Below are 72,089 nucleotides of genomic sequence, written 5' to 3'. Positions count from 1 at the left end.
CTAAAGTGACCACACTTAAAACATTTACTCTATATTTTTACCTGGCAATTTGCAGTACTTGGCAATATGACCTGAGCCAGCACAGGCATAACTTGTAATACATGCCATTCTTGATTTAAGGCACCTAACAGAACACACTTCTTTCTTTCTGGATCTTTAAAACTGTTCCATTACTATGGATTCACTTTTAAATATTTTACTTTTCCATTTTCTTATAAGTTTAGACAGCACATACCTGTCATTACATTTATTGAGTGGATCAAAATTGTAAATATTTGATCCCACATGTATTCCAGTACTCTCCCCCTTTTTGTCCTGCACAGGGCACAATTGATAGGGAATCTGGCCTTGGACTCAGATACAAAGAGAAGGCCAGCACCATGTTTGAAAAATCATTGGTGTTATTTTGCAAACTTGTTAAATGTTGGGACCTAGTATAAAGTTCTACTCTCAACTAGAGATGAGCGACTTTGCCTTTTTTCGGGTCGAGTCGGGTTTCATGAAACCCGACTTTCTTAAAAGTCGGGTTCAAACGAAATCGGCCGACTGTATGGAAAAGTCGGGGTCCGTCTGAAACACGAAACTCAATGCAAGTCAATGGGGAAGCAAAGTCGGCAGGCGTGGAGGACAGTAAACACACCTACAGTGCCCATTTCACTGCCAACGACATCAGTTCTTATTACTTAAGCTTGTCAACCCTAATTTACTTTATAATACCAGTTACGCATTGAAAACTGGGGGTTATTTGGCTAAAGTTGTGGGGGGGATAGGGCTGGCATCAGGTTTTCATGTGCCCTGGCCCAAAGAGTGTCAGTGCGCCCTTTTAACACATACCACAATTCATAATGCTCCGATACAGCACAGAAATATAGGTATAGTACAATGAAAAATACTTCACTGCTTACATGACATGACTGATATCTATTTTAAATTCTACAATAGCTCAAAAAATGGACAGTATATTACTCCATACAGTATTATGGCCACCACCTAGTGCACCATGCAGAATAATAAGCCCCATATATTTCTCCATACAGAATAATTGGTCCCATATAATGTTCAATACAGTATATGATGAGCTCCACATAATGCTACAGTATATGATGTTCTCCATGGATGATGCTCCAGTGTGTTCTGGGCCCAAATAATGCTCCATATATAATGGGCGCCAATTCTAATGCTCCAGTGTATAATGGGCCCCATAGATGCTGCTCTAGTGTCTGATCTGCCCCATTTAGAATGCTTCAGTATATGATGGGCCTCATGGATGATGCTCCAGTGTATGATGGGCCCAAATAATGCTCCATATATAATGAGCTCCATTTCTAATGCTCCAGTGTATAATGGGCCCCGTAAATGCTGCCCCAGTGTCTGATGTCACCCATTTGGAAAGCACAAGTATATGATGGGCCAAATGGATGATGCTCCAGTGTATGATGGGCCCCATATATCATTCTCCAGTTTATATTGCTCCCCAAAAAATGCTCCCAGCATATAAAAAAATTAAATACCTCTCCTCCTTTGTTAGGGATGGCGGAACGCACCAAATATAAATAATAGGAGGTGCGCTCGCCGCCCGGGGTCCCGGTAGGTGTAAAGACCGCTGCTGCATAATGGCAGATTTGCCAGAGGGCGGAGTACAGCGCTTGGGTTAGGGTCACCCTAGGTGCTAGGAGCAGCTCTGTTTAAGGCACAGAGACGCCCTAGAATAATTTAGAAATAAACGCTGGGTCTGTTCACATCACAGGGCCAGCCAGCGTGTAGCGTCGCAGCCGCGAACGCCAAGAGGTGCTGCTGAATGCAGCGCAACATAAACAGAAGTCGCTTAATAACAGTGCTGGAGGAGCCAGACACTGTCGGACGCTAGTGCTAGGTGCAGAGAGCACAGTGGCATATAGCCTGCCACTACCTGGCGCTGACTAGAACCAACGCTCTGTCACCATTCGTATTATCAGAGGGAAGGGGTTTCTTAATAAGTCAGTCACCAGAACATGCATCCATCACCATTCACACTCAGCATAATATGCTACACTAGTGCATGGCCGTGCCGCCATGCAGGCTTTTTATAGCCATACGCTTCCAGGACCTTCCAGTACCCTGAAAGGAACCAATCAGATACGATGCAGGACCTCAGCACGTGACCCCTGCTCTCCAGTTAGAGGTCAAGTTGCGGGCATGCTCAGTAGCACGGCACAACGACTTAGCCTCTGGAGTGGTTCCCTGCTGAGCAGGTTGCGTTACCATTGCTGCACCAGAGGTGGCAGCAACATCCAGGCCCACAGAACAAGTCTGAGCAGTATGCCTGGCTCACCGTGATTGCTGAGCAGAGCCCTGAGCGGTCGGAGCAGAATGGGAGACTGCAGAATGTCTGGCTCTGGATTCCTGCTGTGCAGAGCCAGAAATTCGACACTTAACATTACCCCCCTCCTAGGGCCGCCTCACTGCTCTCAAATGCCGCAATCAGGAGCGGTGCGTGGATGTTTTCCACCGGCTCCCAGGTTGCAGCCTTGTGCCCATGACCCTTCCAATCCACTTAATAACATTTTTTGCCACGGACAAACCTGCGCCCTACGATGGCATTAACCTCCAACTCGTCAGACGATAAGTCTGACGACCCGGCCGATGACTCAGAAACCCGGGCCATGTGAACTGGTTTGAGGAGGGACACATGAAACACATCCGAAATGGCTAAATGTGGAGGAAGAGCCAGGCAATAGACCACCAAGCTAATTCACTCGAGGACCTTGAAAGGTCCAATATAACGCGGCGCGAACTTGGGGGACTCGACCCGCAGTTTGATATTTCGGGTGGAGAGCCACACCATGTCGCCAGGGGAGAAGCTTGGAGCAGGTCGCCGATGTGTGTCAGTGGACGCCCTCATCCTTTCCTTAGAAGCACGGATAGCATCCTGAGTGCGATCCCAAATTTCCCGGGCCTCCACTGCCCAGTCTGCCACCCTTGAGTCAGTGGAGGACACTGACATCGGGACAGGGACGCGTGGCTGTTGGCCGTTGTTTAGGAGAAATTGCGTCTGATCAATGGAATCCGCCACCGCATTGTTTAGGGCAAATTCGGCCCATGGTAGCAAGGATGCCCAGTCATCCTGCCTGGCAGAAACAAAATGCCATAGGTAGGTGACCAAGGTCTGATTGACTCTCTCGACCAATCCGTTCGTCTCGTGATCGTAAGCGGAGGACAGATTTAGCTTGTTGCTGAGTAAGCTGCAGAGCTCCCTCCAAAACCGAGACGCGAACTGGTGTCCTCGATCACTAACGAATTTGTCCGGCATGCCATGTAGGCGGAATACATGCTTGATGAGCAAAGTGGCAAGACCACGAGCGGACGACAACCGTGCGAGTGGCACCAAATGCACCATTTTGGAAAAATGGTCGGTGACCACCCAGATGACCGTACTGCCACCAGACTTGGGCAGGCCAACCACGAAATCCATGCCAACCATCTCCCAAAGTCTATCCGCCACTGGCAGGGGATACAGCAGCCCTGCAGGCCTCTGTCTAGAGGGTCTGTTCCGAGCACACGAGATGCATGCTTGCACGTATTCCTTAACATCTCGAGCCATATGTGGCCACTAGAGTTGAGCGACTTTTGGTTTTTTAGGGTCGCGTTTCGTTTCGTGAAACCCGACTTTTCCAAAAGTCGGGTCAAGCAAGATCGTCCGATTATAGGGAAAAGTCGGGGTCGTCCCGAAACACGAAACCAAATGTAAGTCAATGGGGAATAAAAGTCGGCAGTGAGAGGAGGACAGGAAACAGACCTACAGTGCCCATTTGAATGCCAAAAGCATCAATTCTTCTTTCTTAAGCTTGTCAACCTTAATTAACTTCATAATACAAGTTATGCACTGAAAAATGAGGGTTATTTGGCTAAAGTTGTGGGGGGGGGAGGGCTGGCTGCAGGTTTGCATGTGCCCTGGGCGAAAGAGCGCCCCTTTAACACATACCACAACTCATCATGCTCCGATACGGCAGAGAAATAGCGGTATAGTACAATGAAAAATACCTCACTTTTTACATCTCATGACGAGGCCCATCTATTTCTCCATACAGAATCATTGGTCCCATATAATGTTTGAAACAGTATATGATGAGCTCCACATAATGCTACAGTATATGTTGGTCCCCATGGATGAAGCTCCACTGTCTTATGGGCCCAAATAATGCTCCAAACATAATGGGCCCCATTTCTAATGCTCTAGTGTATAATGGGCCCTGTAAATGCTGCTCCAGTGTCTGATGTCCACCTTTGGAATGTTCCAGTGTATGGTGGGCCCCATCTATCATTCTCCAGAGTATAGTGCTCCCCAAAAATTGCTGTCCCAACATTGAAAACAATCAAATAAGTCTCCTCGCTAGGGAATCCCTGTACTTGTCTGGACAGGTGCTGTAGCTTGCTTAACAGCTCGCCAGCCGTTCTCACGCCCAGTATGGATTACACGTGATTGCACAAAGGTTAGAAAGGGTACCGTATCCCTGGATAACATGTATGGATAGCGTACACATTCAAAATATATGTCTATACAGCATGAGGCAGGCTCAGACGGTGTTAGGCCCAGTATGGATTGCACGTGATTGCACAAAGGTTAGAAAGGGTACCGTAACCCTGGATAACATGTATGGATAGCGTACACATTCAAAATATATGTCTATACAGCATGAGGCAGGCTCAGACGGTGTTAGGCCCAGTATGGATTGCACGTAATTGCACAAAGGTTAGAAAGGGTACCGTATCCCCGGATAACATGTATGGACAGCGTACACATTCAAAATATATGTCTCAGGAGGCAGGCTCAGACGGTGTTAGGCCCAGTATGGATTGCACGTGATTGCACAAAGGTTAGAAAGGGTACCGTATCCCTGGATAACATGTATGGATAGCGTAAACATTCAAAATATATGTCTCAGGAGGCAGGCTCAGACGGTGTTAGGCCCAGTAAGGATTGCACGTGATTGCACAAAGGTTAGAAAGGGTACCGTATCCCTGGATAACATGTATGGATAGCGTACACATTCAAAATATATGTCTCTACAGCATGAGGCAGGCTCAGACGGTGTTAGGCCCAGTATGGATTGCACGTGATTGCACAAAGGTTAGAAAGGGTACCGTATCCCTGGATAGCATGTATGGATAGCGTACACATTCAAAATATATGTCTATACAGCATGAGGCAGGCTCAGACGGTGTTAGGCCCAGTATGGATTGCACGTGATTGCACGAAGGTTAGAAAGGGTACCGTATCCCTGGATAGCATGTATGGATAGCGTACACATTCAAAATATATGTCTATACAGCATGAGGCAGGCTCAGACGGTGTTAGGCCCAGTATGGATTGCACGTGATTGCACAAAGGTTAGAAAGGGTACCGTATCCCTGGATAACATGTATGGATAGCGTACACATTCAAAATATATGTCTATACAGCATGAGGCAGGCTCAGACGGTGTTAGGCCCAGTATGGATTGCAGGTGATTGCACAAAGGTTAGAAAGGGTACCGTATCCCCGGATAACATGTATGGATAGCGTACACATTCAAAATATATGTCTCAGGAGGCAGGCTCAGACAGTGTTAGGCCCAGTATGGATTGCACATGATTGCACAAAGGGTAGAAAGGGTACCGTATCCCTGGATAACATGTATGGATAGCGTACACATTCAAAATATATGTCTATACAGCAGGAGGCAGGCTCAGACGGTGTCAGGCACAGTATGGATTTGACAGCCCAGATTACACAGCGGAGGAGCAGGGAGAGGTAAAGATTGCAAATGCTGGGGCCCTGCCCAAGCAAGGGGGGCCCACTCGTGGGCGTCGGTACTGGCACTGGGCCCCTCATAGTACAGCGGTGTGTCTGACGGCGGGTGTGCACCACCACCGTCAGAGACACTTGATTGCACTATGAGGGACCCTGTGCCAGTGCCCGCGCCCAAGAGTCGGCCTACCCACCTGTCCAGGGCAACGGCACTCGCACGTTGTCGTGAGGTAGGTTGTGACCCCGGCCATGGGGGGGGAGGCAGCACAGTTAGGGAGTTTTAGAAAGTGGCATATCTTGATGTTGGACATTCAGCTGATGCAAAAGGTGAAATAGGTGAAGTACCAGGAAGAGGTGGACCAAAGCAAGCCATTTTTCTGTCACCCTATGTGTCATCAGGGGAAGGTGGGACAAAATCCTTGGAAACCCATGCGTGGTTCATTTTAATGAAGGTTAGATCATCCACATTTTGGGTTGACAGACGGGTCCTTTTTTCTGTCAGGGTTGATCCAGCTGCACTGAAGACTCTTTCCGATAGCACACTTGCAGCTGGGCAAGCGAGCTCCTGTAAGGCATATTGGGCCAATTCAGGCCAGGTGTCCAGTTTAGCGGCCCAATAGTCAAAGGGGAATGACCTGTGTGGGAGAACATCGATATGGGAGGAAAAGTAGTTTGTAACCATAGTTGACAACTGCTGTCTCCTGTCACTTTCCATCGATGCAGTATTACCAGTTGTGTGAGCGGTATTTGAAAAATCAGTCCACAACATTGTCATGAAACCCCTGTCTCCAACGCCACTTCTGCAGTGTGCACCACGAACACCTCTGCCAAGCTGCCCCCGGCCCGTACGGCTCGTGTGAGAACCATCACCGCTGCTGTGTGCTGGGAATGCCTCAAGCAACCGATTTACCAGAGTTGCTTGTTTATTAGCCAATATTAGGTCAAGGTTCTCCTGTGGCATGATGTTTTGTAATTTGCCTTTATAGCGTGGATCCAGGATGCTGGCCAACCAGTAGTCTTCATCGTTCATCATTTTGGCAATGCGGGGGTCCCTTTTTAGGATCCGCAAGGCATAATCTGACATGTGGGCCAATGTTCCCGGTGTCAATGATGCACTGCGAGTGCTGGGTGGAGGAGCACTTTCTGGCAAATCCACATCCCTCCAGTCACGCACAAACCCTGTACCAGACCTTGCCACGCCAACATTTTCACTTGCCCCACGAGATGCATCCTCCTCCCCTAAGTAATCATCCCCATCATCATCCTCCTCCTCCTCTTCTTCCTCCACCTCGTCCAGGAGAGGTCCCTGAGCAGACAATGGCTGAATGTCATCAAGGATTCCCTCCTCCTCTTCCTCCTCATCAACATTGGCTGCAGACGCCTGCTCCTTAAGGTGCGTCAAAGTTTGCATGAGCAGACGCATAAGTGGGATGCTCATGCTTAGGATGGCGTCGTCTGCGCTTACCAGCCGTGTGCATTCCTCAAAACACTGAAGGACTTTACAAAGGTCTTTCAGCTTCGACCACTGCACACCTGTCAACTCCATGTCTGCTCTCAAAGTGCCTGGCCGTGTATCCTCCCACAAATGCATTATGGCCTGCCTCTGCTCGCACAGCCGCTCCACCATGTGCAGGGTGGAGTTCCACCTTGTTGCAATGTCGATAATGAGGCGGTGGTTGGGAAGGTGGAGCAATCGCTGCAGCTTCTGCATACGAACGGAGTGTACAGGCGACCGGCGGATGTGCGCGCACAGTCTTCGCACCTTCTGGAGCAGGGCTGTTAACTCCAGATAATTTTTGAGGAAGCACTGCACCACCAGGTTCAAGGTGTGAGCCAAGCAAGGTATGTGGCTGAGTTTTGAAAGGGCTATGGCTGCCACAAAATTACGGCCGTTATCACTAACTACCTTGCCTGCCTCAAGATGTACACTGCCCAGCCATGACTCAGTTTGTCGCTTCAAGTACTCGGCCAGCACCTCGGCGGTGTGTCTGTCGCCCAAACACATCATCTGCAACACAGCCTGCTGACGCTTTCCACTAGCTGCTCGATAGGGGGACACATCGTGTGCAACAGTGGCAGCTGCAGATGGAGTGCTCGTACGACTGCGCTCTGTGGACGAGCTTTCGCTTCTGGAGGAGGAGGAGGATGAGGAGGGTCGAACGCCTACAGCCAACTGTTTCCTATACCGTGGGCTAGGCAGCACTGTCCCACCACCGCTGTCCCCTGTGGACCCTGCATCCACCACATTAACCCAGTGCGCAGTGATGGACACGTAACGGCCCTGGCCATGCCGACTGGACCATGCATCAGTTGTGAGGTGCACCTTTCCGCTCACTGACTGCTTGAGTGCATGGACAATGCGGTCTTTCACATGATGGTGGAGGGCTGGGATGGCTTTGCGAGAGAAGAAGTGGCGACTGGGTAGGTCATAGCGTGGTACTGCATAGGCCATGAGTTCGCGGAAAGCTGTGCTTTCCACCAACCGAAAGGGCATCATCTCAAACGAGATTAGTTTGGCAATGTGGGCGTTCAAACCCAGTGTACGTGGATGAGAGACTGAGTACTTTCTTGACCTACTCATAGTGTCTGGGAGGGTGAGCTGGACTTGAGAGCTGCATATGGTGGAAGTAGCGGTGGACAGGGCGGACTGAGAGAGGGTTGATGATGGTGATGGAGTTGGTGTTCTTTCTGATGGCCTAGAATCAGTATTTCGTTGATATAACAGTGGGATTCCCTGACTGCTGTGGTCTTGCAACGACACCTCAACATTTGCTGCTGTGCTAACCGGTGGGCTTACAGTGGGGGAAACAATGTAGCGTTGCTGACTACCTTCGTTGTGATCAGTTGCACATGTGGCACTTGAGGTTTGGTGTTGTGTCCACGCTTGCAAGTGCATGCTGGTTAAATGTCTAAGCATGCAACTGGTATTCAAATTTTTCAGATTTTTCCCTCGGCTAAAGGTCTTTGCGCACTTCTTACAGATAACCTTGGCCTGATCATGAGGATTTTGTTCAAAAAAGTGCCACACTGCACTCTTCCTACTTTGGCAGACATTTTGCGGCCTAGCACGCTGTGATGTTTTGACCCTCTGGACAAGCTGTCCAGCAACTCTTTTGATGTTTGGAACCTGTCTTTGGAGTGCTCCGGGCCTGCCAGATAACAGCTGTTGCGATGTCGATGTCTGCTGTGGATGCTCCTCATCTGAGCTATTGGAAGCAGCACCCTCTTCCCCCAATGGATGTCAATCTGGGTCAACAACTGGGTCATCCATCACCTCCTCTTCTATGTCATGTGCACCTTCCTCTGTGTCACCGTGTATGGTGGTATAGTGTGCGGGAAGGGGCACCTGAGTCTCATCAGGGTCAGAATCTGGCTCTGTACACTGCGAGGACAATGTAGTGCTCTGAGTGAATGTACCAGCAGAATCATCCATCAGCGGCTGTGCATCAGTGCACTCCATGTCAGATTCATCTTGGCCTGGGTAATTCACCATTTGACTTGATAATCCAGGCATGGTATGTGAAAACAGCTCCATGGAGTAATCAGTAGTATGGCCTGCGTCATCCTTCAATCTCCTCCAATGACGACTCAGTGCTTTTACTTTTTACAACTGAAGAAGAGGAGGCGATAGAGCTGGAGGCTGAGTCAACAATGTAAGACAAAACTTTTTCCTGATGCTCTGGCTTTAAAAGCGGTTTGCCAACTCCTAGAAAACTAAGCGTTCGAGGCCTTATGTAGCCTGACGATGACGCAGGGTCAGCACCTCCTGCATTCGGTCCTATTTTGCTCTTGCCACTACCATCAGATCCACCACCAACACCATCATTACCATTACCAGCTGCCAACCCCCGCCCAATTCCACGGCCTCTTCCACCAGCCTTCCTCATTTTTGGTAGAAATGTAGACAAAATCCAACAAACTATATAGTAATGTAAAACAAGGTACAAGGTGTCTATAGGACAGGGGAGATTTTGAATTTCTGCAGACACTTGTGGACACTGGACACTTTTGGATTGTGTGAGGCCCACTGATATCTGAGCGCTATGTGACAGGCTCGATGGCACAGCTGTGACAAAAGTGACTAGAGGATAAGGGAGATTTTGAATCTCTGCACACACTTTTGGACACTGGACACTTTTGGATTGTGTGAGGCCCAATGAATATCTGAGCGCTATGTGACAGGCTCGATGGCACAGCTGTGACAAAAGTGACTAGAGGATAAGGGAGATTTTGAATATCTGCACACACTTTTGGACACTGGACACTTTTGGATTGTGTGAGGCCCACTGATATCTGAGCGCTATGTGACAGCTCGATGGCACAGCTATGACAAAAGTGACTAGAGGATAAGGGAGATTTTGAATCTCTGCACACACTTTTGGACACTGGACACTTTTGGATTGTGTGAGGCCCACTGATATCTGAGCGCTATGTGACAGGCTCGATGGCACAGCTGTGACAAAAGTGACTAGAGGATAAGGGAGATTTTGAATCTCTGCACACACTTTTGGACACTGGACACTTTTGGATTGTGTGAGGCCCACTGATATCTGAGCGCTATGTGACAGGCTCGATGGCACAGCTGTGACAAAAGTAACTAGAGGATAAGGGAGATTTTGAATCTCTGCACACACTTTTGGACACTGGATGGACACTTTTGGATTGTGTGAGGCCCACTGATATCTGAGCGCTATGTGACAGGCTCGATGGCACAGCTGTGACAAAAGTGACTAGAGGATAAGGGAGATTTTGAATTTCTGCACACACTTGTGGACAGTGGACACTTTTGGATTGTGTGAGGCCCACTGATATCTGAGCGCTATGTGACAGGCTCGATGGCACAGCTGTGACAAAAGTGACTAGAGGATAAGGGAGATTTTGAATCTCTGCACGCACTTTTGGACACTGGACACTTTTGGATTGTGTGAGGCCCAATGAATATCTGAGCGCTATGTGACAGGCTCGATGGCACAGCTGTGACAAAAGTGACTAGAGGATAAGGGAGATTTTGAATATCTGCACACACTTTTGGACACTGGACACTTTTGGATTGTGTGAGGCCCACTGATATCTGAGCGCTATGTGACAGGCTCGATGGCACAGCTGTGACAAAAGTGACTAGAGGATAAGGGAGATTTTGAATCTCTGCACACACTTTTGGACACTGGACACTTTTGGATTGTGTGAGGCCCACTGATATCTGAGCACTATGTGACAGGCTCGATGGCACAGCTGTGACAAAAGTGACTAGGGGATAAGGGAGATTTTGAATCTCTGCACACACTTTTGGACACTGGACACTTTTGGATTGTGTGAGGCCCACTGATATCTGAGCGCTATGTGACAGGCTCGATGGCACAGCTGTGACAAAAGTGACTAGAGGATAAGGGAGATTTTGAATCTCTGCACACACTTTTGGACACTGGACACTTTTGGATTCTGTGAGGCCCACTGATATCTGAGCGCTATGTGACAGGCTCGATGGCACAGCTGTGACAAAAGTGACTAGAAGATAAGGGAGATTTTGAATTTCTGCACACACTTGTGGACAGTGGACACTTTTGGATTGTGTGAGGCCCACTGATATCTGAGCGCTATGTGACAGGCTTGATGGCACAGCTGTGACAAAAGTGACTAGAGGATAAGGGAGATTTTGAATCTCTGCACACACTTTTGGACACTGGACACTTTTGGATTGTGTGAGGCCCAATGAATATCTGAGCGCTATGTGACAGGCTCGATGGCACAGGTGTGACAAAAGTGACTAGAGGATAAGGGAGATTTTGAATCTCTGCACACACTTTTGGACACTGGACACTTTTGGATTGTGTGAGGCCCACTGATATCTGAGTGCTATGTGACAGACTCGATGGCACAGCTGTGACAAAAGTGACTAGAGGATAAGGGAGATTTTGAATCTCTGCACACACTTTTGGACACTGGACACTTTTGGATTGTGTGAGGCCCACTGATATCTGAGCGCTATGTGACAGGCTCGATGGCACAGCTGTGACAAAAGTGACTAGAAGATAAGGGAGATTGGATTGCTTTTAAAAAAGCAGTTTGCGGAGCAGTGGGTAAACAGCAATGCAGGAATGTCAGGAAGCATTAGAAGGCAGCCCAACAACCAACACCACTGATACACCACTATATAGCCTCCCCTTGCACTGCACACACAGTGACTGGTGTGTTGTGCAGGCCAAATTGCTAGCAGCAGAAGCAGTTTTTTTTTCTTCTCAGCAGGACAAAAAAAAAAATTGGGATTGCTTTTAAAAAAGCAGTTTGCGGAGCAGTGGGTAAACAGCAATGCAGGAATGTCAGGAAGCCTTAGAAGGCAGCCCAACAACCAACACCACTGATACACCACTATATAGCCTCCCCTTGCACTGCACACACAGTGACTGGTGTGTTGTGCAGGCCAAATCGCTAGCAGCAGAAGCAGTTTTTTTGTCTTCTTCCCTGCCTAACGCTCTCCCTACAGAATCAGCAGCAATCTCTCCCTATACTAAGATCGGCAGAAGTAAGATGGCAGTCGGCGTGCACGCCCTTTTATACCCCCTGTGACGCCCACCAAAGCAAGCCAATCACTTGCATGCCCTTCTGAAAGATGGTGGTGACCCGTGCCTATGTCATCACGTTGCCCACAGTGTCCGTGGATCCTGATTGGCTGAAAAAGAGCGCAAAACAAACTTTTGAAATGCGACTTTGGCGCGTAAGTCGCTGACCTCGTGGCCGACCTCATCCTAGGGTCGGGTTTCGTTTCATGAAACCCGACTTTGCCAAAAGTCGGCGACTTTTGAATTTTTTCGACCCGTTTCGCTCAACTCTAGTGGCCACCAATATGACCTTGCCAGGAGTTCAGTGGTTCGTTTATTACCAAAATGACCACCCACCCTGGAGGCATGTGCCCAGGCAAGAACCTCAGGCCGTAGCTGAGGCGGCACCAAGGTCTTGCCTGGTGGCACTGACTCGAGAGCCACTGGAGCCACGGTCGTAAAACTCTCCGGCGGGAGGATCAACCGAGGCTCAGCCTCCCCTTCCTCCACCGAAACCACCGAGCGCGAGAGAGCATCCGCACGGACATTATTCTATCCTGATAGATATTGCAAGGTGAAGCGGAAGCGAGAGAAGAAGAGCGACCACTTGGCCTGACGAGAGTTCAGGCGTTGGGCCGTCTGTAGGTAGACCAGGATTTTATGGTCCGTATAGACCTGGAAGGGAAACCGAGCTCCCTCCAGGAGATGTCTCCACTCAGAAAAGGCCAACTTCATGGCTAGCAGCTCCCTGTCCCCGATGGAGTAATTCTTCTCTGCCGGTGCGAAGGTCTTTGAGAAGAAGAAGCAGGGATGCTTCCGACCTTGAGCATCCTTTTGGTAAAGGACTGCTCCTGCACCGACAGAAGAGGCATCTACCTCCACTATAAATGGTTTGTTCACATCCGGACGATGTAAAATGGGAGCGCCAGCAAAATGAGATTTTATAGCCGAGAAGGCCTTGGAGACCTGTTCGATCCAAGCATTAGGGTTAGCTCTTTTCTTCGTGAGAGCAACCAAAGGAGCAACCAGGGTGGAAAAGTGAGGTATAAACTGGCGGTAATAATTGACGAACCCTAAAAAGCGCTGCACCGCTTTGAGTGAATGGGGTTCTTGCCAATCCATTACCGCTTGCAGTTTGGCTAGATCCATAGCCAACCCCTGGGCCGAGATGATGTAGCCCAGGAACTGCAAGGACTCCTACTTAAACTGGCACTTTTCCAGCTTGGCGAAAAGGGAGTTCGCCCGTAGACGGTCGAAGACCCTGCAGACGTCTCTCCGGAGAGTGGCCAAATCTGGCGAAAAGATGAGAATGTCATTCAGATAGACCACCACCGAGGTAGAGAGCATGTCGTGGAAGACGTCGTTGACGAAATCCTGGAAGACAGCGGGCGCATTACAAAGGCCGAAGGGCATGACCAGATATTCATAGTGGCCATCCCTGGTATTAAAGGCTGTCTTCCACTCATCTCCTTCGCGAATGCGGATCAGGTTGTATGCCCCCCGTTGATCTAGTTTTGTAAAGATCTGGGCCCCTCGTAACCTGTCAAACAGTTCAGAGATCAGCGGAAGAGGGTATTTATTTTTTACAGTTATGGCATTGAGACCTATGTAGTCAATGCAGGGACGTAACTCTCCGCTCTTCTTCTGAACGAAGAAGAACCCTGCACCAGGCGGCGACACCGACTTTCTAAAAAAAACCCTATCCAGGTTCTCCCGGATATACTGTAACATAGCATCTGTCTTGGGGAGTGATAGTGAATACACACAGCCTCTAGGAGGTTCTGTGCCTGGCATGAGGTCTACCGGGCAATCGTATGGACGGTGCGGCTGGAGTGTCTCCGCAGATTTTTTTGGAGAAGACGTCCGCGTACTGATGGTAGGGTTTAGGTAGCGCGGAGAAATCCGCAGGCACTTTAGTGGAGGCCACCTGAAGACTGCCCCTCAGACACCTTCCCTCACAGTCCTTGCTCCAGGCGAGTATCTTCCCTGTCACCCACTCAATATGAGGAGAGTGGCAACGGAGCCAGGGAACCCCGAGAAGCACCTGATCGATGCCATCTGGCAAGACGAGCAGGGACAGAGTCTCATGATGAGAGGGTGAGATAGAGAGCCCAAGTGGAGCTGTCTGATGGGTCACCTGAGAGGGTAACAGTGCTCCGTTAACCACCCTGATGGTCAGAGGCTGTGGTAATAGTACCAGGGGAATGGCGTGTTTCTGGGCGAATGTAGAAGATGTAAAGTTCCCCTCGGCCCCCGAATCCACGGTAACCTCTGCCTCCCAGGTGGAGGACCCACTGTCTAAGGTGCCCCGGAATACCGGTTTGGGTGAGAAGGGTTTCATATTAGACTGCCCACCACCTACGGCCACTGGACGTGGACATTTTTTCGCCCGCAGTGGACACGTGCTAGCCAGGTGACCAAACTGTCGGCACTGATAGCAACGTACAGAGCTTCGCATCGGCCGTGGCTTTGAGCCGGTGCGAGACACCTCCATAGATTCGGAGGGCGAAAGCTCCTGTGCGGGGTATGTTAGCGGCTCGGAGAATGTGGGAGCCAAGTGAACCCTGTGTCTTGATTGTGCCCGTTCCAGCCCGTGCTCCGTAAACCAGAGGTCTATGCGGGTGGCAACAGCAATCAATTCCTTCAGACTTGCGGGAACCTCTCTCGTAGCTAGAGCGTCTTTAACGTGCTCAGCTAACCCTCTCCAAAACACCGGGACTAAAGCTTTGTCCGGCCACTCTAATTTGGACGCCAATGTCCAGAGCCAGACGGCATAATGGCTGACCGAGAGTGACCCCTGTGTTGGGGATAGTAATAGGAGAGAGGTATCGTGAGTAGTGTTGAGCATTCCGATACCGCAAGTATCGGGTATCAGCCGATATCAGCGGTATCGGAATTCCGATACTTAATTCCGATACTTTTTTCATATCGGATTCCGGGATCGGAATCGGAATAGGAAGTTCCCATCATGCTATGAGCCTGCTTGCTTTGATTAAGCCAATGGGAATCCTCCGAAGTGTGGGCACATCCTGTTAGGCATGTAGGCATGTTAACTATTGGCATGGCTGTGATTGGCTGCCGAAATGATGTCATGATGCACTATAAAAGCCACCGCAGCCGCCATTTCTGGTCACTCTGCTGTGAATTCAGTTAGGGACAGGCTGCTGTAGAAGACTGTGAGGGACAGTTAGAAATAGCGATTCTAAAAACAATATTGTGCTTTATCCAGGCTACATAAACCACCACTGTAGCTTGCTTTTCCCTAGCAGCGCTGTTTTCACAGCTGTCTGCAAGGGCTGTGTGAGTGCAGCTCACGCTGTGGAGTGGGTCCTGCAGCCACGTCAGGCTGTAGGCCACCCAGTGTGATCACTGCTGCCTCATACATCTTTTATTTTTTGAGCTGCATTTTTTAAATAATTTCAATCTAGTGTGCTTCCATCCGTATCCATATACGTTGGTTGCAAACACTAGTAGTAGACAGCGGAGCCTTTCTGCAGCCTTTCAGTGCTAGTGTCCACTTTGCTGCACTGTTCACGGCTGTCTGAGAGGTCTCTGACTGTGTGTGAGTGCAGCTCACGCTGAGTAGTGTGTCCTGCAGCTACGTCTGGCTGTAGGACGCTCAGCGTGCGTCACTGCCTCACACATATTTTTATTTGAGTGCAGCTCATTTTTTCTTCTATTAGTGTGCATCCATCCGTCTCCATCTACGGTGGTTGCAAACACTATATAGGAGTACACAGCGGAGCCTTTCTGCAGCCTGTCAGTGCCAGTGCCCACTTAGCTGCACTGTTGACGGCTGTCTGAGAGGTCTCTGACTGTGTGTGAGTGCAGCTCACGCTGAGTAGAGTGTCCTGCAGCTACGTCTGGTTGTAGGACGCTCAACGTGCGTCACTGCCTCACACATATTTGTCTCTGAGTGCAGCTCATTTTTTCTTCTCCTATTAGTGTGCATCCATCCGTATCCATCAACATTGGTTGGTTGCAAACACTATATAGGAGTAGATAGAGGAGCCTTTTTTTCTGGCTTGTGCCCTGCCGGCGCAGCCAGATTAGTATTACCCAATTTTTTTGGAGCCTCATCTTTTGCATTGTAGGTTACCTGCCTGCATTGTAATAGCTCCAAAAAGTTGGTGATACTATCAGTTTCAATTCTTTGTTCTCATACTTTGAGTTTGTTTCAAACAAAGAAACCACATAAAAAGTTCACCAAACACTACATTTTGAACTTGTGTAGGCCACATCAGCTCCTATTAAAGTCTAGTCCACACACACACACTTCATAAAATTAGTGTTTCTTGTACCTGTAACCAGCTGTTCAGGAATAAGCACACTAAGGCCCCCCTTTGTCCTTTTTTGCCTATCTTAAGCAGTCTTGCAAGATGAAGAAGGCAGGGAGTAAGGCGCGGGGGCGTGGGCGTGGGCGTGGAGTTTCAGCAGGGAGAGGACGTGGGGATTCTGCAGGGAGAGGACGTGGGGATTCTACAGGTAGAGGACGTGGGGATTCTGGGCCTGCTGCGGGCACCAGTGGATCAGCATCCCCCAGTTTTAGCAGGCAACAGTCCTTTATGCGCAGCTTTGTAGGACCTCAACGTACCCCACTGCTGCGGGAGGAACAAATTGAAGCCGTTGTCGGATGGATGGCAGCTAACGCATCGACTTCAATTACTTCCGCATCCTCTCAGGGTCAGAGCACCGAAGAGCAACCATCTGTCTCTTCACCACCTGCCAAAGTGCCCAGGCAGTCAGAGAGACATGGACAGGAGCCATCACAATCTCTACTTCTGTTCTCGGAATCTGTTGGCTTGGAAAGAGGGGGCCAGCCAAGCAGCATTCCTGAATGTGAAGAAGAGGGAGTATGCAGTGATGCGCAACTTCTTTGTCCCTCTGAATCTGAAGAGGCGAGTGGGCCAGTGCCTATGGTCAGCACACCTCAGTACGCATCAGATGATGACGAGACTCAGTTGCCACTTTCTGGTGCGTACGGTGCTGGCGAGACAAACCCGGAGAAGCAGCTGTTTGAAGAGGGGAGGGAAGATGATGAGGTCCTTGACCCATCATGGCGTGAGCAACAGGAAGGTGGTGGGAGCAGCTCGGAGGAAGAGATTCCCCTACCGGCCAAAACAGGAGGCAGAGGGAGGGGGAAGACTTGGTTGCCTGTACCCTCCACTTCGGCACCCGTTAGGAGCATTCCTCCTTCCAAAGGCAAACCGGGCGCTCACAAGAGTTGCAGTGCGTGGTCCTTTTTTGACACAGTTGCAGATGACATTTGCTTTGTCAAATGCAAGCTGTGTCATCAGAGAGTCAAAAGAGGGAGAAATGTCAGCAACCTCAATACCACAAATATGTGGAAACATGTGCGCACCAAGCACGAGTTGGAGTTGCATAGACACCCTCAAGACGTAGGCCAACGTACAGCACCACCTACCACCTCTTCAGTTCGTGTTGGGCCCTCTTCCTCCAGCTCACACACTGCTGGTTCGGCTTCCTCACAGGATCGCCAAGGAAGAACCTCTGCCACTGTTGTCCGGAGACCCTGTCAGATTCCACCCATAACAGCACGTTCCCATCCATCACAGCCATCGGTAGCACAGGCATGGGATAAAAGGCGCCCTTACTCGGCAAACCATCCCCGAGCACAGTCTCTGAATGCTGGCATTGCCAAACTTCTGGCAGTTGAAATGCTGTCATTCAGGCTGGTGGACACTGACACCTTCCGGGACTTAATGGCATTGGCAGTCCCCCAATACAACGTGCCCAGCCGCTTTTATTTCAGCAGGCGAGCCGTCCCTGCCCTGCAGAAACATGTTGAGGGCAAAATAAAACATGCGCTACTAAACGCCGTTAGTAGCAAGGTCCACCTGACCACCGATGCGTGGACCAGTAACCATGGACAGGGACGATACCTTTCCCTCACTGCCCACTGGGTCAATGTTGTGGAGCCAGGTACGGATCTGGAGAGTGGCGCTGTACGTGTTCTTCCAACGCCACGGATTGCAGGACTCCAGTCTGTACACATAGACTCCTCCTCCTACTCAAGTTCCTCAGAAACAGCAGAGCAGGAGCCTGTTACGACCGATATGAGCACAGCCGTGGCCAAACGTCAACAGGCTGTACTCAAATTAATTTCTTTGGGGAATCGAAGCCACACAGCGCAGGAGCTCTGGAATGCTATCAAGCTGGAGAGCGATGTGTGGTTTGGGCCAGCGAATCTCCAGCCGGGCTTGGTAGTGTGTGACAATGGCCGAAATCTGGTGGCAGCTCTTGGCCTAGGCAACCTCACACACATCCCATGTCTGGCACATGTTCTTAACTTGGTCGTGCAGAGCTTTCTGAGGGACTATCCGGATCTTGATGCACTGTTGCACAAGGTCCGCATAGAGTGCGCTCACTTGCGACGTTCCAGCACGGCAAGATCGCGCCTCGCTGCTCTGCAGCGACGATTTGGCCTTCCGGAACATCGCATCATATGTGACCTACCCACCCGGTGGAATTCAACGTTACATATGTTGGAGCGGTTGTGTGAGCAGCAGGCAGCAGTCATGGAGTACCAGCTGCATCAGGCGCAAACAAGTCGCACTGTGCGCCGTTCACACTTCAGCACCATTGAGTGGGCCTCTATGAAGGACATCTGCCTCGTTTTGCGTGCCTTCGATGAATCCACGCGGATGGCGAGTGCAGATGATGCACTAGTCAGCATGACTGTCCCCCTTATCTGCCTGCTTCAACAAACACTGCAAGCACTAAGGGATGAGGTTTCAGAAGAGGTGGAGGATGAGGAGTCCCAAATGCCATCTGCTTCTGGACAGTCTGCGCTACGTGTTTCCTCACAAAGGCCTAGGCAGGGGACACTTTGTGAGGAGGATGAGGAGGAGTCGATGGAGGAGGAAGACATCTCTCCAGAGGAGGGAGGTACACAAACCTCTACTCAGTATGTACAGCGAGGGTGGGGTGATGCAGAGCAGGTCGAGGTCACGCCTCAAACAGGGGACAGCGGTTCTTTGGCAGTTGGGAGTCTGCAGCACATGGTTGATTTCATGCTGCAGTGCCTGAGAAACGACCGCCGCATCGCCCACATTCTCGTCTCGGCTGATTATTGGGTGTACACCCTCCTAGATCCTCGCTACCGGGACAGCGTACAAAGGCTCATACCAACGTTGAACCGGGAGCGTAAAATGCGGGAGTACGAAGAGTCACTGGTGCAGTCCATAATGTTTTCCATTCCACCCGACAGCATTGTTGCAAGTGCTTTACAAAGCAGCTCTGTGCGTCGAGGCAGTGGAGGAAACTCTGCACAAAGAGGGAGCAGAGGCAGTGCCGCAGCACAAGGCAAGACCACTATGGCCCAAATGTGGCAAAGTTTTGTGTGTCCACCACAATTGTCTACACCATCAGCGACGCCTCGAGTCAGCAGGAGGCAACGCTTCCGTCAGATGGTGTCAGACTACATGTCTTGCCCTGTCGCTGTACTCCCAGATGGCTCTTCCCCCTTCAAGTTTTGGGTCTCTAAGCTGGATACATGGCCAGAGCTTAGCCAGTATGCATTGGAGGTGCTGGCTTGCCCTGCTGCCAGTGTATTATCGGAACGTGTCTTTAGTGCCGCAGGTGGTGTACTAACAGACCGTCGCACGCGACTATCTTCCGATAATGTTGACCGGCTGACTTTTCTGAAAATGAACAAGGCCTGGATCTCCAAAGACTTTGCCATTCCTCTTACAGACTAAATTAGTGGTTGGCAACTGTATCCAGGTCTGCTGGTGTGTTCATTTTTCTACCACCTGAACTATAATCCCTGTGCTTCAACACAGCCAGTTGTCGCTCAGATGTGTCGTCTGCACAGAGAAACACACTAGCTCCTGTGTTACTGGGGTTCAGTAATGCCAGCTGATCCCCTGCTGTGTGGACGGCAGAGTCACCAGCTCCATCAACATTCAAACCACTACTGATTTTTAACCGTGCCCAACTTAGGTCTCTGGCTCCACTGTCTCTACTATTTCCCCTGACCTCCAACCCCGCCATCTACATCTCTGAAGTGGCGTCAGCACAATCTACACTTGTTCCTGTGTTCCTGTGGCTCAGTCCCATCAGTTTATCCCCTGATGTGTGTCCGGCAAGGTCTCCTGCTCTGTCCACATTCCCATAACCAGTAGTGGGAATGAGGACAGAGCTGGCGAACTTGCCGGACAAACATCAGGGGATCAACTGATGGGACTGAGCACCAGTAACACAGGAACAAGTGTAGATTGTGCTGACGCCACTTCAGAGATGTAGCTGGCGGGGTTGGAGGCCAGGGTAAATAGTAGAGACAGTGGAGCCAGAGGCCTAAGTGGAGCATGGTTAGAATCAGTAGTAGTCCACAACCTCCATAAAAACCGCTGCCCATTGGCCTCTGCATGCGGCATGCGTAATCCTGGGCACCAACAGCGTCAGTTGGTGTTCAGAAGTGTCGTCTCCACAGAGCCAAACACATTCGTTCAAGTGTTAGTGGGGTTCAGCACTGCCAGCTGTTCCCCTGCTGTGGAGATGGCAAGTCTCCTGCTGCCTTCACCTGCCAAAATCCAGTAGGCCCCAGCCTGCTCCTCGCCTAATCCTGGGCTCCAAAAACGTCAGTTGGTGTTCAGAAGTGTCGTCTCCACAGAGCCAAACACATTCGTTCAAGTGTTAGTGGGGTTCAGCACTGCCAGCTGTTCCCCTGCTGTGGAGATGGCAAGTCTCCTGCTGCCTTCACCTGCCAAAATCCAGTAGGCCCCAGCCTGCTCCTCGCCTAATCCTGGGCTCCAACAGCGTCAGTTGGTGTTCAGAAGTGTCGTCTCCACAGAACCAAACACATTCGTTCAAGTGTTAGTGGGGTTCAGCACTGCCAGCTGTTCCCCTGCTGTGGAGATGGCAAGTCTCCTGCTGCCTTCACCTGCCAAAATCCAGTAGGCCCCAGCCTGCTCCTCGCCTAATCCTGGGCTCCAACAGCGTCAGTTGGTGTTCAGAAGTGTCGTCTCCACAGAACCAAACACATTCGTTCAAGTGTTAGTGGGGTTCAGCACTGCCAGCTGTTCCCCTGCTGTGGAGATGGCAAGTCTCCTGCTGCATTCACCTGCCAAAATCCAGTAGGCCCCAGCCTGCTCCTCGCCTAATCCTGGGCTCCAACAGCGTCAGTTGGTGTTCAGAAGTGTCGTCTCCACAGAGCCAAACACATTCGTTCAAGTGTTAGTGGGGTTCAGCACTGCCAGCTGTTCCCCTGCTGTGGAGATGGCAAGTCTCCTGCTGCCTTCACCTGCCAAAATCCAGTAGGCCCCAGCCTGCTCCTCGCCTAATCCTGGGCTCCAACAGCGTCAGTTGGTGTTCAGAAGTGTCGTCTCCACAGAACCAAACACATTCGTTCAAGTGTTAGTGGGGTTCAGCACTGCCAGCTGTTCCCCTGCTGTGGAGATGGCAAGTCTCCTGCTGCCTTCACCTGCCAAAATCCAGTAGGCCCCAGCCTGCTCCTCGCCTAATCCTGGGCTCCAACAGCGTCAGTTGGTGTTCAGAAGTGTCGTCTCCACAGAGCCAAACACATTCGTTCAAGTGTTAGTGGGGTTCAGCACTGCCAGCTGTTCCCCTGCTGTGGAGATGGCAAGTCTCCTGCTGCCTTCACCTGCCAAAATCCAGTAGGCCCCAGCCTGCTCCTCGCCTAATCCTGGGCTCCAACAGCGTCAGTTGGTGTTCAGAAGTGTCGTCTCCACAGAACCAAACACATTCGTTCAAGTGTTAGTGGGGTTCAGCACTGCCAGCTGTTCCCCTGCTGTGGAGATGGCAAGTCTCCTGCTGCATTCACCTGCCAAAATCCAGTAGGCCCCAGCCTGCTCCTCGCCTAATCCTGGGCTCCAACAGCGTCAGTTGGTGTTCAGAAGTGTCGTCTCCACAGAGCCAAACACATTCGTTCAAGTGTTAGTGGGGTTCAGCACTGCCAGCTGTTCCCCTGCTGTGGAGATGGCAAGTCTCCTGCTGCATTCACCTGCCAAAATCCAGTAGGCCCCAGCCTGCTCCTCGCCTAATCCTGGGCTCCAACAGCGTCAGTTGGTGTTCAGAAGTGTCGTCTCCACAGAGCCAAACACATTCGTTCAAGTGTTAGTGGGGTTCAGCACTGCCAGCTGTTCCCCTGCTGTGGAGATGGCAGTCTCTCCTGCTGTCTCCGCATTACAAAGACAGTAGGCCTCTGCCTACACCCTCCTATTTCCTGGGCTTCAACACAGCCAGTTGTAGTTCGGAAGTGCCGTCCACACGGAAAGAGATACTTGCTCCCGTGTCTCAGTGGGGTTCAGTAACGTCAGCTGATCCCCTGCTGTGTGGATGGCAGTCTCTCCTGCTGTCACCTCATTCAAAATTCAGTAGGCCTCTGCCTACACCCTCCTATTTCCTGGGCTTCAACACAGCCAGTTGTAGTTCGGAAGTGCCGTCCACACGGAAAGAGATACTTGCTCCCGTGTCTCAGTGGGGTTCAGTAACGTCAGCTGATCCCCTGCTGTGTGGATGGCAGTCTCTCCTGCTGTCACCTCATTCAAAATTCAGTAGGCCTCTGCCTACACCCTCCTATTTCCTGGGCTTCAACACAGCCAGTTGTAGTTCGGAAGTGCCGTCCACACGGAAAGAGACACTTGCTCCCGTGTCTCAGTGGGGTTCAGTAACGTCAGCTGATCCCCTGCTGTGTGGATGGCAGTCTCTCCTGCTGTAAACTCATTCAAAATACAGTAGGCCTCTGCCTACACCCTCCTATTTCCTGGGCTTCAACACAGCCAGTTGTAGTTCGGAAGTGCCGTCCACACGGAAAGAGATACTTGCTCCCGTGTCTCAGTGGGGTTCAGTAACGTCAGCTGATCCCCTGCTGTGTGGATGGCAGTCTCTCCTGCTGTAAACTCATTCAAAATACAGTAGGCCTCTGCCTACACCCTCCTATTTCCTGGGCTTCAACACAGCCAGTTGTAGTTCGGAAGTGCCGTCCACACGGAAAGAGATACTTGCTCCCGTGTCTCAGTGGGGTTCAGTAACGTCAGCTGATCCCCTGCTGTGTGGATGGCAGTCTCTCCTGCTGTCACCTCATTCAAAATTCAGTAGGCCTCTGCCTACACCCTCCTATTTCCTGGGCTTCAACACAGCCAGTTGTAGTTCGGAAGTGCCGTCCACACGGAAAGAGACACTTGCTCCCGTGTCTCAGTGGGGTTCAGTAACGTCAGCTGATCCCCTGCTGTGTGGATGGCAGTCTCTCCTGCTGTAAACTCATTCAAAATACAGTAGGCCTCTGCCTACACCCTCCTATTTCCTGGGCTTCAACACAGCCAGTTGTAGTTCGGAAGTGCCGTCCACACGGAAAGAGATACTTGCTCCCGTGTCTCAGTGGGGTTCAGTAACGTCAGCTGATCCCCTGCTGTGTGGATGGCAGTCTCTCCTGCTGTCACCTCATTCAAAATTCAGTAGGCCTCTGCCTACACCCTCCTATTTCCTGGGCTTCAACACAGCCAGTTGTAGTTCGGAAGTGCCGTCCACACGGAAAGAGACACTTGCTCCCGTGTCTCAGTGGGGTTCAGTAACGTCAGCTGATCCCCTGCTGTGTGGATGGCAGTCTCTCCTGCTGTAAACTCATTCAAAATTCAGTAGGCCTCTGCCTACACCCTCCTATTTCCTGGGCTTCAACACAGCCAGTTGTAGTTCGGAAGTGCCGTCCACACGGAAAGAGATACTTGCTCCCGTGTCTCAGTGGGGTTCAGTAACGTCAGCTGATCCCCTGCTGTGTGGATGGCAGTCTCTCCTGCTGTCACCTCATTCAAAATTCAGTAGGCCTCTGCCTACACCCTCCTATTTCCTGGGCTTCAACACAGCCAGTTGTAGTTCGGAAGTGCCGTCCACACGGAAAGAGATACTTGCTCCCGTGTCTCAGTGGGGTTCAGTAACGTCAGCTGATCCCCTGCTGTGTGGATGGCAGTCTCTCCTGCTGTAAACTCATTCAAAATACAGTAGGCCTCTGCCTACACCCTCCTATTTCCTGGGCTTCAACACAGCCAGTTGTAGTTCGGAAGTGCCGTCCACACGGAAAGAGATACTTGCTCCCGTGTCTCAGTGGGGTTCAGTAACGTCAGCTGATCCCCTGCTGTGTGGATGGCAGTCTCTCCTGCTGTAAACTCATTCAAAATACAGTAGGCCTCTGCCTACACCCTCCTATTTCCTGGGCTTCAACACAGCCAGTTGTAGTTCGGAAGTGCCGTCCACACGGAAAGAGATACTTGCTCCCGTGTCTCAGTGGGGTTCAGTAACGTCAGCTGATCCTCTGCTGTGTGGATGGCAGTCTCTCCTGCTGTCACCTCATTCAAAATTCAGTAGGCCTCTGCCTACACCCTCCTATTTCCTGGGCTTCAACACAGCCAGTTGTAGTTCGGAAGTGCCGTCCACACGGAAAGAGACACTTGCTCCCGTGTCTCAGTGGGGTTCAGTAACGTCAGCTGATCCCCTGCTGTGTGGATGGCAGTCTCTCCTGCTGTAAACTCATTCAAAATTCAGTAGGCCTCTGCCTACACCCTCCTATTTCCTGGGCTTCAACACAGCCAGTTGTAGTTCGGAAGTGCCGTCCACACGGAAAGAGATACTTGCTCCCGTGTCTCAGTGGGGTTCAGTAACGTCAGCTGATCCCCTGCTGTGTGGATGGCAGTCTCTCCTGCTGTCACCTCATTCAAAATTCAGTAGGCCTCTGCCTACACCCTCCTATTTCCTGGGCTTCAACACAGCCAGTTGTAGTTCGGAAGTGCCGTCCACACGGAAAGAGATACTTGCTCCCGTGTCTCAGTGGGGTTCAGTAACGTCAGCTGATCCCCTGCTGTGTGGATGGCAGTCTCTCCTGCTGTAAACTCATTCAAAATACAGTAGGCCTCTGCCTACACCCTCCTATTTCCTGGGCTTCAACACAGCCAGTTGTAGTTCGGAAGTGCCGTCCACACGGAAAGAGACACTTGCTCCCGTGTCTCAGTGGGGTTCAGTAACGTAAGCTGATCCCCTGCTGTGTGGATGGCAGTCTCTCCTGCTGTAAACTCATTCAAAATACAGTAGGCCTCTGCCTACACCCTCCTATTTCCTGGGCTTCAACACAGCCAGTTGTAGTTCGGAAGTGCCGTCCACACGGAAAGAGACACTTGCTCCCGTGTCTCAGTGGGGTTCAGTAACGTCAGCTGATCCCCTGCTGTGTGGATGGCAGTCTCTCCTGCTGTCACCTCATTCAAAATTCAGTAGGCCTCTGCCTACACCCTCCTATTTCCTGGGCTTCAACACAGCCAGTTGTAGTTCGGAAGTGCCGTCCACACGGAAAGAGATACTTGCTCCCGTGTCTCAGTGGGGTTCAGTAACGTCAGCTGATCCCCTGCTGTGTGGATGGCAGTCTCTCCTGCTGTCACCTCATTCAAAATTCAGTAGGCCTCTGCCTACACCCTCCTATTTCCTGGGCTTCAACACAGCCAGTTGTAGTTCGGAAGTGCCGTCCACACGGAAAGAGATACTTGCTCCCGTGTCTCAGTGGGGTTCAGTAACGTCAGCTGATCCCCTGCTGTGTGGATGGCAGTCTCTCCTGCTGTAAACTCATTCAAAATACAGTAGGCCTCTGCCTACACCCTCCTATTTCCTGGGCTTCAACACAGCCAGTTGTAGTTCGGAAGTGCCGTCCACACGGAAAGAGATACTTGCTCCCGTGTCTCAGTGGGGTTCAGTAACGTCAGCTGATCCCCTGCTTTGTGGATGGCAGTCTCTCCTGCTGTAAACTCATTCAAAATACAGTAGGCCTCTGCCTACACCCTCCTATTTCCTGGGCTTCAACACAGCCAGTTGTAGTTCGGAAGTGCCGTCCACACGGAAAGAGATACTTGCTCCCGTGTCTCAGTGGGGTTCAGTAATGTCAGCTGATCCCCTGCTGTGTGGATGGCAAAGTCTCCTGCTGCCTACACAGTCGTACCACTACTGATTTTTAACCGTGCTCCAATTAGGCCTGTGGCTCCACTGTCTCTCGTATTTCCCCTGTCCTCCAACCCTGCCAGTTACAGCTCCGAAGTGGCGTCTGCACAATCCACACTTGTTCCTGTGTTACAGGTGTTCAGTCCGATCAGTTAATCCCCTGATGTGTGTCCGGCAATGTCGCCTGCTCTGTCCACATTCCCATTATCGGAATGTGGACAGAGCAGGCGACATTGCCGGACACACATCAGGGGATTAACTGACCGGACTGAACACCTGTAACACAGGAACAAGTGTGGATTGTGCAGACGCCACTTCGGAGCTGTAACTGGCGGGGTTGGAGGACAGGGGAAATACGAAAATCAGTGAATCCACAGGCCTAAGTGGAGCTTGGTTCAAATTAGTAGTCTACAACCGATCTTAAAATTTCTTCAATGCAGCCTAAGCCTGCTCCGTGCTTGTCCCTGGGCTTCAACACAGCCAGTTGTTGCTCGGAAGTGCCGTCTTCACAGAGTAAAACACTAGCTCCTGTGTTTGTGGGGTTCAGTAACGTCAGCTGTTCCCCTGCTGTTTTGATGGCAATCTGTCCTGCTGCCTCCCAATTGACAGCACATCAGGCCTCAGCCTGCTAAGTGCTTGTCCTGGGCTCCAACATCGCCAGTTGCTGCTCATAACTGACTTTGGCACGGGTACTCCCTCCTGCCCAGCTTGGTTCCAGCCCTGCCTGCTGTTTCCGGGAAGTGTCAATGTCAGTTTGCCACCCCAAGTTGCCATGTCGTGTTGCGGTTGGGTTAGCCGAGGCTAGGGTGCCAGCAGTTTAGGTGCTTCCTATGTGGACTGCGGGTTCTGGTAAGAAAGGTTTGTTCCATAGTGCCAGTAGGACAAGCACCCCCTGTAGGACTGTGTGATTCGGTAACTGCGGCCAGCTTGCGGCATGCCAACTTTGCTTTTCAGGGGTAACTTCTGATACCCCTCCGGGTTCCAGCACCGTCAGCTGGTTCTCATCAGAGCCTTTGGCCTAGGTGCCTCCATCTCGGTATCCGAGTTCCAGCAACGTCTGCTGGTCCTTGGTAGTGCTTTGTAGCACAGGTACCTCCTGCTTAGTAACCGGGTTCCAGCACCGTCAGCTGGTCCTCGGTTGTGCCATTGGCTCTTATTCCTTCTGCTGCCCCTCCGGGTGCCAGCACTGTCAGCTGGTCCTCGCTATTTCCATTTGCTCTTGCAGCTTATGCTACCCCTCCGGGTTCCAGCACCGTCAGCTGGTTCTCGTCAGAGCCTTTGGCCTAGGTGCCTCCATCTCGGTATCCGAGTTCCGGCAACGTCTGCTGGTCCTTGGTAGTGCTTTGTAGCACAGGTACCTCCTGCTTAGTAACCGGGTTCCAGCACCGTCAGCTGGTCCTCGGTTGTGCCATTGGCTCTTATTCCTTCTGCTGCCCCTCCGGGTGCCAGCACTGTCAGCTGGTCCTCGCTATTTCCATTTGCTCTTGCAGCTTATGCTACCCCTCCGGGTTCCAGCACCGTCAGCTGGTTCTCGTCAGAGCCTTTGGCCTAGGTGCCTCCATCTCGGTATCCGAGTTCCGGCAACGTCTGCTGGTCCTTGGTAGTGCTTTGTAGCACAGGTACCTCCTGCTTAGTAACCGGGTTCCAGCACCGTCAGCTGGTCCTCGGTAGTGCCATTGGCTCTTGTTCCTTCTGCTGCCCCTCCGGGTGCCAGTACCGTCAGCTGGTTCAAGAGGACAAAGAACAGGAAGACAACCACCAAGATGCAGAACAACAAGAGAGAGAAGACAAAGAAGCATAAAAAAAACAAAGCAGAAGAACATTAAGCATAAGACTAATACTCTGAGCAAATGATATTATCTTATTTATAAGCAGAAGAAGACTAAGCAGTGTATGGGGGTGAGTCCGTTCCTCCTCGTGGTGCCCCTGGAAAAGGCCTGCTTCTGCAGGCCAAACTGAACGCGGACAAATCCTGTTGTAAATCTTTTGTGACAGGCAGAACGGAAGGTGTAAACTTCTAACTTTTCTAGATAACAACTACAGGAATGCCTGACACAAACAAGAATATGATGAAGAAGAATAGGAAGAAGATGAAGAAGCTGAATATGTAGAATAATAATTGTTGAATAAGAAGAATATGAAGAATGTAAGAAAAGGAAGAAGAAGAAGAAGAAGAAGAAGAAGAAGAAGAAGAAGAAGAAGAAGAAGAAGAAGAAGAAGAAGAAGAAGAAGAAGAAGAAGAATGTAAAAAAAGGAAGTAGAAGAAGAAGAAGAAGAATGTAAAAAAAGGAATAAGAAGAAGAATGTAAAAAAAGGAAGTAGAAGAAGAAGAAGAAGAATGTAAAAAAAGGAAGTAGAAGAAGAAGAAGAAGAATGTAAAAAAAGGAAGTAGAAGAAGAAGACATACATGTCTGGCAAAATATAAATGAGGCTAACATAGTCAATATCTTTGTAACTCCTAACATCTTTAAAAAAAAAAGTTTAATTCCTGCTATTCCATTTGATTGGGCTAAACCTCTATGGCTTTAATGTCTCCTCCACCTCCCACAATACATTCTACATTATTCTTAGTTGTTTTTCTTCATGTAGAATTAACCTACAAGGAAAGAAAGGGTTTTTTTTAATTCCGATATTTTGGCCCCATTGACTTGCATTGGTTCCCGGTATCGGAATCGGCGATACCGATACTTTTTTTTAAGATCGGCCGATCCATTCCGATCCGATATTTTCAAGTATCGGCTGGTATCGCTCAACTCTAATCGTGAGTAGTGTTGAGCATTCCGATACCGCAAGTATCGGGTATCGGCCGATACTTGCTGTATCGGAATTCCGATACCGACTTCCGATATTTTTTCAATATCGGAATTCGGCATCGGAATCGGAAGTTCAGTTGATTGACGGCCTGACGTCCTCATGATGCGCGGTGTGTGCGCATCATGATGCGCCGTCATTTCGGGCCTTCCGGGGGTCTCTGCCGGCCTGCCGGGGGGCTGTGCCGGCCTGCCGGGGGGCTGTGTGGACTGCCCGGGGTCTGTACCGGCCTGCCGGGGGGCTGTGCCGGCCTGCCGGTGGTCTGTGCACCCTGTGGGGGTCTGTACCGGCCTGCCGGGGGGCTGTGCCGGCCTGCCGGGGGGCTGTGCTGATGTCCGGGGGTCTGTGCAAGCATCGTCCGATGGGACTACAAGTCCCATCGGGCGATGCCTGCTACCATGACAGTGATTGACACATTAGCCAATGATGGGACAGTAGTAGTCCCATCATCCGGCTAATGTGTTAAATGTAAAAAAAAAAAAAAAATACTACATACATACTACATGCATGCTACATACATACTACATGCATGCTACATACATACTACATGCATGCTACATACATACTACATATATACTACATACATACTACATACATACTACATGCTACATACATACTACATACATACTACATGCATGCTACATACATACTACATATATACTACATACATACTACATACATGCTACATACATACTACATGCATGCTACATACATACTACATATATACTACATACATACTACATACATGCTACATACATACTGCATGCTACATACATACTACATACATACTACATGCATGCTACATACATACTACATATATACTACATACATACTACATACATGCTACATACATACTGCATGCTACATACATACTACATACATACTACATGCATGCTACATACATACTACATATATACTACATGCATGCTACATACATACTACATGCATGCTACATACATACTACATATATACTACATACATACTACATACATACTACATGCTACATACATACTACATACATACTACATGCATGCTACATACATACTACATATATACTACATACATACTACATACATGCTACATACATACTGCATGCTACATACATACTACATACATACTACATGCATGCTACATACATACTACATATATACTACATACATACTACATACATGCTACATACATACTGCATGCTACATACATACTACATACATACTACATGCATGCTACATACATACTACATATATACTACATGCATGCTACATACATACTACATGCTACATACATACTACATATATACTACATACATACTACATACATGCTACATACATACTACATACATACTACATGCATGCTACATACATACTACATGCATGCTACATACATACCACATATATACTACATACATACAATACATTCATACAATACATACATAGACATACAGTACATATAACATAGAGTAACATACTTACCAATACTTGTCACATTGTTCCCCGAAGCCATAGTCTTTTCCGGGATAAATATTAACATAACAAACCACAAAAATACTCACCCACGATCCGAAGCAGTCCACGAGTGTGTCCCACGACGATCTTGGGTAGAGAACTGCAGCATCAGATGATGCTGCCGTTCTCTACGGGCTGCAGGAATCCAATGACGGAAGGTAGGTATCCTTCCGCACTGTATTCCTCCGCCACTTAAAAAAAAAAAGTCCCTAGTCTCACTTTATGCCATTGCTGTGTGGGAATTTCCCACACAGCAATGGCATAAAGTGAGACTAGGGACTTTTTTTTTTTAAGTGGCGGAGGAATACAGTGCGGAAGGATACCTACCTTCCGTCATTGGATTCCTGCAGCCCGTAGAGAACGGCAGCATCATCTGATGCTGCAGTTCTCTACCCAAGATCGTCGTGGGACACACTCGTGGACTGCTTCGGATCGTGGGTGAGTATTTTTGTGGTTTGTTATGTTAATATTTATCCCGGAAAAGACAATGGCTTCGGGGAACAATGTGACAAGTATTGGTAAGTATGTTACTCTATGTTATATGTACTGTATGTCTATGTATGTATTGTATGAATGTATTGTATGTATGTAGTATATATGTGGTATGTATGTAGCATGTAGTATGTATGTAGCATGCATGTAGTATATATGTAGTATGTATGTAGCATGTAGTATGTATGTAGCATGCATGTAGTATGTATGTAGTATGTATGTAGCATGCATGTAGCATGCAGTATGTAGCATGCATGTAGTATATATGTAGTATGTAGTATGTATGTAGCATGCATGTAGTATATATGTGTTATGTATGTAGCATGTAGCATGCATGTAGCATGCATGTAGTATGTATGTAGTATATATGTGGTATGTATGTAGCATGCAGTATGTATGTAGCATGCATGTAGTATATATGTAGTATGTATGTTGCATGTAGTATTTATGTAGTATGAATGTAGCATGTATGTAGTATGTAGTATGAATGTAGCATGTATGTAGTATGCATGTTGTATGTATGTAGCATGTAATTTTTTTTTTTTTTTTTTTTTACATTTAACACATTAGCCGGATGATGGGACTACTACTGTCCCATCATTGGCTAATGTGTCAATCACTGTCATGGTAGCAGGCATCGCCCGATGGGACTTGTAGTCCCATCGGACGATGCCTGCACAGACCCCCGGAGCCTGCACAGACCACCGGCAGGCCGGCACAGCCCCCCGGCAGGCCGGCACAGCCCCCCGGCAGGCCGGCACAGCCCCCCGGAGCCTGCACAGCCCCCCGGCAGGCCGGCACAGCCCCCCGGAGCCTGCACAGACCACCGGCAGGCCGGCACAGACCACCGGAGCCTGCACAGACCCCCTGGCAGGCCGGCACAGCCCCCCGAAAGGCCCGTACAGACCCCAGAGAGGCTGTACAAGGGCAGGAAAGGGTTTTTCTTATTCCGATACCGGAAGTCCCATAGACTTGAATGGGACTTCCGGTATCGGAATCGGCGATACCGATACTTTTTTTAAAGATCGGCCGATACCATCCGATACGATACTTTGAAGTATCGGACGGTATCGCTCAACTCTAATCGTGAGTGATCCGTGGTCCCAAATAGACCTGCTTCAGGGCCGCGAGGAACTGAGCAGCACCCTGAACCACTGGATCATCACATTCCCACAACGGTGTAGCCCATTGTAATGCCCAGCCAGACAAGAGTGACACAATAAAGCCCACCTTAGCCCACTCTGAAGGAAACCGTGCAGCCAATAACTCGAGCTGAATTGAACACTGGCTCACAAATCCCCTACAGGTGGCGCTGTCACCCGAAAACTTGTCGGGAAGCGGGAGGCAAGTAATAGTCGGTGTGGGCACATGTGAGACAGCCTCAGCGACTGTCTGAGCGGCAGCTAGCGCAGTATTCGCAGCTGAGTTAGCGCTCTCAATAGCCGCCAACCTGCTCTCCAGCTGCCGAATATAGCGCTGCATGTCTGCCATTACCAGCCAGACCCTGGCGCTAGCGTAATGTTAGGGACAGTGGAACGCACCAAATATAAATAATAGGAGGTGCGTTCGCCGCCCGACTGATGCTGGATAATGGCAGATTCGCCAGAGGGCGGGGTACAGCGCTCAGGTTTGCGTCACCCGAGGTGCTAGAAGCGGCTCTGTTTAAGGCACAGAGATGCCCTAGAGTAATTTAGAAGTAAACGCTGGGCCTGTTCACATCACAGGGCCAGCCAGCATGTGGCGTCGCAGCCGCAAATGCCAAGAGGTGCTGCTGACTGCAGCGCAACGTAAACAGAAGTCGCTTAACGACAGTGCCGGAGGAGCCGAACACTGTCGGATGCTAGTGCTAGGTGCGGAGAGCACAGTGGTGTATAGCCGGCCACTACCTGGCGCTGACAAGAACCAACACTCTATCACCATTCGTATTATCAGAGGGAAAGGGGTTTTTTAATAAGTCAGTCACCAGAACATGCATCCATGACCATTCACACTCAACATAATATGCTACACTAGCGCATGGCCGTGCCGCCACGCGGGCTTTTTATAGCCATGCGCTTCCGGGACCTTCCAGTACCCTGGAAGGAACCAATCAGATCCGACGCAGGACCTGAGCACGAGACCCCTGCTCTCCAGATAGAGGTCAAGACAAAAGCGAGCCTTTTTTCTGGCAAACTATGTCTTATCAGGGGAAGGTGGGACAAAATCCTTGGAAACCCATGCATGGTTCATTTTAATGAAGGTTAGATCATCAACATTTTGGGTTGACAGATGGGTCCTTTTTTCTGTCAGGATTTATCCAGCAGCACTGAAGACTCTTTCAGATAGCACACTACCAGCAGGGCAAGCGAGCTCCTGTAAGGCATATTGTGCCAATTCAGGCCAGGTGTCCAGTTTAGAGGCCCAATAATCAAAGGGGAATGACCTGTGAGGGAGAGCATCAATATGGGAGGAGAAATAGTTTGTAACCATAGTTGACAACTGCTGTCTCCTGTCACTTGCAATCGATTTTGTATTAGCTGTTGTGTGCGCATTACATGATAAATCAGACCACAACATAATTAGGAAACTCCTGTCTCCAATGCCAGTTCGACTGTGTGCACCACAAACACCTCTTCCATTTTGCCCACTACGCCTCGTGGGAGAACCAGCTCCGCTGCTGTGTGCTGGGAATGCCTCAAACAGTTTACCAGAGTTGCTTGTTTGTTAGCCAATATTAGCTCTAGGTTCTCCTGTGGCATAATATTGTGTAATTTGCCTTTATAGCGTGGATCGAGGATGCTGGCCAACCAGTAGTCGTCATCCCTCATCATTTTGGCAATGCAGGGGACCCTTTTTAGGATCCGCAAGCCATAATCACACATGTGGGCCAATGTTCCAGGTGTCAATGCTGCACTGCCAGTAGTGGGTGGAGGAGCACTTTCTGGCAAATCCACATCCCTCCAGTCATGCACAAACCCTGTACCTGACCTTGGCACGCCCACATTTTCTCTTTCCCCCTGAGAAGCAATCTCCTCCCCAAAATAATCATCCACCTCATCCTCCTCCTCCTCATCTTCCTCTTCTTCGTCCACCTCGTCCACGACAGATCCCTGACCAGACAATGGCTGACTGTCATCAAGGCTTCCCTCCTCCTCCTCCTGTTGCTCCTCAGCTGCAGATGCCTGATCCTTAATGTGCATCAAAGTTTGCATGAGCAGACGCATAAGTGGTATGCTCATGCTTATGATGGCGTCGTCTGTTCTTACCAGTCGTGTGCATTCCTCAAACCACTGAAGGACTTTACAGAGGTGTTTCAGCTTTGACCACTGCACACCGGACAACACCATGTCTGCCCTCAAACTGACTGCCTGTGTATCCTCCCACAAATGCATTACAGCCTGCCTCTGTTTGCACAGCCTCTCAACCATGTGCATGGTGGAGTTTCATCTTGTAGCAACATCTATGATTAGGCAGTGCTTGGGGAGGTGGAGTGATCGCTGCAGCTTCTGCATACGACTGGAGTGTACGAGGCGAGCGACGGATGTGCGAGCACAGTCCTCGCTCCTTATGGAGCAGGGCTGTTAACTCCAGATAATTATTTAGGAAGCACTGCACCACCAGGTTCAAGGTGTGAGCCAGGCAAGGTATGTGTGTCAGTTTTGCAAGGGCTATGGCTGCCACAAAATTCCACCCATTATCACTGAATACCTTGCCTGGCTCAAGATGTAGACTGCCCTGCCATGACTCAGTTTGTCGATGCAAGTAGTCAGCCACTACCTCTGCGGTGTGTCTGCTGTCACCCAAAGACATCATTGTTAAAACAGCCTGCTGCCACTTACCACTAGCTGTTCGATAGTGTGACACCTTGTGTGCAACACTGGCAGCTGCGGATGCAGTGCTTGTGTGACTGCGCTCTGTCGACGAGCTTTCACTTCTTGAGGAGGAGGAGGAGGGTCGAACGCCTACACCAAACTGTTTCCTATACTGTGGGCTAGGCTGCACTGTTCCACCGCCGCTGTCCCCTGTGGAGCCTGCATCCACCGCATTAACCCAGTGCGCAGTGATGGACACGTAACGGCCCTGGCCATGCCTACTGGCCCATGCATCTGCTGTGAGGTGCACCTTTCCACTCACTGATTGTTTTAGTGCATGGACAATGCGGTCTTTCACATTCCGGTGAAGGGCAGGGATGACTTTTCGAGAAAAGAAGTGCCGACTGGGTAGGTCATAGCGTGGGACAGCGTAGGTCATGAGCTCTCGGAAAGCTTCGCTTTCAACCAAACGGAAGGGCATCATCTCTAATGAGATCAGTTTGGCAAAGTAGGCGTTCAAAGCCAGTGTACGCGGATGAGAGTATGAGTACTTTCTTATCCTATTGAGAGTGTCTGGTAGGGTGAGCTGGACTTGAGAGTTGCATATGGGGGAACTAGCGTTGGGCATGAAGGACTGAGAAGGGGTTAGTGATGGTGAGGGTGTTGATGGCCTAGATTCAGTGTTTCCTCATGAAAATATTGTGATTCCCTGACTGCTTTGGCCTAGCGACGACACCTCAACATTTCTTGATGGTGGTGTGCTTAGCGGTGGCCTTACAGTGGGGGAAGCGATGGAGCATTGCCGGCTAACTTCATTCGGAGCAGGTGCACATGTGCTACCTGAGCTTTTATAGTCCATCCACGCTTGCAAGTGCATGTTGGTTAAATGTCTAAGCATGCAACTGGTATTCAAATTTCGTAGATTTTTCCCTCTGCTAAAGGTCCTTCGACACTTCTTACAGATGACGCAAAGGTTATCAGTAGGATTTTGCTCAAAAAAGTGCCAAACTACACTCTTCCTACTATGGTGCAAATTTTCAGGGCTTGCACGCTGTGCTAATTTGACCATCTGGCCAAGCTGTCCTTTAACTCTTTTTTAGTTTTCTTACCAAGTTTTTTGACAGCTACGGGCCTGCCGGATAACTGCTGTTGCGATGACGATGCCTGCTGCGGATCCTACTCCTGTTCTGACCTATTGTCACTGGTACCCTCTTCCCCCAATGGATGCCAATCCGGGTCAATAACTGGGTCATCCATGACCTCGTTTTCAATGTCATCTGCACCTTCCTCTGTGTCACCGTGTAAGGTGGTATAGTATGCGGGAAGGGGCACCTGAGTTTCATCAGGGTCTGATTCGGGCTCAGTAGACTGCGAGGGCAATGTAGTGCTATGGGTCAATGTACCAGCAGAATCATCTAGCAGTGGCTGTGCATCAGTGCCCTCCATGTCAGATTCATCTTGGACTGGGGAATTCAGGATTTGACTTGATAACCCAGGAATGGTATGTGAAAAGAGCTCCATGGTGTAATCTGAAGTGTGTGCTGCGGAATCCTTCACTTTTGGTGTTGGTGAGGGACACAAGCAAAGGTGTTCTTCCTGACCAGAAGCCTGCACTGACGACTCTGTGCTTGCAGTTTTTGTAACTTCAGAAGAGGAGGCAATAGAACTGGAGGCTGTTTCGGCAATGTAAGCCAAAACCTGTTCCTGATGCTCCGGCTTTAAAAGCGGTTTACCCACTCCCAGAAAAGGGAACCTTAAAGGCCTTCTTGTTCCAGATGATGACGCAGACTCAACACCTCCTGCCTTAGCTGCTATTGTGCTTTAGGCATAACCAGCAGATGCACCACCACTACCATCAGTACCAGCTGCGCCCCCCACCCACGTCCGTGGCCTCTTCCAACAAACTTCCTCATGTTTGGGAAAATGTACCAAAAATACCAGCAGGGAAATGGTACTGTATGAGGAGTATACAACTGTGTAAAGTGTATGTAAAAAGTGAAATCGCCGTATATATTTTGTGAGTCACAGACGCTCACCTAGTATGTATTTCACCATAATCCAACAAGCAGATATACGGCATTGTATCAGAAGTGTACAGCTGTATACGCTGTTGGTGAAATTGTCAATCTCTGTATATATGTATTTACGGAGTGTCACACATACACGCTGACTCTGTATAGATGTGACCGTAATAAAACACCAGATATTCGATACTGTTTGAGAATCGGAAAGATCAATATGGTGTATGGAGAAATGGAAATGTCCGTATATGTATTTACGGAGTCCCACACACACACGCTGACTCTGTGTAGATGTGACCGTAATAAGAACAGTAGATATCCGATACGCTGAGAATCGGACACCTCTATACGGTGTATGTATGGAAAAATGTTAATATCCGTGTATTTTTTTACGGAGTCACACACATATAGCATGTATTTGTCCGTGATACCAGCCGGTACACAGTAGTGTGTGAGGAGCGTACACCTCTATACGGTGTGTGCAAAAATTTTTGCTGAGTAACTACTGTGCAGAAAAAAAGGAATAAAAGTATTATTGCTTTTAAAAAAGCACTCTGCACAGCAGTGTGCAAACAGCAATGCAGCAATCAGGGAGCCTTATAAGGCAGCCTAATAACCACCAGAGCTGCTGCACACAAATATATCCTCCCCTGTCACTGCACACTATACTGTTGTGTTGTACAGTGAAAATCGCTATCAGCAGAAGCACTTTTTTTTTCCTGCCTAAACACTCTCCCTACTGAGAATGAGCAGCAGCAATGCTAAGATCGGCAGACGTAAGATGGCGGTCGGCGGTCACGGCCTTTTATAGCCACTATGACGCCACACAAAGCCAGCCAATCACTTGAATGCCCTTCTCTAAGATGGTGGGGGCCGCTGCCTATGTAATCGCGTTGCCCACAGTGTGCGTCCTTCATGATTGGCTGAGAAAAGGCACTGGAAGTATTGTGGGAAAAGCGACATTGGCGCTCAAGTCAGCGACCTCATGGCCGACCTCACGCTATGGTCGGGTTTTGATCGGCGAAACCCGACTTTAGCCAAAGTTGGTGAATTCTGAATTTGGCCGACCCGTTTCGCTCAACTCTACTCTCAACTGATTAATTATGGCATCATAAGCTCCTGCCTTATCTTTAAAGTCTGAAGCTCAATCCCAGACTGAGTAAGCTGTGTATCAATATCAGCACAATAATTTTTCATCTCCAGCAGTTGCGATTCAAGCACACAAATCTGCTTATTGTTATCAATATTACATTGACCATCATCTGCCAGTTGTGTCTGTAAGGCACAAACTCTGCAGACAACACTGGCAGTCAAAATTTGGGGTATCTGTCTTACAGTGATTCCTCATAAATAGTGATGGGCGAATACCCCGATATTCTGGATCGGCGGGTTCGCCCGAGTTTTTTTGTAAAGTTCGAGTTCGGGACCGGAGATAACACAAACTCGCGCCCGAACCTTGAACTCGGACTTTACAGATATGGGACCACTGCACGAACACTGCCGGAAAAAGCCGAAGACTGCCGAGAGCAGTGAATACCGTTAATGAGCGGCCCCGGAAGCAGATGCGGCCGGGAGACATTGGGATGGGAGGATGCGTCGTTGGACAGGTAAGTATAATTACAATGTTTGCTGTTAATTTTCTGCTCTTTTTTACAGCCGGCCCTGGACCCGAACTGTAACACGGGTTTCCCATGGAAACCCGTGTTTGGGACCATGTGACTGAACACAGTACCGAACTTTACAGTTCTGATTCGCCCATCCCTACTCATAAATACAAATCATCTAGAGCTGCTGGCTGCACGTTTCCCCTCAGAGTGGGCTAGAGTGGGGTTCGTGATATCACTCTTGTCAGACAGGACATTGGAGTTGGCTACGCCGCTGTGGGAGTGCAATGATCCAGTGGTGCAGAGTGTCTTGTGGTTCCTGAGCGCTCTGAAGCAAGTCTTTTTAGGATCTCAGGTCACCCACGATACTTTGCTCCAGCTGCTGGCATTGACTCAGGGCTCTTCTATGGTCAGCCACTTTGCCGTCCACTTCTGGACTCTTGCATCTGAGCTGGATTGGCCAGATAAAGTCCTCATCCCTGACTTTTTGACTGGCTGACCATGTGAAGGACGCTCTGGCCACTAGGGAGATTCTGGCCACACTGGAGGAGCTAATATCGGTCTCCACTTGCATCGACCTTCAGTACTCCGAGTGAAGGTTGGAGCGAGTCCAGTGTCAGCAGAGGTTTCGACTGGCTCCTAACTTCACCAAGTCTCTGGAATCTCCGATCCAGGCATTAGAGCCTCAAGAGGCCATGGAGGTTTCTCGAGCGGGATCTAAGTCTCAGTCCGCTCGTGCACCCCCGGTCTTTCTTTTCTGTCAGGAGTCAGGACATTATGCCAACAGATGTCCTCAGCAGTGGGGAAAATGACCGTGTCTAGTGGCTATAGGAGGCTCACTAGACACAGCGGCATTTTCCTCCAAATTGTCTTTAAGGGAATACTATCCATTGGCCCGTTACAGATCACTAGTGTTGAGCGATACCGTCCGATACTTAAAAGAATCGGATCGGATGGTATCGGCCGATCTAAAAAAATATCGGGTATCGCCGATTCCGATACCAGAAGTCCCATTCAAGTCTATGGGACTTCCGGTATCGGAATAAGAAAAACCCTATTTTTGCCTTGTACAGCCTCTCTGGGGTCTGTACGGGCCTTTCGGGGGGCTGTGCTGGCCTGCCGGGGGGTCTGTGCAGGCTCCGGTGGTCTGTGCCGGCCTGCCGGGGGGCTGTGCTGGCCTGCCGGTGGTCTGTGCAGGCTCCGGGGGTCTGTGCCGGCCTGCCGGGGAGCTGTGCCGGCCTGCCGGTGGTCTGTGCAGGCTCCAGGGGTCTGTGCCAGCCTGCCGGGGAGCTGTGCCGGCCTGCCGGTGGTCTGTGCAGGCTCCGGGGGTCTGTGCCGGCCTGCCTGGGAGCTGTGCCGGCCTGCCGGGGAGCTGTGCAGGCTCCGTGGGTCTGTGCCGGCCTGCCGGGGGGCTGTGCAGGCTCCGGGGGTCTGTGCCGGCCTGCCGGGGGGCTGTGCCGTCCTGCCGGTGGGCTGTGCAGGCTCCGGGGCTCTGTGCAGGCATCGTCCGATGGGACTACAAGTCCCATCGGGCGATGCCTGCTACCATGACAGTGATTGACACATTAGCCAATGATGGGACAGTAGTAGTCCCATCATCCGGCTAATGTGTTGAATGTAAAAAAAAAAAAAAAAAAATTACATGCTACATACATACAACATGCATACTACATATATACTACATGTAACATACATACTACATATATACTACATGCAACATGCATACTACATACATGCTACATACTACATGCATGCTACATACATGCTACATACATACTACATACATAATACATATATACTACATGCATGCAACATACATACAACATATATACTACATGCATGCAACATGCATACTACATATATACTATATATACTACATGTAACATATATACTACATATATACTACATGCTACATACATGCTACATACTACATACATGCCACATACTACATACATAATACATATATACTACATGCATGCAACATACATACAACATATATACTACATGCATGCAACATGCATACTACATATATACTATATATACTACATGTAACATACATACTACATATATACTACATGCTACATACATGCTACATACTACATACATGCTACATACATACTACATACATAATACATATATACTACATGCATGCAACATACATACAACATATATACTACATGCATGCAACATGCATACTACATATATACTATATATACTACATGTAACATACATACTACATATATACTACATGCTACATACATCCATTTTTTTCCTTACTTAGCATGGTTTGGGAGACCCCACCCCTCTCCTATGTGAGGTGTACAAAAGAGCTGTCTCAGACCATAAGCCCACACTGTGGAGCATCCTGTCTGAATCATGTTCATGTCAAGACACTGTTCAGATGTTCAGGTATTAAATACATTAGATAGGGACTGCTTCGACACGGGTTACCTTGATGTTGGTGAGGCAGCTTGGTATACTTTTTTTGCAAAAAAACGTATCGACTAAATACCCTGTATTTGTTGTTCAGTACTTGCTGATTACTGCCATATTTTTGGCTGCAGAGAATTTTTGCAAATTTTTGCAAATCTGCCATTCTATGTTCTCTTGTTATATCTTAGTTAATGGGTGGTGTGAACACTGTCTGACTGACGTGTTCACATTTGTGCACTTCACATGTGTTTTTAATCCATTTTTTTCCTTGCTTAGCATGGTTTGGGAGACCCCACCCCTCTCCTGTGTGAGGTGTACAAAAGAGCTGTCTCAGACCATAAGCCCACACTGTGGAGCAGCCTGTCTGAATCCTGTTCATGTCAAGACACTGTTCAGATGTTCAGGTATTAAATACATTAGATAGGGACTGCTTCGACACGGGTTACCTTGACGTTGGTGAGGCAGCTTGGTATACTTTTTTTGCAAAAAAACGTATCGACTAAATACCCTGTATTTGTTGTTCAGCACTTGCTGATTACTGCCATATTTTTGGCTGCAGAGAATTTTTGTAAATTTTTGCAAATCTGCCATTCTATGTTCTATTGTTATATCTTACATACAGTGGGGAAAAAAAGTATTTAGTCAGTCAGCAATAGTGCAAGTTCCACCACTTAAAAAGATGAGAGGCGTCTGTAATTTACATCATAGGTAGACCTCAACTATGGGAGACAAACTGAGAAAAAAAAATCCAGAAAATCACATTGTCTGTTTTTTTTTCATTTTATTTGCATATTATGGTGGAAAATAAGTATTTGGTCAGAAACAAAATTTCATCTCAATACTTTGTGATATATCCTTTGTTGGCAATGACAGAGGTCAAACGTTTTCTGTAAGTCTTCACAAGGTTGCCACACACTGTTGTTGGTATGTTGGCCCATTCCTCCATGCAGATCTCCTCTAGAACAGTGATGTTTTTGGCTTTTCGCTTGGCAACACGGACATTCAACTCCCTCCAAAGGTTTTCTATAGGGTTGAGATCTGGAGACTGGCTAGGCCACTCCAGGACCTTGAAATGCTTCTTACGAAGCCACTCCTTCGTTGCCCTGGCGGTGTGCTTTGGATCATTGTCATGTTGAAAGACCCAGCCACATTTCATCTTCAATGCCCTTGCTGATGGAAGGAGGTTTGCACTCAAAATCTCACGATACATGGCCCCATTCATTCTTTCATGTACCCGGATCAGTCGTCCTGGCCCCTTTGCAGAGAAACAGCCCCAAAGCATGATGTTTCCACCACCATGCTTTACAGTAGGTATGGTGTTTGATGGATGCAACTCAGTATTCTTTTTCCTCCAAACACGACAAGTTGTGTTTCTACCAAACAGTTCCAGTTTGGTTTCATCAGACCATAGGACATTCCCACGCAGCAATGGCATAAAGTGAGACTAGGGACTTTTTTTTTTTTTTTTTAAAGTGGTGGAGGAATACAGTGCGGAAGGATACCTACCTTCCATCATTGTATTCCTGGAGCTGGTAGAGAACGGTAGCATCAGCTGATGCTGCTGTTCTCCACGCAAGATGGACGTGGGACCCTCGTGGACTTCTGCGGATCGGGGTAAGTATATTGGTGTTTTTTTATTTTGATATTTATTCCTCAAGGGGACAATGGCTTCGGGGATCAAAGTGACAAGTGACGGTGAGTATGTACTCTATGTTATATGTACTGTATGTCTATATGTATGTATTGTATGTAGTATATATGTATGTTGCATGCATGTGGTATATATGTAGTATGTATGTTGCATGTATGTAGCATGTAGTGTGTATGTAGCATGTATGTAGCATGTAGTATATATGTAGTATGTATGTTACATGTAGTATATATAGTATATATGTAGTATGCATGTTGCATGCATGTAGTATATATGTTGTATGTTGCATGCATGTAGTATGTATGTTACATGTAGTATATGTAGTATGCATGTTGCATGCATGTAGTATATATGTTGTATGTATGTAGCATGTAGTATATATGTAGTATGTATGTTACATGTAGTATATATAGTATATATGTAGTATGCATGTTGCATGCATGTAGTATATATGTTGTATGTATGTTGCATGCATGTAGTATATATGTATTATGTATGTAGCATGTATGTAGTATGTAGCATGTATGTAGTAAGCATGTAGCATGCATGTAGTATGTAGCATGCATGTAGTATGTATGTTACATGTAGTATATATGTGGTATGCATGTTGTATGTATGTAGCATGTATGTAGTATGTAGCATGTATGTAGCATGTAGTATATATGTAGTATGTATGTTACATGTAGTATATATAGTATATATGTAGTATGCATGTTGCATGCATGTAGTATATATGTTGTATGTATGTTGCATGCATGTAGTATATATGTATTATGTATGTAGTATGTGGCATGTATGTAGTATGTAGCATGTATGTAGCATGTAGTATATATGTAGTATATATGTTACATGTAGTATATATAGTATATATGTAGTATGCATGTTGCATGCATGTAGTATATATGTTGTATGTATGTTGCATGCATGTAGTATATATGTATTATGTATGTAGCATGTATGTAGTATGTAGCATGTATGTAGTAAGCATGTAGCATGCATGTAGTATGTAGCATGCATGTAGTATGTATGTTACATGTAGTATATATGTGGTATGCATGTTGTATGTATGTAGCATGTATGTAGCATGTAAATTTTTTTTTTTTTTACATTCAACACATTAGCCGGATGATGGACTACTACTGTCCCATCATTGGCTAATGTGTCAATCACTGTCATGGTAGCAGGCATCGCCCGATGGGACTTGTAGTCCCATCGGACGATGCCTGCACAGACCCCCGGAGCCTGCACAGACCACCGGCAGGTCGGCACAGCCCCCCGGCAGGCCGGCACAGACCCCCGGAGCCTGCACAGACCACCGGCAGGCCGGCACAGCCCCCCGGCAGGCCGGCACAGACCACCGGAGCCTGTACAGCCCCCCGGCAGGCCGGCACAGTCCCCCCGGCAGGCCTGCACAGACCCCCGGAGCCTGCACAGACCACCGGCAGGCCGGCACAGACCCCGGAGCCTGCACAGACCACCGGCAGGCCGGCACAGACCCCTGGACAGTCGGCACAGCCCCCCCGAAGGCCCAAACTGACGGCGCATCATGATGCGCACAGACAGCGCATCATGATGACGTCATTTCGGCAGCCAATCAGAGCCACAAAAGTGGCTCATTGCATTTTGGACTTCCGATTCCGGTATCCGATACGAAAAAAGTATCGGTACTCGGTATCGGAATTCCGATACGGCAAATATTGGCCGATACCCGATACTTGCGGTATCGGAAAGCTCAACACTACAGATCACTCATCAGACCATTCCTCTCACTCTCACTATGTCGCCAAAACATCAGGATACAATTTCCCTGCTAGTCATACCCAAGGGTATTGATGAGGTCTTGCTAGGGGTACCATGGCTGTGTCATCATTCGCCCCATATAGATTGGTCCCCTGGTAGAATATTGGGATGGAGCGATTCTTGTGAGGGTAGAGGGTTGCTACTATTAGGGTGCCCTCAAATCTAACCTCTCTCCACAAACACTACTGGTCTTACACGAACGTGTTCTCCAAGATTGCTTAGAAGACTCTTCCGCCTCACTGTCCCTATGACTGTCCTATTGAACTCTTGCCAGGTGCAGAGCCTCCCCGGGGTTGAGTCTATCCACTATCTCTCCCGGAGACGGAGGCAATGACCCAGTACATCCAGGAGAATTTGGTGAGAGGGTTCATTAGGAAGATCTGTGGGGCGCATATAACCTGACATGTATACATGAGGGGGATGAATGGAAGATGGCATTTAACACTTGGGACCGTCACTATGAATATCTGGTAATGCCGATTCCCACCGGAGAGATGTCTGTAAGGTCTTCAAACTCCTGTATGCTAAGCTTGAGAAGTGTGTGTTTGAGCAGGAGTCCTTGCCTTTCATGTGCTATATCACCTCGGCCAAGGGCTTGGCCATGGATCCTGCCAAACTGGGTCCATGATGAACTGGCAAGAATTCCATTCCCTTAAAAAGGTGCAGCACTTCATGGGGTCCATCATTTACTATCGCCAGATCATTCCCCACTTTTCTTCTTTAGTAGCTCCTGTGGTAGCCCTCACTAAGAACGGATCTAATCCCAAGCTGTGGTAGGAGGATATCTCCAAGGCTTTTACCTCCATAAAGTCTCGCTTTGCTATTGCTCCCATTTTACATTGTCCCGATGTTGATAAGCCATTCATAATGGAGGTGGATGCCTTTTCCATCGGTGCTGGAGCCGTCCTCTTTCAGAAGGATGCTCAAACTCGAAACATCCCAGTTTTTTCTTTTCTAAGACCGACACACAGGCGTAGAGGAATTATTCCATTGGGGACAGGGAGTTGATAGGTATGAAGTTGGCCTTTTCGGAGTGGAAACATCTCCTAGAGGGGTCCCAGTACCCCTTCCAAGTGTTCACCGACCTCAAAAATCTGCTATATTTGCAGATGGCCCAGCGGTTGAACTCTCACAAGGCCAGATGGTCTCTATTCTTCTCCCGGTTTAATGTCAGCCTACATTTTCTCTCTTGGGAGAAGAACATGTGTGTCGATGCTCTCTCCTGTTCCGTTTTCTCATCTGAGGAGGGAGAGGAGCCTTGGCTTATTGTCCCATTGGAGAGTTTGTTTGAGAACCGTAGCCCCGGTTTCACTGGAGTCTGAGCCTCTGGGCAAGACTTTATTTCCACCTAAATCTGCGACTGGAGTTTCTCTCCTGGGCTCATTCGTCTAGGGTGGGTGGACATTTCAGGACCGAAAGGACATCTGAGCTCTGGCAAGGTCATATTGGTGGCCGCATATGGCGAGTGACGTTAGCGACTATGTTCAGGCGTGTGTCTCCTGCGACAAAAATTGCCCTTTGTGGCAGAGGCCCATTGGCTTGTTGTATCCCCTGCCAGTGGCGGATAGGCCCTGGGAGATGGTTGGGATGGACTTTGTTGTGGGTTTACCCAAATCCTGTAACAATACAGTTATTTGGGTAGTCACCGACCATTTTTCCAAAATGGTGCACTTGGTGCCTCTTTCGCGGGTACCACCAGCACGGACTTTGGCGGCGCTTTTTATTAAGCACGTCTTTCACTTGCACGGCATGCCTGATAAAATAGTCAGTGACTGGGGTCCTCAGTTCACTTCTCGGTTCTGCAGAGAGCTTTGTTGTCTGCTCAGTATTGAGTTAAATCTCTCTTCAGCTTATCATCCAGAGATGAATGGGTTGATACAGCGGGCCAACCAGACCCTGTTTACGTTTCTGAGACATTTTGTCTCCGCCAGGCAGAATGACTGGGGATCCTTACAACTGTGGGCAGAGTTTGCGCTTAACAATGCTGTTGCCGATTCCACAGGGCAGACCCCTTTTTCTCCTCAATTACGGCCAGCATCCGCGTGTCACTGTGCCTATGCCAGTGTCGTCCACTGACTCTAGGGTGGTAGACTGGGAGGTGGAGGCCCGTGACATTTGGGACCGCATGCAGGATGCCACCCGGGCCTCTAAGGAGAGAATGAGTGTCTCCACCGACGCGCATCGGAGCCCCGCTCCGACTTTCACCCCTGGCGACTTAGTGTGGCTCTCTGCCAATAACATCAGGCTGCGTGTTGAGTCCACTAAGTTTGCTCTCTGCTACCTAGGTCATTTCAAGGTCCTAGAGCAGGTAAATACTGTGGTGCATTCCCTGTCCCTTCCTCCACACCTAGGTATCATCAACACCTTCCATGTTTCCCTCTTGAAAACCATTCACTTGTCCCGGTTTTCGGAGTCATCTGCCAGGATATCGGGCACGTCTGCGGACGATTTTGAGGTCAACGCCATAGTCGGTTCCAAGGTGGTATGCAGCAAAAATTTTATTTGGTGGACTGGAAGGGTCATGGGCCAGAGGATAGGACCTGGGAGCCGATTGACCACATTCAGGCCCCTTAAGTAATTGCGGCCTTCGAATGTGGTGAAGTCTGAAGAGGGGGGGCAATGTTAGGCATCGGGATTCTCCCTCTGCACAGGAGGAATCCCAAGCCATGTCTTCTCCTGCGGTTTCCCATTCAGTCTCGGCTGCAGTGGATCCTGCTCAGCAGAGACGTCGGTCTCAGCGTATTGCTCAGGCCCATGCTGTGTGATTGATTGCTGCTGCATCTCCAGGTTCAGCTATAGCAATCAACAGCAAACAGCAGCGAGCAGTCGTTCCTGAGACTAAGAACATGTTTTGTCCTACTGAGCATGCTCGTGAGGTGACAGCCTCTCATTGGTGGTTGGCGGTCAGCTGCTCAGATCCTCAAGTGAGCCCAGATTAGTCCACTAACAAGGTCCTGGCAGACTGGGATCTATAAAAGGATCTCATAGCTGCATGGCCGTGCGCTAGTATAGACCATGTGGTGTGTGTGTGGTATGCATGTATGATTTTCTCTGGTGACTAACTCATTATGAAACCCCTACACTTGATATGCATGTGTTTTTAAGCCCTGCCAGCTAGTGCAGGTAGGAGGCAGAGTCAATGCCTAGCGTCAGCACAAAGTAGTGGCATCGCCTGTGTGACACCGTGTGCATAGTTGGTCTGGTCAGACTCTAGCTCTATCGTTTTAGAGGTTGAGCCTAGCGACCTCAATAGCACCATACCTGCTGTACCCTGTGCTGTCCAACAGGAAACAGCGTTCTTTTACATTGTTGCTGTGGCTCTTGTGGAGCAACAGAGATTGCCGCTGTTGACACCGGGTGACAAATCAAGTATATATATCCAGGACATGAAACAGTAGACAGCTCAGGAACTAGATTAAGATTAGAAGAAGCAGCACTACAGGTACTAGCCAAACTAATTAAGGGGGCTAGGTGAGTACAAGGTGATGAAGAGGGACTAGGAGACAATAGCCATATGGCACAATACAAATGGCACACAGACAATCTTTTGCCCATTAATCACCAAGCATTTATAGTCAGCCTGATGAGCTTTCTAGAAAAGGAAAGCAGAAGAAGAGTTCAGTACAAAAAAAACTGTTTATTTCACTACTGCAACATAGCCTGGGAGCAAAGGTACAGAAGTACTCAAAAACCTGAGGATGTATTCAACACAGAGAAAATAGAGATAAGGAAGACTGAATAGCACAGACAAAAGATCCATAGGTAGCGCTCCATCCAGGTAAAATAAAAAAAAATTAATCCATAATTAAAAGAAAGACGCATAAAAGCAATCTGACTCGTTTCTGGTGCAGTATACACCCTTAGTCATAGGATGTCTAAAAGTGAATGAGGAGAAACATATAAAGGAGGGATAATCCAATCACCAAACAGACAATGAGTGCATATCAAATACAACAGGTGATCACAACATGACAAACGAGCCTCAAGACCAGCATCTACTACATAATCGTCTAATTCTGTCTGTCTGTAATGGAAATCCCGCAACGCCGATTGGTCGCGCCCAGCCGGCTGTGACCAATCAGCAACAGGCGCAGTCCGGCCATGAATTGGCGTGGCATTCGAACAACGCACGCCACCACTACCTTCGGGAGATCTGCGGCGCTAGCCGCTGATCTCTCAACGGTTGCTGCGTGTCATCTCCTGCCGCAGGAGCTCAGTGGCGACGCAGCCGGGAGATGACCGGCGCAGCGCTCAATGTGCGGATGGTACCCAGGGTCCAGAGGAGAGGAGACTCTCCTCCAGGTCCAGGGTACCATAAATCTGTAAAAATAGAATTAAAATAAAAAATAGTGATATACTCACCTTCTGATTGCCCTCGGACTCTTTCCCTCCTCTCACCACGTGCCCGACATCTTCCGGTTCCAGAAATGCTTTGCGTGAAAGACCGCTGATGACGTCGCGCTCTCACGAGAGTGACGTCATCTCCGGTCCTTCGCACTAAGCATTACTGGGACCGGAAGATGCCGGAAGCATGGAGAGGATATCAAGGGCCGTCGGAAGGTGAGAATAACCTTTTTTTTTTAATTTTTTTTTTAAATTTTTTACATTCTATCTTTTACTATTGATGCTGCATAGGCAGCATCAATAGTAAAAAGTTGATCACAATTGTCAAACACTATGCTTGACAAGTATGACCAACCTGTCAATCACATTCCAAGCGATGCTTCAAATCACTTGGAATGCGCTTGAATTCCGCATGCGAAAATCATGTAAAAAACACATGTTTGTGTGCAGGAGGAAATTTCCGCAGCATTTCTACGGCGTGGGTACTTAGCCTCAGTGTGACACGCAGCAACGACCAGGCCCCCGCTGTGAGATCGCCGATCATGATGGATCATCGTGGACCATCTTTTGAACGTCGGTATCCCACTGGTCATATTCTAGAATACCCGATGCGTTAGAATCGGGCCACCATCTAGTACCATTAATAAATATGTAACAGTAACAGATAGTTTTTAAAGTTTATCCCATTGGGGAACTTGGCATTCAATTGCAATATTCAATAAGCCTCTCTCATCATCAAAGCTCTTTTGCATTCCCCACCCCTAACCGGGGTATCTAGTTTTTCCAATCCAAAAAATGCAAAATGTTAAAGATCACCTTTGCTGATGCACACAAAATGTTTAGTCGCTCCAGAATAGGAACTATTGTTGCAACTGATATTAGATACTGTATATGTTCTGAAATTCTTTTCTTGAGCTTGCGGATTGTACAGCCAATGTAACTAATTTGACAATACACCACATGATTGGTGTCAAAGTTGATAAAGGACATGATAGTATGATTAATTGTGGATGTAATGAGACAGGATTTTGTTCTGTTAAGGGCATATTGACATACATTACACCTATTTACCCCACATTTGTGAAAACCCTGTGTAGAAAGCCAGGTGGAAGGAGAGCTATGATTCTTTAGTTGGTTAGGAGATAACATAACATATTACCAAGGGTGAGTCCCCTCTTAGCAAAACATCTGCATCCTTGCTTGGTGATAGTGCGCAGGGTATCATCTTATCTTGTGACAGGTAGATACTTGTGAATAATGCTACTGATTTGATAGAACTGGGGGCTGTAAGGGGTAGAAAATGTTAGGCTGAGTTGGACACTGTTCACTAGAGATAAAGATACAGTGGCACCTAAAGAAGGTTTACGTCTATTCGCAATAGTATTGAAAGCTTGTTTAATTTCTTAAGTATTGTAGCCTCTGTCAATAAGGCATTTGCAGATTATAATGCTTTCGTTCTTACATTTTGTAGGAGTGGAACAAATACTTTTGGCCTGATTTAATTTACCTAAAGGTATGGCTTGAATAGTATGGGGAGGGTAGGAACTGGAATGATGCTAAATAGTATTACCAGAAACCTGTTGTGAGTAACTGAATTACCGTGAATTTTAAATAGTTGTTGTTAGAATTGATATATAGAGAAAATTTGTCAATCAGGGATGGGTCGTTCTGCCATACCTATAGCAGATTGGCCATGTATCTCACTAACCATAATATATGATTAAAGAATGGATTGTTGGTTGAGAAAATGAATTCTTCTTCCCACCAGGACATGTATAAAATTGCAAGGGATGGTGAGAACCTTGAGCCCATTGGAGCACCTATCAACTGAAATAAAACTTAGAATTAAACACGAAAAAATAATGATGAAACAAATATTGAAAATCTAAAATAATAAATTGTTTAAGTTTGGGAGAATACCAGCTATAGTAAGTGAGATGATGGTAAATAGCTGAAATAGCAAGGTGATGGGGAATAGTGGAAAAGATATTCACAACATCAAAAATTGTGAACCAATAATCATCATTCCAAGAAAAATGGTTGAATACATTAAGAACTGAAGTTGTGTCCTTGAGGTACCCAGGAATTCTGATGACTAATGGTTTTAGGTGGTCGTCAACCCATTGACTCACATTTTCAGTCAAAGACCCAATGCCTGAATTAATTTGTCGGAGGTGAGGGGGAAATACCCCCTTATCAGTTTTAGGTAGTTCATGGAATATGGGCATAACAGGCTGATCTACTAATAACCATCTGTGTAATTTATTATTGATAAGCCCCAAAGACAGACCTGCCCCCAGGACCCTGGATAGGGTGTGTTTGAAGGTATCTGTAAGATCTGAACGAAGAAGTGTGTACGTAGAGCTATTAATGAGGATATCATTGACCAATCTAGCATATAAAGATGTATCAAAAACTGTGATGAAACCTCCCTTATCCGATTGTCTTATAGTTATAAAGAGGTTGGTCTGTATGTCACTGATGGCTCTAAATTCACTGGTAGTGGTGTTACTAAAATGATTAGTAGGCAAAATCTGGGTATGAAGTAATTTTAAATCCACCAATGTTTGGAATAAATCATGACAGTCAATAAGGAAGGACTAACATAGCCTCTTTAAAGTAAAAAAAGAAAGCAGCAGCAGCACTGATAAACCACATTTGGCTCCTTTTTTTTCCTCTTTCCTGGTTGTAAAACCCGTGGATCTACAGCAGCTGTTTTCATGCGTATTCATGATTGTGTGTCACACAACCTTATCAGGGTAGTATTATTTTAATTGATTGTTATTATCAGATACAGTTGTGGCCAAAAGTATTGACACCCCTGTAATTCTGTCAGATAATACTCAGTTTCTTCCTGAAAATGATTGCAAACATAAATTCTTTGGTATTATTATCTTCATTTAATTTGCCTTAAATGAAAAAACACAAAAGAAAATGAAGCAAAAAGCAAAACATTGATCATTTCACACAAAACTCCAAAAATGGGCCAGACAAAAGTATTGGCACCCTCAGCCTAATACTTGGTTGCACAACCTTTAGCCAAAATAAATGCGACCAACCGCTTCCGGTAACCATCAATGAGTTTCTTACAATGCTCTGCTGCAATTTCAGACCATTCTTCTTTGGCAAACTGCTCCAGGTCCCTGATATTTGAAGGGTGCCTTCTCCAAACTGCCATTTTTAGATCTCTCCACAGGTGTTCTATGGGAGTCAGGTCTGGACTCATTGCTGGCCACCTTAGAAGTCTCCAGTGCTTTCTCTCAAACCATTTTCTAGTGTTTTTGAAGTATGTTTTGGGTCATTGTCCTGCTGGAAGACCCATGACCTCTGAGGGAGACCCAGCTTTCTCAAACTGGGCCCTACATTATGCTGCAAAATTTGTTTGTAGTCTTCAGACTTCATATTGCCATGCACACGGTCAAGCAGTCCAGTGCCAGAGGCAGCAAAGCAACCCCAAAACATCAGGGAACCTCCGCCATGTTTGACTGTAGGGACCGTGTTCTTTTCTTTCAATGCCTCTTTTTTTCTCCTGTAAACTCTATGTTGATGCCTTTGCCCAAAAAGCTCTACTTTTGTCTCATCTGACCAGAGAACATTCTTCCAAAACGTTTTAGGCTTTTTCAGGTAAGTTTTGGCAAACTCCAGCCTGGCTTTTTTATGTCTCGGGGTAAGAAGTGAGGTCTTCCTGGGTCTCCTACCATACAGTCCCTTTTCATTCAGATGCTGACGGATAGTACGGGTTGACACTGTTGTACCCTCGGACAGCAGGGCAGCTTGAACTTGTTTGGATGTTAGTCGAGGTTCTTTATCCAACATCCGCACAATCTTGCGTTGAAATTTCTTGTCAATTTTTCTTTTCCGTACACATCTAGGGAGGTTAGCCACAGTGCCATGGGCTTTAAACTTCTTGATGACACTGCGCACGGTAGACACAGCAACATTCAGGTCTTTGGAGATGGACTTGTAACCTTGAGATTGCTCATGCTTCCTCACAATTTGGTTTCTCAAGTCCTCAGACAGTTCTTTGGTCTTCTTTCTTTTCTCCATGCTCAATGTGGTACACACAAGGACACAGGACAGAGGTTGAGTCAACTTTAATCCTTGTCAACTGGATGCAAGTGTGATTTAGTTATTGCCAACACCTGTTAGGTGCCACAGGTAAGTTACAGGTGCTGTTAATTACACAAATTAGAGAAGTATCACATGATTTTTCGAACAGTGTCAATACTTTTGTCCACCCTCTTTTTTATGTTTGGTGTGGAATTATATCCAATTTGGCTTTAGGACAATTCTTTTTGTGTTTTTTCATTTAAGACAAATTAAATGAAGATAATAATACCAAAGAATTTGTGTTTGCAATCATTTTCAGGAAGAAACTGAGTATTATCTGACAGAATTGCAGGGGTGTCAATACTTTTGGCCACAACTGTAAGACCCTATTTGCGCCTATTTTTGCTCCTAGATTCTACTTTATAGCCTGCATATAAGCAGAGGCAAAGAATGCAGCAGACATTTTGTGATGAATCTGGATCATGAGAGGTTGTCACATGGTAGAGAAAACTATAGCACAGTGAATAAACATTACAGATAGTGTGTCACAACACAACATTGAAGAATGGTTACTATTCAGCTACCCATTGCAATACTGTCACAGATTTACAGTGACAGAGAGGAGCCAGAAGACCACAGCGTCTGATTTCTCCTACCATACTCCTGCGCTCATTAGAAGGATGTCATCATCATATTATACTGTGTAAATTTCTTTTAACATTGTGGAGAGGTTAATCTGCTCAGTTGAGAACTCCTGGAAGCTTTCCTGAATTAAGGCTCACAGCTGTGCACTGTTAACCACTCCCTTCTCCTATAAAAACTGGGTTCTGGCTAGCACTCATTGATAGAGCGAGCTTATGCAGCATGACTGGAGGCTGTTGGTGGCTGTTATTGAAGAAATTGTCTGGGGGATTTATCTATGACTGTTGCTAGGTTTTGAGTGTGTGATAATTCCATTTCTTCTCCTACTTTGGTTTAAACCCATCCTCCACTCGTCAGTGTTTACCTCTGTTGTTTATGTGTATATATTTGTGTGATTGATATTTTCCTTTATCCCTGTTCATATTACCTTGTCTGGTTGGTGTACACTACTACTTCCCTTTCATCGAGTGGAAGAAGGGTACAAACTGAGGGCTGATTCAGGAGCTAAGGCAAGGTTCATGGCCACGGGGTCTTCTACATCAGAAGTAACCTGGGGAACAGGGCAAGTTAGGGTGCCCTTAGGGTTGTGGACAGGTTAGGAACCCCTGGTCCCGGGACACACCGACAACAAATTTGTGACAAATACAGCTGCGTGCAGACGGAGTTTTTAGCCCTGCGGATTTTTCCGTGCAGAATGGAAGAAATCCGCAGGTCAAATGACCTGCATTTTTTCTGCGGATTTCTTCCATTTTTCCTGCGGTTTCCTTGCGGTTTTTGTGTGGTTTTCCACTGCGGACTCCCCCTGCGGATTTGGAGACAGGGGAGGTGGAAAACCGCACAAAACAAGTGACATGCTGTGGATTTTGTACCGCAGGAAAACCGCGTGGCAAAATCCGCAGCGTCTGCACAGCGTTTTTTTTTTCATTGATTTTAAGGCTACTGTACATCACAATGCGGATATGCAATGTTTCTGCGCGGTAAAATCCGCTGCGGATCAGCTGCAAATCTGCATCGTGTGCACACAGCCTACATGTGGAGGTCAGTTAGTTATATGTTAAAGGCTGCATTTGCATTAAAAAGCTTGAAATTAGTTTGGTACAATCCTAGTAGTTTTTGCTATGTTATACACGTGTTTTTAAAGCAATTTGATTACTTGAAATTCATCTTGAATCTAATTTTTTTTTTTAAAGTAGACAAACCTGAAAAATTTGAAGATCAAAAGCTTGGCTCATCTCTACTGACTACACATTTATTACTTAGACCATCGGTATGTACTGGATTTGTTTTTTACTTCCCAGGTCTTATAACATAATTAGGTCAAGCATGGTGCTTCACGACAGTGTTTCCATAACTCTAGTCCTTATGGCCCCCCAACAGAGCATGTTTTCAGGATTCCCTTAGTAATGGACAGGTGATGGAAGGCACCATAAACTCCCACAGGTTCTCTCACCTGTGCAACACCAAGGAAATCCAGGAAACATGATGTGTTGAGGGGCCGTGAAGATGGGGTTATAGGAAAGAACCATTGCCAAGCTGCTTGTCATCTTCACATTGTTTTGATTTTTACACAGCAGAATTGTGATTAAATTAGGAGAGCAGTGAGGCTGTGAATATCAGGTCAACTCCCTAGTGGTACTCACTCTACTATAACGACAATGAGCCGTCTTTATGTGCAAAACTGTATTCCTGAGTTATTATATGGTTTGCAGGGCATAAAATATATAATTCATAAATTAAACAGCAGCTAGATCCCCTCATTACTGAATCCAGATTGCAGAATTGCAATCAGATGTCTCACTGGACCAAAACCCTTCCTCTATTAAAATAACAGATGTAATCCCTATTATTGTTTCATTTAATGTAATGCAAACGTGAAATTGGCATGCTCCTTTGCTGAAAAACACCCTAACTGAAAATGTATATAAGGAAAGCACATTAAAAATTCAATAAACTCTGTCATGTCCTTGACAGAATTAGTCCAATAATGTTGTCTTTTCTTTAACCCATTTTTTTTAAGCTACCAATCTCCTTTAAAAGAAGAACTGTCAACAGGTCAAAATTATCCAGTAGTTGGTCTTATTTACCTTCTGCTGTGTCCCTGATATTTTTTTTTATATATCAGCCACATGGTACTATAGAAAGACAGTGGCAGGTAAAACTTTAGGCATCGAGGTCACAATTATTGTTATTGTGAACACTTAAGCAAGTTGAAGATGAAATGATCTCTAAAAGGCCGAAAGTTAAAGATGGCACAATTCCCTTTTATTTTAGGCAAAAAAATATATACTGTATACATTTTTATCTTTTACATTTTAAAAATTGCAAAAAAGGAAAATGAGCCATTGCTAATGTTTGGGCACCCTGCATGGTTAGTACCTAGTAACACCTCCTTTTGAAAGTATCACCGCCTGTAAAAACTTTTTGTAGCTATCAAAGTGTCCTTGAATTCTTGTTTGAATGATTTTCATCCATTCTTCCTTTGAAGAATCTTCCAGTTCTTTGAGATTCCTGGCTCATATTGCATGCACTGGTATTTTGATATCTAGCCACAGAAGAGTACAATGTCCACTGTAAAACCTTCAGCTTGCTCCTTTTGAGCTATTCTATTGTAGACTTTGGCGTGTGTTTAGGTCATTATCCATTTGTAGAAACCATCCCATTTACAACTTCAGATTTATTACAGATGGTGTTATGTTTGCATCAAGAATTTGTTGAAATTTCATTGAATTAATTCTTAACTTTACCGGTGAAAAGTTCCCCATGCCATTTGCTCCATACCCGGGTGCTGTCAGTGCACCCTCCTGCACCTTGCTAGACACGCTCTCTTGCATCTTCTGTAAGCCTGCCACCTGGTTCCAGGAGTTGTAGTACCTTACCCCCTGGGCCTACCCCTGACACTCCCTGTATAGGGGGTGGTCCTCACTAGGTCAGCTCGCCCTTGTTGGGTTATTACCACAACCCAAAGGGTTCACTCCAGGAGTCGTCACAGTATAATCAGGCCATGGACCCCGCTGGCACCATGGCCTCCACCCAAAAGGAACTGGTGTTTCTACGGCAGAATCAGACTAGGATTATGTTCTTTTTGAAAACTATGGAGTCCCGCTTATCGGCCTTACAGTCCTCTGATCCTGGGAATGCCTTCCAGTTGGCCAGTCTCCAACAGGAGCTCACTAAGCAACAAGACACCCAGGCCCACATTCTCAACTACATGGTGTCGGTAGAAAACCGACTCTTTTCCCTACAGTCTGTTGCCTCCGTTTCTTCCCAAGCTCCTGCCGCAGCAATATCCCACCGATCGTGCTAAAGAGGCATTTATAGTTTCCCACTTAGAGGGGGGGGCATTAGGTCTCCACCTTTTTGGACCCCTTCCGCAAGGTGTTTAACGAGCCGGGTCATCTGCCTTCCATCACCGAGTCTCTCTTCAACCTCCATGAGGGTACTCTGTTTTTGCACTTTGCTCTCCAAGCTCGTTTGGAACAATGAGGCCCTCATAGGGGCCTTTTGGCGTGGCTTGTCCGGTTGGATTAAAGATGAACCTGACACGCATTGATCTGCACTTCCAAAAGCGTGCCCGTGAGGCAGCAAGCGAGAGAAGACCTCCTCATCTCTTCTTGTCCACCTGCAGTCCTCTCAACTCACGATCCGTGCCTTATTCTGTGGGCCCCGCATCTGAGCCTATGAAGGCTTGCACAAGGACTCTGTTTTTACTGTGGGAGTTCCTCTCATCTCCTTCGCTCCTGTCCCTAGAAGCCAAAGTTCCTCCACACTCCTCCCCGGCTTCTCGCACCTCACTACAAATACCCGGCTGACACCTCCTTATCTCCACGACCCTGGAAGAAGCTACATAGTGAAACGGCACTCGTCGGGCCGGGGGAGACTCCTGCGGCATTCCCTCAGCTGTTACCGGTGGATGCTGCACCGAATCCGGCACATTCTTCTAACTCAGGTACTAACAACCAGTTCCCGGTTTATACCAGGCACTTTATTTCTATTATACTCTGTGCAGCTCCCTGGCACACTTTACTCATTAACCTTTTAGCACACTCAGGACGCTAATAGTCACATGGGCAATGTGCAATACTGTTTCCTTTGCAGATACTCAGCAGTAACAAACATTGGCTTTTGTCTACTGAGGCATGTTGAACCCTGCAGTGATTAATTTGCATGTCAATACCTCCTTATATTTACTTCTAATTTACATCTACTTTTTCCACAGCCACACAGGTAACTTGCAATATTGCCTTTTTTGCAAAACCTAGTAGTAACAAGCAATGTGTTCATTGTCATCTACTATGGTGCACTGACTCTGGCAGGAATTATTATTATTACTTTTGCATGCAAGAACCATTTTTGTGTTTATATTAAATCTACAGGGTTATTATTGTGTGTGTATTATTCTTTTTTTTACATCATTGTATACTGCTTTGTCGCAGCCTTTCCCCCTTTTTTGGAGGCCTTTTGCCCTGTCTTTTTAAGTTCTCCTTTTAATAATATTTAATAAAGAATCATTTTTTAACAATCAATAATTTCTCTTATTTTCACTTTTTTTCCACATAATATTAACTTTCCTGTTGAATATGTTGAGCTCAGTATGGAAGTGAATTTGCCTTTCTAAAAAAGGACTATGAGAGTTATGTAGACTCAGGCGCGTCAGGGAACTTTATCAGGCTCGAGGCAGTTGAAAAATATCAGATTCCTGTCAGATCCCTAGAGACTCCTCGGCTGATAGCTTCGGTCGATGGTAAATCCTTGTAGGAGAACGTTCCCAGGTCACAGAAGAAATTGAGCTGCAGATTGGAGCCCTGCACCAAGAGAAGATCTCCTTCCACGTCTTGTCGACTTTGTCTCACGCGCTTCTTCTTGGTCTCCCTTGGTTTTGGACTCATGAGCCGACTCTGGACTATCGATCCAGCGATGTACGCAGCTGGGGACCATCCTATCAGAAGAAGTGCCTGCTGCCCGTGCATCCAATGAATTTTGCCTGTCCGTCCTCGGCACCTACAGGTCTGCCATTGGCTTACAGGTCTTTCGCAGATGTCTTCGACAAAAAGGAGGCCGATACACTGCCTCCTCATCGACCATACGACTGCCCGATTGACCTCGCTCCTGGCTCTACCTCACCCAGTGGTGGAATATACCCGCTATCTCCTGACGAAACCCAAGCTATGTCGGAGTATATCCAGGAGAATCTAGCCAGAGGTTTCACCCGTAAGTCCTCCTCACCCGCATGAGCGGGATTTTTCTTTGTCAAAAAGAAGGACAGCTCCCTCCGTCCCTGCATAGACTACAGAGGGCTGAACGACATCACGGTCAAGAACAAGTATCCACTGCCACTGATGCCAGAGCTCTTTGACTGACTAAGAGGAGCACAAATTTTCACGGAACTGGATCTTCGTGGGGCCTACAACTTGATCCGTATTTGTCCAGCTGACGAGTGGAAGACCACCTTTAACACCTGAGATGGTCATTACAGGTACTTCGTCATGCCCTTCGGCCTCTGCAATGCTCCAGCGGTATTCCAGGAGTTCATGAATGACGTCTTCCAGGATATGCTGTACTCCTGTGTGGTAGTCTATCTGGACGATATCCTCTTTTTCTCTCCAGATCTGTCTGCCCACAGAAAGAATGTGCACCAAGTAGTTCTGCGTTTGAGGGAGAACCACCTTTATGCCAAGATTGAGAAATGTATCTTCGAACAAATGTCCTTGCAATTCTTGGGGTACATTATCTCGGACTCTGGTCTACGCTTGGATCCAGGGAAAGTGTCTGCCATTCTCGACTGGCCACGGTTCCATGGGATGACGATTCCTTGGCTTTGCGAACTACTATAGGCAGTTTGTTCCCCATTTCTCCTTGTTGGTTCGCCCTCTCTCATCCCTTATCCACAAAGGATCTAACCCAAATGCTTGGCCCTCTGAGGCAGAGGACGCCTTCTAATCCTTGAAGCAAGCCTTCGCCACTGCTCCAGCGCTTCATCGTCCTGAGGTTAGTAAACCTTTCACTCTCGAGGTAGACACATTCTCTACCGGGGCTGGCGCAGTCTTTTTGCAGGAGTCTTCTTTAGGATGACTAGTCACCTGTGGCTTCTTTTCTAAAGTACTCTCCCCTTCTGAGCGAAATTACTCTATTGGTGACAAAGAGCTATTGGCCATTAAGTTGGCCTTGGAGGAATGGAGATGCTTACTAGAAGGTGCCATACATCCGTTCAAGGTCTTCATGGACCATAAGAACCTGGTGTACATCCAGTCTGCACAAAGGCTCAATCCCCGGCAAGCCAGGTGGTCTTTGTTCTTTGCCCATTTTGACTTTGAACTCCATTTTCGGCCCGGTGATAAACGCTAAAGCTGATGCTTTATCGAGATCTTTCCAGTCGACTGATACTGAAGAGGAACCTTCTCATATCATCAACCCGTCCAAGGTAATTACCATGGCTCCTGTCAACTTGACTACTTTACCTCCGGGAAGAATCTTTGTGGCTGAGAGCAACAGAAAACGAGTGTTAAGCTGGGGACATTCGTCCAAGATTGCCGGCCATGTTGGTGTCAAAAAGACTCTCTCCCTGAATTCCCGCTACTACTGGTGGCCATCTCTTTCCCAGGATGTCAAAGACTTTGTGGCCTCTTGTCCATCCTGCACCCAGAACAAGGTACACAGATAATCATCCTCCGGCCTTCTGCTTCCTCTTCCAGTACCTTCGGCTCCATGGCAGCACATAGCCATGGATTTTGTTACCGATTTGCCTTGTTCCTCTGGTTGTACTGTGATCCTGCTGGTTGTGGATCGATTCTCAAAAATGGCCCATTTTGTTCCTCTCCCCAGACTACCTTCTGCTCCTGAACTGGAGAAGATTTTTATCATCCACATCTTCAGAATTCACTGCATCCCTCTGCACATCGTGTCGGACAGAGGGGTCCAATTCACCTCCCGATCCTGAAGAGCTCTTTGCGGACTCATGAAAGTGACACTGGACTTTTCTTCTGCCTATCATCCTCAAATCAATGGGCAGGTGGAACGAACAAATCAAATTTTTACATATTATCTTCGTCACTTTTCTAATGCTCATCAGAATGACTGAGTCAGTTTACTTCCTTGGCAGAGTTTGCATATAATAACCACACCAGCGAATCTTCCCCCAAGTCTCCTTCTTCATCGTTTTGAGACAACATCCCAGTGTGCCTTTACCGATACCTCCTGTCTTGGGAGTGCCTGTGGCCGACTCTGTCCGTGGAGTTCGAGGGTATGACAAGAGACCAAAACCGCTCTTGATAAAACACGATACAGGATGAAATTACATGCTGATAAAAGGCACCTGGACTCTCCCCCTTATCTCCCTGGTGACAAAGTGTGGCTTTCCTCCAAATATATTCGCCTTAAGGTACCATCATACAAACTAGGCCCCTGATACATTGGCCCTTTTGAGGTCCTCAGGTGTATTAATGACGTGGCGTACAAATTGAAGTTACCCTCCTCAAGTCTGTGGTACTCAATCGGTTTCATCCATCTCCGGGTCACTCTCCCCAGCCTGTAGGCATGGGGGATGAATTTGAGGTGAATGATATCCTGGCCATGAAGAAGGTAAGAGGGAAAACGCTCTTCCTAATTGATTGGAAGGGCTTTGGCCCTGAAGAAAGGTCATGGGAACCCAGGGAAAATATCCAAGCACCCCAGATTTTGTCTAAGTTTCTTTCCAGCCTTAGAAAGAGGGGGCGTAAAGCGGGGTACTGTCATGCGCTCTCACCCAGGGCCAGGATTCTGCACCTGACGTCACCACTTCCAGTGTCACGGCCGCTCCGGGGATCCCGTTGAGTGCGCATCTCTCACACTTGATCCTGTGACTGCACGACTCCTCTCTGCCCTGACTGCAGCAACACCATCTCTATGATCCTGGAGGACCTGACCCGGAAGTCCCAGTGCTCATGCCCTATATCAGACTGCCTCTTCCTGTGGGAGGCACCTGGTTATTGTTGTGCTTCCATGCTAGACCTGTTTGGTCCCTGCTTGGCTGCGCTCTGTATTCAGGTCCTCTGTACTGCACTTTGCCGTGCTCCTTAGCACACGCTCTGCTTCTGTACTGTGCTCTGTCATGCCTCTTACCACACGCTCTGCTCCTTCCCTGTGCCCTGTTGTGCTTCTTAGCACACCCTCTGCCTTGCCTTGTACCCAGGCGTGCTTCTCAGCACACTCTCTGCCTTGCCTTGTACTCAGGCATGCTTTCCTGCATGCGCACTGCTTTGCTGCATACCCAGGCGTGCTTGTCAATGCACGCCATACACGCTCCCATACCCAGCATGCTCCCGTGAACACGCCTTGCACTATCCAGTACCCAGCATGCACCCGTGTACATGCCCTGTACTGTCCTAAATCCTCCGTACTCCTGTGCACACGCCTGTACTTTCCTGAACCCTGCGTACTCCCATGTACATGCCCTGTACTATCCTATACCCTGCATGCCCCTGTGTCTATGCTTTGCACTCTCTTGTAGCCTGTGTGTCCCCTCCTGCACCTTGCTAGACACGCTCTCTCATGTCTTCTGTGAACCAGCCACCTGCTTTCAGCAGTCATGGTACCTAACCCCCCTGGGCCTGCCCCTGACACTCCTTGTATAAGGGGTGGTCCTCACTAGGTCAGCTCTCCCTGGGAGGGTTGGTATCACAACCCAGAGGGTCCACTCCAGGAGTCATCACATATATACTATACACAGGGGAGATGACAAACAGGTATATACTATGTAAAAGGAGATGACATACAGGTATATACCATATACAGGAGGAGATGACACACAGGTATACACTATATACAGGAGGAGATGATACAAAGGTATATACTATATACAGGAGGAGATGACATACAGTGACAATTTATGTGCAATATAATCATTATAATTTGTTATAACTAACCACAATGCCGAGCACTTCAGCTAGTTATTAATGTAGCTATTGATCATAAATAACAAACTAGAAATTAATTTGACATGCCTAAGAAAAAGGGGTTGAATCATCACGAGTGGAGTAACACAAGCTTATTCTATGCCAGACCTACTGTAGTAGAAGTTGCCAAAATTATTAAGTGGTACACGCTATTAATGGTTTCGTTGAATCTTGTGAGTGGTGTGGACCTCCATGATTCATGCTACTCTGGGACTGGAGTGACATTTCTGGTGTACAAAACTGCATCTGTTTTGATGAATTTAACAGGCTACTGTGACTACAGTCTGTCTCACCCTGACTCCAACCATTTCAGCAGAGCAGAAAAAGTCTGAGAGACCCTTTTAAACGCTTAGGAAGCATTTGCAGGTGTTTTTTGTTCATTTTTTTTTAATTTACTGAGATAATGACTTTTGGGTTTCCATTGGATGTAAGCCATAATCATCAACATTAACAGAAATAAACATTTGAAATAGATCACTCTGTTTGTAATGACTCTATATAATATGAGTTTCACTTTTTGTACAAAAGAACTGAAATAAATGAACTTTTTGATGATATTCTAATTTTGTGAGAAGCACTTGTATATAATAGTGAAGAATCCAGATGCTGGCTTTTGCCTGGCTAAAGATATCTTTCTTCTGAGCTTCTCTATTTTGTTCTGAATCTGACTTGACCCTGATCTCAGGCTTGCTACTGGGTACAGTTCATGTCTCACTGCATCAGATTTGCTACCTTTCTCTTGTTAATCCATCTCACCACTAGGTAAGGATGATACTGGAGAATAGCACTAAAGCAGGCTAATCCTCTCTTATGCATTTCTGTTATGATTGAGTCACCGCAGGAGGCAAAAACAGAAATACTAGCTAAGTCCAGAAAACCAGAGAAGTTGGCAACTATCAGATTGCAGACCCCTGAACCTATCAACACAACTAGAAGTAGCCGTGGGGGGTTCCTACTATGACCTAGACCCCTCGATCACAGCCGGAGAGATACATAGGCCTAAAGAAGGAAAGGGGAAATCTAACTGCCCCAGAGCAGACCCCCAAAGCAATAGGCAGCCCCCCACATATAATGGCGGTGAAGCAAGATGAAAACACTTACACAGACAGAAAGACAGGCTGAGCAAAGACGGGGCCCAGAAACTACCTAGATAGGAACGGATAGGAAGGCTGCTGTCTGCAATCTGCCAAAACCCTATCAGAGACAAAAGCCAACAAGCTGATATAAAAATGGTCCTGAAGCAACTAAGCTTCAAAAACTAAATCAGCACTCAGGTACTTTCAGAAGACAGAGCTAACGGAACACTGCACACTCCAGCAGGGAGTGGCAGAATCCAAAAAGCAAGAAAAACAAAAACAAATCTTAAATGCAAAAAGGCAAAACAGAAAACTTAGCTTTAGGAGAGCAGGAATCAGACTGGTGTCCAAGAGTCCACAGAGAAATCACCCACAGGGCAGAAAGGGCATAGGCTGCCTTAAATCCAGTCAGTGACTCCACTCAGCCAATCGTCTTCATTAGTCCCAGGTGCCTGATAATCAGGCTCACTACCTTCCTTCACTAGAATAGGGAGTTCACCAGGCCTCAGTGACGGAGGGGAAAATGAACTCACAACACATTTCCTTACCAATCAATACAATATTAAATACAAATCTATACTAACTGTATTGCTTACACACACAGAGAAAAACGGAGCAGAGAACAACATCCAATAAAAAACAATAATTTATTGATTCAAGTAAATAACAATACAAAAGTATACATATCAATAATGACTTAATAATAAAAAGGAAAAGGAGGGATACAAAGGCCAAAAACAAAGGTACACATGGTGGTCCTGTGACCAAGAGTTATAAGATGTATAAAGCGGCAATATAGTATAATAAATCCCGGGCAAAAACCCATGCAGAGTATAATTAATATTGTCCAATTTAAACAAGTCAAATGCCCCTCAGTATTTAAATAGTGTCACTTACTCATAATCGCCAGTATGCCAAAGTTCACCTCTGTGACCCCCTGACGCGTGTTTCGCATTGAATGCTTTCTCAAAAGGGGTACCCCTTTTGAGAAAGCTTTATACATCTTATAACTCTTGGTCACAGGACCACCATGTGTACCTTTGTTTTTGGCCTTTGTATCCCTCCTTTTCCTTTTTATTATTAAGTCATTATTGATATGTATACTTTTGTATTGTTATTTACTTGAATCAATAAATTATTGTTTTTTATTGGATGTTGTTCTCTGCTCCGTTTTTCTCTGTGTGTACTCTCAATGGGAGCATTTCCTCTTCTGATTACCTTTAGGCTTTGGCCTTATTTTTTTGGATTGAAGTTATTTTCTTCAGTATTTATTATAATTTATATATGCTTATTTTTGACTATTTCTTGTTTTCATAACTGTATTGCTTATAAACATATCGGAATGCTCCATGGATACCCTTAATTTTGCAGTCATTAGCGCCTAGGTTACAGAGCCACCAACCACAGTGGATGTTTATATTAGCATTTTAGGGTGATTATGATTGATAGGCGTACCTGATGAGGTGGATCCATGAAAAGTCAGGTAGAGGTAGCCAAACAAATACCAGGCAATGGTAAAACAGACAGTAGGAATACGAGACTTGGAAGCCTGAAGACCATAGGATGTATAGCATGGCTGAGTGAATGGTATGAACAAAGGCCAGTATAGTCTGTGAGGTCTTTTAGCGGGAACAACATCCAGGAGAGTTGACAGACAGGTCTTGTATGTTGAGGGCACAGAAAGCACAAAGAATAAAGAACACTAAACATAGGACTAGTAGCCATATTCCTATTGCACACGTGTGTGTTTTAATTGACCTTGTATAGGCCTAGGAAAATGATTTCATCCAGACATGCCTGGTCAACTTGAAAAACTTGACATGGAGCACAACAGAGGGGATGCCCGAGACAAGTGCGTAACAGTTATAATTATTATTATTTTGAAAGTACCATTCCTTCAATGGTGTTGTACATATTTTAATTATATAATTTTAATATTTGCACACCATTTACATGTCTATGAATCTTTTGATTTCCGTAATTCCAGGACTTTCCTTTCTTGATGTTGCAAGTTCAATGTTACGGAGTGTAATTTGATAAATGAAAATTGCTTTGATGATCCCCCTCCATACTGTTCTGTCACTGTTAGTTTGTTCACTGTGAGTTATAAATGTATTTTGTATATGACTCTTCTGCACATATACTGCACAACGGAATTAATGAGGATTTAAAAGTAAATAGTAATAATCATTTACACAGAATTTACTGCAAAAATCCATACACAGGAGGCAGTGGTGAACAAGGATATTTAGCTTCAAAGAAAAATCAAAAGGTTGGAAGAGTAGTATAGAGAGAAGAAATTGAGGGGGGCTGTTAGGCATTGAGTTCCCACCACTGCACAGGAATAATATCAAGCCATTTCCTCTGCTGTCTCCCATTCTTCTGCAGCCACAGATGTTCCTGCTCAGCAGAGATGTCAGTCCCAGCATCTTTCTCGGGCTAATACTATGCGTTTGGTTACTGCTGCCGCCCCAGTTTCAGCTACAGCATTCACCATTAGTCAGCAGCGAGCAGATGCTACTGGGGCTATGTCCTGCTTTTCTCCATCTGAGCAAGCTCATGAGACGACCGCTCATTGGTGGTCGGAGGTCACATGCTCAGGTCCTCTAGCAGTTTGGATTGGGCCATGAGCAAGGTCCCGGAAGGCTGCAGTTATAAAAGGATCACACGGCCATGCCCTAGTATAGACCATGTGGATTGAGACTTGTATGCACGTATGAATGTCTCTGGTGACTGACTCATTATCAAATCCCTACCCTTGGTACACATGTGTTGATCAGCTTTGCCAGTTAGTGCCTAGGCTGATAGTGCAGGTAGGAGGCAGAGTCAGGGCCTAGCTTCAGCGCCAAGTAGTGGCTTGGCCTGTACGTCACTGTGAACTTTGTTTGCACTCCACAGTAGCCAGCGTCTATTTGTGGTGTTCGAAGGTGCGACACCGTGCGCCTAGTGGGTCTAGAGAGGCTCTTACCCCATGTCCTTGGGGCAGAGTCTTGTGACCGTACACTAACACTGATTCAGCTGTGCTCTGTGACAGTCAAAAGGGTACGGCATCTGTGTTATGCGGTACCATGACTCTGTGAAGCAACAGAGCCCATTGCTACTACATACTGGGTAGCATTTAACCCTCGTGTGTCCAGTGCGATATCACCATTTAGTGTCCACCATTACCGAGCAGCAGTTAACATCTCTATATGGCGGACCCAGGGCTGCGAACGCAACTTATTACCATCTTTATATAATTAGGTGTGTTCCACCAGCCCTAACAGGGGCAGAGAGACATTCAGAAATTGATAGTTCTATCTCACCCTATCGTTCCTTTCACAGCTATGCTTCGCATTACTTCTGAATAAAGTCCTCTCTGCTGCTTCTTGAGTGAAAAATACATATATTAGAGATCCTTCTTCATTTCTTTTTATGTGCTTGCAGTGTTGCCAACTAGTGTTGAGCGATACCATCCGATATCCAGAAATATCGGATCGGATTGGATCGGCCCGATACACAAAATATCGGGTATCGCCGATTCCGATACCGGAAGTCCCATTCAAATCAATGGGACAGAAATATCGGATGTAAAAAAACCCTTTCTTTCCTTGTACATCCAATTCAGGAGGGGGGAAGAGTGTGGGCGGTGCATGGGCGGACACTGTGCATGTCTGTGTGTGCGGGCCTCTCGGGGGTCTGTACGGGCCTAACGGGGGTCTGTGCTGGCTGCCGGGGGTCTGTACGGGCCTGCCGGGGGTCTGTGCCGGCTGCCGGGGGGTCTGTGCCGGCTGCCGGGGGGTCTGTGCCGGCTGCCGGCGGTCTGGACGGGCTTACCGGGGGTCTGTGTCGGCTGCCGGGGGGTCTGTGTGTGTGTGTGTGCAGGCATCGTCCGATGGGACTACAAGTCCCATCGGGCGATGCCTACTACAATGACAGTGATTGACACATTAGCCAATGATGGGACAGTAGTAGTCCCATCATCCGGCTAATGTGTTGAAAGTAAAATAAAAAAAAAACATACATACTACATACAAACAACATTCATACAACATACATACTACATACATACTTCATATATACTACATTCATATAACATACATGCATGCTACATACATACTACATTCATACAACATTCATACATACTACATACATACTACATATATACAACATTCATACAACATTCATACTACATACATACTACATTTATACAGCATACATACATACTACATATATACAACATTCATACAACATACTACATACATACATACTACATTCATAGAGCATACATACAACATTCATACAACATACATACATACTACATATATACTACATTTATACAGCATACATACATACTACATATATGCAACATTCATACAACATACATGCATACTACATGCATACTACATACATACTACATATATACAACATTCATACAACATACATACTACATACTACATGCATACTTAATATATACTACATACATACTACATATATACTGCATTCATGCAACATACATACATACTACATACATACATACAACATATATACTACATTCATACAACATACATACATACTACATACAACATACATAAAACATGCTACAGATATACTACATACAATACATTCATACCATACATACATATAGACATACAGTACATATAACATAGAGTACATACTCACCATTGCTTGTCACTTTGATCCCCGAAGCCAGTGTCATCTATAAAAATATGAAAAAAACAAACCACCAAATACTCCCTGTTCTGCAGAAATCCACGAGTGAGTGTCCCACGATGATCTCCCGTGGAGAACAGCAGCATCAGCTGATGCGACCATTCTCTAGGGGCTCCAGGAATCCAATGACGGGAGGTAGGTATCCTTCCGCACTGTATTCCTCCGCCACTGTAAAAAATAGTCCCTAGTCTAACTTTTGGCATTGCTGTGTGAGAAAGTTCCCATGCAGCTTTTGCCATAAAGTGAGACTAGGGACTATTTTTTTACAGTGGCAGAGGAATACAGTGCAGAGGGTTACCTACCTCCCGTCATTGGATTCCTGGAGCCCCTAGAGAACGGTCGCATCATGGGACCTCCATGGGAGGTCATCGTGGGACACTCACTCGTGGATTTCTGCGGAACAGGGAGTATTTGGTGGTTTGTTTTTTTTCATATTTTTCATAGATGACACTGGCTTCGGGGATCAAAGTGACAAGTAATGGTGAGTATGTACTGTATGTCTATATGTACTGTATGCATGTATGCAGTATGTATGTATTTTTTTTTTTTTACATTCAACACATTAGCCGGATGATGGGACTACTACTGTCCCATCATTGGCTAATGTGTCAATCACTGTCATTGTAGCAGGCATCGCCCGATGGGACTTGTAGTCCCATCAGACGATGCCTGCACACACACACAGACCCCCAGCAGGCCAGTACAGACCGCTGGCAGCCGGCACAGACCGCCGGCAGCCGGCACAGACCCCCGGCAGGCCCGTACAGACCGCTGGCAGGCGGCACAGACCCCCGGCAGGCCCGTACTGACCCCCCGGCAGCAAGCACAGACCCCCCGGCAGGCCCGTACAGACCCCCAGCAACCGGCACAGACCCCCCGGCAGGCCCGTACAGACCCCCGGCAGGCCTCTACAGACCTCCGGCAGGCCTCTACAGACCCCCAGCAGGCCTCTACAGACCTCCGGCAGGCCTGTACAGACCCCCAGCAGGCCCGCACTGACCGCGCATCATGATGCGCACAGACTGCGCATCATGATGACATCATTTCAGCAGCCAATCACAGCCACAACAGTGGCTCATTGCATTATGGGAACTTCCGATTCCGGTATCCGATATTGAAAAAATATCAGTACTTGGTATCTGAATTCCGATACAGGAAATATCGGTCGATACCCGATACTGCAAATATCGGAATGCTCAACACTATTGCCAACTTGATTTTTTTATTTTTTTCTGTACAATTTACCAAAAAACCACAGAAAGACAAACTTTTCTTTGGACGCATTGGAAAACCATAATACAGCATTAACATTTTAAGTGATATACTGAGTTTATACCACCTATAAAACTAATACGATCACAATAACAACATTCACTGTGAGCTCTAAACTGATGATAATTGCAATCACAATAACCTGTCTAGCTCTCTCCAGCCACAAAAAATTCACGGAAGCATCACATTTTTTTTTTTACGGGAAGAGGAAAAAAGTGCATTATTTTTAAAGACTGTCCAAGAATTTCTGGATGGTTGGAATCCCTGGAGCCTGTACAGACCCCCAGCAGGCCCGCACTGACCGCGCATCATGATGCGCACAGACTGCGCATCATGATGACATCATTTCAGCAGCCAATCACAGCCACAACAGTGGCTCATTGCATTATGGGAACTTCCGATTCCGGTATCCGATATTGAAAAAATATCAGTACTTGGTATCTGAATTCCGATACAGGAAATATCGGTCGATACCCGATACTGCAAATATCGGAATGCTCAACACTATTGCCAACTTGATTTTTTTATTTTTTTCTGTACAATTTACCAAAAAACCACAGAAAGACAAACTTTTCTTTGGACGCATTGGAAAACCATAATACAGCATTAACATTTTAAGTGATATACTGAGTTTATACCACCTATAAAACTAATACGATCACAATAACAACATTCACTGTGAGCTCTAAACTGATGATAATTGCAATCACAATAACCTGTCTAGCTCTCTCCAGCCACAAAAAATTCACGGAAGCATCACATTTTTTTTTTTACGGGAAGAGGAAAAAAGTGCATTATTTTTAAAGACTGTCCAAGAATTTCTGGATGGTTGGAATCCCTGGAGCTTTGTATGAGAAACATCAAAAGACTTAGTCACCAGCTGAGAGGAAAACTGACTGCTTGCAAAGGTACAAAAAAATGCAGGAAACAAGGCATATATTGATCATAAATATTGTTATTTCTTTGTAAAGACACAAGACAGTTTAATAAAAATAATTCCCTTGAAACATTAGTAACGCTTTTGATCATTCAACATTTTATTCCCTGGAGCAGATTATTTGTTATTATGTATTTATGAACATGGATACAAGTCATCAAATAATAGATAAGTAATACTCTAGAAATGCATCTACAATTAAGTCACGCAATAATCACTGTTTTGTAAGAAGCTGAAGTGGTGAACAAATGTTCTTCTGATTTGTTTACAAACCTTAATATTTCATTCTAGCCTGTGCTTGTATATTATATAAAAAATGTAACATAATAACTCGAATTTATTTCATCTGCTGCATTCAGCTCTGTCAAATTAGAACAAAATACAACCCTCTGTCGGGAATTTTCTTCTGACTTTGGCAAACTATGTAAAAGCTGAACAAAACAACACATTAATAAATCATTTCTTTCCTTTTTTCCTTTATGTAAATAAAGCCAAACATTACTATATTGTTATTGGCTAAATCTGCCATTGGCTAGGGAATGGAGGTTATATTTTAGTGAGCCTTTGAATTTTAAATTCACCTAACATTAATATACTCATGAATGGATTTGAAACAGTGTCAACTCTAAAATTTTTAAATTTTCACATTGCTGAATCATTCATAATTTATTTAAACAGGTACTGCCAATTCAACACACTTAGAATAAATGCTAAATCTTAACAGAGAAATATGCTTCTTTCTCCTCTTATGCTCCACAATTTTTCACCTGCCTCCTGAACTATCCATTACAGCATGGCGGCTTATGGTTCCGTTTCACAGAGCGACGCACCAGTGATCCCGACAATGATACGACCTGGTAGGGATCTTTGGTGCGTCACTACATGGTCGCTAGTAAGCTGCCAAACAGGCAGATCTCTTCAACGACGCACCAGCGATCCTGACAATGATAAGACCTGGTAGGGATCGTTGGTGCATCACTACATGGTCGCTAGTAAGCTGCCAAACAGGCAGATCTCTTCAACGACGCACCAGCGATCCTGACAATGATAAGACCTGGTAGGGATCGTTGGTGCATCACTACATGGTCGCTAGTAAGCTGCCAAACAGGCAGATCTCTTCAACGACGCACCAGCGATCCCGACAATGATAAGACCTGGTAGGGATCGTTGGTGCATCACTACATGGTCGCTAGTAAGCTGCCAAACAGGCAGATCTCTTCAACAACGCACCAGCGATCCCGACAATGATAAGACCTGGTAGGGATCGTTGGTGCGTCACTACATGGTCGCTAGTAAGCTGCCAAACAGGCAGATCTCTTCAACGACGCACCAGAGATCCCGACAACGATCCGATCTGGTAAGGATCGCTGGTGCATTGTCACACAGCAACTATTCTGAATGATTCCAGCCTGGGTCCCTGAGTTCTACGTCGCCAACGAGGTCGCTCGACGGCGTTAAACACAGCGATGCGCGCTGGCCAGCGGGACGCTGACGATGAAAAAATGGCCCAGGACATTCGAGCACGATCAGCAATATCCAGCAGGGGGGGCGGTCGCCCCTATGTGTCACATGTAGCGAGATCGCTGGAGAGTTCGCTGTTGCGTCACAATATGGGTGACGTATCAGCGATCTCGCTATGTGAGACGGGGCCTTTAGGAGTTAGCCCTGTTGTTTGCAGAGCTGGGGTTTGAGCTCAAATCCCATAAAGAACAACATCTGCAAGGAGCTTGTGTATTTGTGTGGGTTTCCTCACACACTTCAAAGACA

The sequence above is a fragment of the Dendrobates tinctorius genome, unplaced genomic scaffold (genome assembly GCF_039654945.1).
Source record: "Dendrobates tinctorius isolate UK_male_01 unplaced genomic scaffold, ASM3965494v1 ptg000163l, whole genome shotgun sequence".
Classification (NCBI taxonomy): Eukaryota; Metazoa; Chordata; class Amphibia; order Anura; family Dendrobatidae; genus Dendrobates; species Dendrobates tinctorius.
The sequence above is the reverse complement of the archived record's forward strand: the minus strand, read 5'-3'. Positions refer to the sequence as shown.